At 39.6% G+C, this 72,089-nt stretch overlaps 2 protein-coding genes across 2 annotated transcripts; one reads left to right on the top strand and one right to left on the bottom strand.

Annotated features, from left to right (window-relative positions):
* Window positions 1–10,853: 10,853 nt before the first annotated feature.
* On the top strand, window positions 10,854–13,129 carry MKRN3 (makorin ring finger protein 3). The gene has a single exon (XM_059915420.1). It carries the CDS (start codon window positions 10,967–10,969, stop codon window positions 12,467–12,469), a length of 1,503 nt encoding a protein of 500 aa, XP_059771403.1. The 5' UTR covers window positions 10,854–10,966; the 3' UTR covers window positions 12,470–13,129.
* A 39,082-nt stretch (window positions 13,130–52,211) lies between these two features.
* Window positions 52,212–55,992, bottom strand: MAGEL2 (MAGE family member L2). Its single transcript, XM_059915419.1, has one exon. It carries the CDS (start codon window positions 55,970–55,972, stop codon window positions 52,394–52,396), a length of 3,579 nt encoding a protein of 1,192 aa, XP_059771402.1. The 5' UTR covers window positions 55,973–55,992; the 3' UTR covers window positions 52,212–52,393.
* Between the last annotated feature and the right edge of the window lie 16,097 nt (window positions 55,993–72,089).

The raw sequence follows: 72,089 nt of genomic DNA, 5'->3' as shown, positions 1-72,089 counted from the left end.
AAAGGAAGGAAACTATAAACAAGACGAAAAGACAACACTCAGAATGGGCAAAAATATTTGCAAACAAAGTAACTGACAAAGGATTAATCTCCAAAATATATAAACAGCTCATACATCTCAATATCAAAAACAAAAACAGCCCAATCCAAAAATGGGCAGAAGACCTAACTAGACATTTCTCCAAAGAAGTCATACAGATGGCCAAAAGGCAGATGAAAAGATGCTCAACATCACTAATTATTAGCAAAATGCTAATCAAAACTACCATGAGTTATCACCTCACACTGGTTAGAATGGGCATCATCAGAAATTCTACAAACAATAAATTCTGGAGGGTGTGGAGAAAAGGGAACCAGCTTGCACTGTTGGTGGGAACGTAAATTGTACAGCCACTATGGAGAACAGTATGGGTTCTGAAAAAACTAAAAATATGAAAAAACTAAAAATAGAACTACCATATGACCCAGCAATCCCACTACTGGGCATATACCCAGAGCAAACCATAATTCAAAAAGACACATGCAGAGAGGAAGAGAGAATAAACTTTTTCTTTAGAAAAAAAAAGACACATGCACACCAATGTTCTTTGCAGCACTATTTACAATAGCCAGGTCATGGAAGCAACCTAAATGCCCATCAACAGACAAATGGATAAAGAAGATGTGGCACATATATACAATGGAATATTACTCAGCCATAAAAAGGAACGAAATTGGGTCATTTGTAGAGACATGGATGGACCTAGAGACTGTCATACAGATTGGAGTATGTCAGAAAGAGAAAAACAAATATCGTATATTAATGCATATATGTGGAATCTAGAAAAATGGTACAGACTAACCAGTTTGCAAGGCAGAAATAGAGACACAGATGTAGAGAACAAATGTATGGACACCAAGGGGGGAAAGTGGTGGGGGTGTGTGTGATGAATGGGGAGATTGGAATAGACATATATACACTAATATGTATAAAGTGGATAACTAATAAGATCCTGCTGTGTAGCACAGGGAGCTCCACTTCTCTGTACAGTAGAAATTAACACATCATTGTAAAGCAACTATACCCCAATAAAAAATTCAATAAAAAAACTTTATTAAAGTCATTACAGAAGATCTGCCTTATCTCTATGTTTCTGATGACCTGAGTGCTGGCTCATATTTGGCTAAATTAAACCTCTGGTAATTCTGAGGGAAATGGATAAAGGACAATGAATCTGGAACAAATTTTTATGTGTATCTTCCAGGCACCAAAGGACAATACCAACCTTTAATCACAGTAATTTTGGGGGCTGGGATTTTTTTCTTCCAAGAAAATAAACCAGCAAAATCAGCAAGAATAAACAGTCCAATGATTATAAATTCTCAGAGAATTCTATTATTATTTTCAATAAGCAGGTAAAGAAACAGATTTCCTCATTTGAGACCTTTGCAGGAAGGCAGATTTTCCCACACATAATCTCTCAATGAGAGTACCCTTGAGTGTCTCATATATAAGAAAGTGCTTCTTTACAGCCCAAACCTGCTTAGATGTAAAGCTGATATTCCAATTCCCAGTGGTTATTATTCTCACAAAGGGTGATTTAGCATGTTTCTCTGTTCTCTGATTGACTTTTGATTGATGCTCTCCTTGCATCTATGTTAAAAATAAATGTTTACTGAACTCTGACTATGTATAGACTATACCAGGTAAACTGGAGTGAAACACAGATACCAACTATACTATAGTTTATTATCTATTTAGTGTCATGCATTACTCATGTCTAAAGAAATACTACAAAGTCATATATCAAAAGATGCATATTGAAAATAAATGTATCTAACAGCTATGCAAACACTGCAGGAAGAAACAACAAGAACAACCTCCCTGCAAACAAAAGTCCAGAACCCTATGGCTTGACTGGGGATTTCTACAAAACATACAAAAAGAGCTTATATCTATCCTTCTCAAACTACTCCAAAAGATTGAAGAGGAGGGAATATTCCCAAAGTCACTCTATGAAGCCACCATCACCCTGATACCAAAACCAGACAAAGATACTACCCAAAATTAGAAAATTACAGGATAATATCTTTAATGAGTATAGATGCAATGTAACTATATTTGAAGATAGGATCTGTAAGGGGGTAATTAAGGTTAAATGAAGTCATAGGGTGGGTCCTGATCCAATAGGATTAATGTCCATTAAGAGAAGACACCAGACAGCTCACTGTCTCTCTCTTTGCCATGTGAAGACAGCACCAAAACAGCTGTCTGCAAGCCAGGATGAGGGTTTCACCAGAAACCAAAGCAATCAGCATCTTGATCTTGGACTTCCCAGCTTCCAGAACTGTGAGACTTAATGTCTGCTATTTAAGCAAAATCTGCAGTATTTTGTTACAGTAGCCCAAGCAGAATAATACAGTAGAAAAATAATAACTCATCTCTACGTAGTATGTGAGGATATATTAATAATACTACAGTAGTTCAACCCTGCATATGAGAATCTCATGTTCGTGTTTAAAACCAGAAATCAAGACTCTTGTTTTTATTTCTTGGGATAATGTTAGTTTTCTCCTAAAATCTTTATTGTTTTATATTTCAGGTTCATATCTATATTTCTCTTGAGATAACATTGTATGCATATTACGAGATAAGGATGAAGTTTCTTTTTTTTAAAGTTATTTAGAAAAAACTGTCTTCAATACTCTGAAGTTCCACACTTGTTAAGAATTAAACGTCCTTGTGTGGGGGTCTATTTCTGAACTCTCTGTTTTATTCAGTTTTCTCTCTATGATTGTACCAATATCCACTGTTTTAATTACAGTTAGCCTTGAAATGCATTTTGATGTCTGGTAAAAGTAATTCTTCTTTTTTTTCTCCTTCAAGGTTGCCTAGTTAGATTTGGTTATTAGCATTTGCATATGCATTTACTCTGACCCTTTCAAGTTATACACACAGACTCATTTTGATTGAGCGTCTAATTAATCCATAGATCAAATTTCCATATATTAACCTCCTTAAAATACTACATCTTCTACTCCTTTATCACGGAATAATTCTCAATTTATTTAGGACTTCCTAAATTTCTCTCAATGATAGTTTATAGATTTCTATGTACATATCTTTAGATTTATTCCTAAAATATTAAAAATGTCCCCATGCATCTTTAGTTCTGTGAGTTCTTAAATTTCATTTCTAACTGTTCATTATAGAAATGTAAATAGACTATTGGTTTTTATATACTGATTTCTTCTCAATGGCTTTGCTAAATTTATTACTTCAAATAGTTCAACTGTAGATTCTTCTGGATTTTCAACTGTCCTCCTGTTAACAACTCATTTCCAATTATAATACATTGTATTTCTTTACTTGCCTTATTATAGTAGCTAAGACCTTAAGTAAAAATTTAAATATAAATGTTGGTTGGTGGCATTGTGGCCTCATTCTTGGTGTCAGAGGGAAATCTTTGTACATTTCAACATTTATATAAATCAATATGACTTTTATCTAGAGTTCTTAAAGAGGATCTCTTTAATCAGTCAGGGAAATTCTTTTCTATTCCTAGTGTCCCAAGAGCTTTATCACAAATGCATATTGTTTAAACATAAAAATCTGTGTTTTTGAGAGTTTATTATTTTATTTTTCTCCTTTAATATTTTAATGTTGTTATTTACACTGATTGATTTTGTTTGTTTTCATCGTTCCTAGAAACATCTTTATTTCAAGTGCTCTTAAACACTTCTTTGCATGCATTACAGATGGATATAACTTCCACTCACTGGTATGGCACTGTTCTCAACACAGTTCACAAGTGGCATATTAGAAATGTCTTAACTACAAGTATTCTCAAACACTTTTCTGAATGAATTTCAGAATGGTTGTAACTTCCATTCATTGATATAACACTGTTCTCAATGCAGCTTGCAAGCAGCATCTCAGAAACATCTTTATTACAAGTGTTCTTAAAAACTTCTCTATGTGCTTAACAGAATGGGTATAAATGTATTTCACTCATAAAACACTTTTAAATGCAGCTTGCAATTAGTGTTCTGAGAAACACCCTTGTGTGTGTGTGTGCTGTGTGTGTGCGTATAAATCAGTTCTTTCATTTTATTTATTTTTATTGATATATGCACGACTTAAACCATTATATTAGTTACAGGTGTACAATCAAATGATTTGACATTTGTATATGTTGTGAAATGATCACCACTATGAGTCTAGTTACAACATCCATCACCACACAGTTACAATGTTTTTTCTCGTGATGAGAACTTTTAAGATCTACCCTCTAAGTGACTTTCAATACACAATACAGTATTATTAGCTATAGTCACCACGCTGTACATTACACCCCCAGGACTTATTTATTTTAGAACTGGAAGTTTGTACCTTTTGGCCACTTTCACCCATTTCACCCAGCCCCATCCCTGCCTCTGGCAACCACTAATCTGTTTTCTACATGCATAAGTTTGTTGTTTTTCAATTGATTTTCAAATATTGACATTACCTTACATCATGAGAACTAACCCTTTTTTGTTTTGTTATATATTATCCTTTTATAGATCATTGGACTTCATTTTTCAATTTTCCTGAAATTTGCATCATCGTTTATGAGCACCATGTGTCTGTAATGATCCTTCTTACATACTTAATAGAATTTATTGTGAATCTATCTGGGCCTGGAGTTTTCTTTTAAAGAAGGTTTTTAATTATAATTAATTTCTTTTAAAAGCTAGAAGGCTATTTATATTTCCCATTTACTTCCATGTTATTTATGATAATTTGTATTTTCTAGGAAGTTAAACATTTCAACTACATTTTTATATTGAATGGCCTAATGCTGTTCATGGTACATTCTTATGATCTCCTTAAAATGTATATGAACAATGGGGAGATCACTGTTTTTCATTCTTGATATTGGTTAGTTGAGAAATCTCCATTTTATTTTTTCAGTGAAACATACTAGAGGTTTATCTGAATTATTAATCCTATTAAAGAACGAGCCTCTGGCTATTCTACTTGTTATATGTTTGCTTTCTTTTATTAATTTCTGTTCTTGTTTTTGTTATTTCCTTCCACATATATTCTTTTGGTTAAATTTGTTGTCAATTTTGTAATGTAATGTACATTTGTAATTACCCGAATTTAGTGATTGTATCAGAAATAATATGACTTTCTCACTTTCTAATATATTCATTTCAAGCTATAAAATTTTCTCCAAGCATTGCTTTCCACCCAGCACACAGACTTTTATATAAGCAATCTCATTATTAATCAAATCATAATATTTTCTGATTGCTTTTGTGATTTCTTTCGTTGACCTGTGGGTGATTTAGAAATATACTTATTAATATCCCGGCCTATAAATTATTTTTCTAATTTTTTTTTAAATTGATTTCTGGCTCAATTTCAGTCTGGGGTCGGAGAATATACTCTGAATTATTTCAATCCTTTGAAATTATTAGACACCTTTTAGGCCCAATATGTAAATTGTAAAAAGTGTCTGGTGTGCAATTTTCACGGACTAGATTTGGTGAATGTAGTGTTTTTATACACATCAATTAGATCAACAGTATTAATAGCATATCACAATCTATCACCTTGCTGGGTTTTTACCCCCCTTGGCTTATTCAATCAATTACATCCCCGCCCTCTAGCGGCCAGAAATATTAATGCACTTTATAACGTTCCTTGTGGGAAACCAACATTTGTCCGGTCAGTCGGGCGTGATTGCTCACAATTCTCTTTAATAATTGCCTAAACGTTTTGGAGGAGGAAAGGAACAGGGCAAAGAACATGGCAAACTATATGAGTATTTTTATGTCTTAAAATATAAAAATCACTCCTTCTTCAAGGAAGGAATATTCAGATTAATTCTGTCCTTTTTTCCCTGTGGCCACAGCATTCAGGTCTGAGTGTACAGTGGGCATAGCATCTATGTCCTCTTCTAAAGGGGAGGAGGCAGTAGGACTCCAGCGTAATCACGTGACATTCTCCTCCCATCTCTGTTCATCTTTCTTTTCCTACCACCTGGAAGCAAAGCTTCTTCCTTCCTTATGAATATATTTAAGGCTATACATTGTGCCTCTATGCATGGCTGTAGGTGCATCCTAAGTGTTTTCATAAGTCATATTTTCATTGTCATTCATTTGAAATATTTTTCATTTTCTTTGTGATTTCTTCTATAACTCATAGGTGATTTAGGTTATTTAATGCCCCTTGAACTCTCACCATATTAGCTATTTTCTAAGTCTTTCAAACATTTACTTTTCATATTTATCCAGTTTCTATCATGGTTCTGCATGGAGTTATCAGCCTTATAAAAACTATTTAATCTGGGTTATGGCTAGAAATTAAAATTTAAGTATGTTTTAGGTCTGTAAAATGAATGAATATGAATAAATTCTGCTAACCACACTACAGTATACACATAGCTGAATTCTTGGCACTTATAGAAAAGCTTTCAGAATATTTCTTGAAATTTTCTGTGTTTGATTACAATATAGATAGCTCAGTGTAATTTTCATAATCAGAGAAGTTTTTGTTATACTATATTTGAATGGCTTTAAAATAATTTATACCTTTTTATATCCATATTAAAATATGGAATTAGAAAGACATCTCTGAGTAACTTTCTTTTTATCAAGTTGTTCACTCATGGTGACTAGATTCTTCAAAACAGCCTACCCTCTCCTAGGATGAGCCTAGAGAACTCCTGTCCCATGCAGACACCCATGCAATTACAAGTGATGTGGGAACAAAAAGTGCTGCACAAAGGTACCTAAAACTGAACTTCTCTTTGTGATAATATATTTAATTGTGCCTGGTTTTAAAGCCCAACTTGTTATTTACAGCTTTCTTGAGGTATAATTGATATACAAAAAACTGCACATAATTAATTTATGGAATTTGGTGAGTTTGAACTTCTGAGCTAGAGTTGGAGAAAACTGCCTCTGTAAATTTCAAAATAAAAATCAGTTTGTCCATCAGTATAAGAAAATAAGTACTTATTCCCTACCTCTTATGTGCCAGGAACTTGCAGGGATCCTATAGACATATTACTGCTGTATCCAGACAGCAGAAAATGGAGATTGACACGGTCACTCTAGTCAGTGATTCTAAAATACAAAAGAATTTTATCTCAAAGATTGTCCTTGTAACAGGCACTGTTCCAATAATTTTATAATAATTATTTCATTTATTGCAACAAACCTGTGAGCTGATCGCTCTTATTATTGGTGGTGGCTCTTGTTGTTTGCCAGATGAGATAAAAGAGTGATTAATTTGCCCAAGATGAATTCTTCAGAGAGCAGTGCATCCCGGATTTGAACCCCTGATGCCTTATTCTAGATAATTGCTTTTAATTCCCCCTCCCCCCACCCCACAGTAATGCCTAAATGTCAGACCTGAAGTAGGTGTGTGTGCTGGAGGAAACTGCTTGGAGACAAATGTGTGTCCTTTAAATACGGACACATGAGCCACGTGGGGTGGGGCCCAGCAGGCCTGAGATGTTTAGAATAAAAGACTGTGGGGGTCTCCGGTTCTTTTCCACCCATGGCCATAGTCCACCTCAGAACTAGTCTCCTGCCTGTCAGGCTTTTGTTACACTGCCTGGATTGTGTCTCAACTCTGTCAACCACCTCCCCCTTGTCATCTCTTCCCTGGTTACCAGGTGCTCAGCCCAGCCTGCTCAGGTGGAACACTACTTCCCTTTTTTCCACTTGGACACCCCAATGTTGACCATCCAGGAGATCTCCTGCTGCCCTGCACACCACTGTGTACACAAATTGGTCTCAGCTGGGTCCCAGACCTGGAGGCCCTCAGTGGTTTTTTGGGAAAAGAAGGCTCAGCTGAGCCAAGTAACAGGAGACAGGATCAGATGTGTATTCTTAGAGACTGTGTGAAAGCAACATCAGTGCTCACATTTAAAAAAAAAATCAGGATAAGATTTTGAAGTATGATGGTCAGAGAAAATTCTCTGAGGATAGAGATTTGACTGGGATGGAAAATATTTGATTATTTCTCTCAGGACGCATTGCCTAATATTTTCAGTTATTCAATCTCAGATGATACTTAAAATCATGGGGTACAATTTTAGTTTCTAATAGTGAACATGGAATATGTCATTGTAAAACGAGATGTGGTTCACTGTGAGATGGCAGGACACAAACATGATTGGGGATCTGAAAGCAAACACTGTCCCACGCCAGCTGCATAGCTGGGTAGGTTAGAAAATATTATTTTTCTCCATTTCTTCATGTTTGAGGAGAAGGATTGTCAGATACTATCTGGAATTTTGCTGTCCGACAGTAGCTACTACTCAGCCACATTTCAAGCGCTCAAGAGCCACGTGAGCTAATGACTACTGTGCAGGACAACACATAAAAAATCATCATGGAACATCCTATCTGGTGGTGCTGGTCTATAAAAGTCGATCAAATTAATTTAGACATGGTGCTGAGAACATACTACCATTAAACAAATAATAGATTTATATTCAGGATTTTTATGTTAGTGAATTTGTGGAGAGCCTGGTATATAAGCCCAATATCTGTTTCAAGCCTTTTTCTGTAAAAGTTTGGGGGGCTGTCAAAGGAATATTCATTAACCAATGAATTTAGAGGAGAAAAAAGAATGCAAGTGAGCCAAACTTTGAAAGAGTTGGCATCCTAAATACAAAACTCAATATAAAGGAGGAAAATATAAAATCACCAAGATTTCCTAGATTCGCAGTGGAAAACAGCAACATTCTCGCATGATTTATCAAATGAGGAAAAGTTTACCTTCTGAAAATACTGAGCCTTCTACTGCATGATCAGAATAAACCTCAATTTCTTTAGGTTTTCAGAAATAAAACGATTTTAATTTTTTAGAACTTTATTTCAATTCCCAGGGTAGTTAACTTTTAATGTTATAAATGTTAGGAATTCTAAATGTCTATGTATCATTGATTGTATACATGTATATATACATATAAATATAAATACAAATGATTCTGTGTATTGCACTACCATTCATTGTCCTTGCTAAATGTGTTTAAGTCTAATAGTTTATCAGTAAATTATTCTTAATTTTCTGCTGTCTTCCGTTAATAATTCCTTTGTGATTCTAACATCTTTTATTTCTTCGTTTGCCTTATTGTACTGGTTAGGACTTGCAATAACACATATAGACCTTTTTGCCTTTCTATTTATTTCAGATGGAAAACCTTAAAAGCTTTCATTTATGGAATTATTTTTAATTACAGATTTAATTTATCTAACAGATCAATACTTATGTTCTTTATTTCTGGTCCTGTCATTTTTATTAATAAATATGTTTCTAGAAATATGACCATTTCACAAATTTTCAAATTTAATGGCCTAACCTTGTATCTGATATACACACATGATTTTTAATATCTGTTATTAATGTAGTGATACCACTTTTTAATTTTCTCATCTTGGTTATTTGAGCCTTCTTCATTTTTTCTTGATAAATTTCACGAGAAATTTATCAGGTTCAATAATCCTTTCAAAGGATTTTGATTAATTCCCCCTACTTAATGTTTGTTTTTCTTTAATTTCTTATCTCCATTATTTACTTCAATGTAATTTCTCTGCTATATTCATACTTTCTTCCATTTTAAAATATAAATTTGGACCATAAAATTCCCTCTAAGAAACCTGTTTAAGCAAACAAAATCCAATAATATATAAAATGATAATAAATCATACCAGAAAGCTTTATTCTTGGAAAAAAAATGGTAAGTTAAACATTTGAAAAATCTGTCAGTGAAAATAACCGCAATAACACAATAAAGAGAAAATAACGTGATCAGCTCTTAAGAAATGCAGAAAACTACATGATAAAATTCAGTATACATCCATAAGTACTCTTTATATTTAGGAAAATAATTTTTTTTTTACTAATCTATTAAAATATATCTGCAAAATGACAGCTCAGGCGTAGAAATTAAAAAGCACCACTCATGGGCAGAAGGGTAGAGAATATATTATGAAAGGCTGGCCCAGCACAATACCGTACAAAACTGGGTGAAAGAAAGAAAGGGAAACAAAGAGCCACTGTGAGTTAACCAGCAAGAGAAAATAAAAGCCAAAGGGGACACAAAGGGGACAGTGGCTTATTAGGCCAGCATCAGGACCAATGAAGTCTGCAGCTTCTGCACAGTGGGAAGGGAGCCTTGCAATCCACAATAAGCTAAGACAGCTGAAAAGCGCTAAAGTGGCCTCAGATCAGAAACCTGCTCATGGCTCACTGGCGAAAAGCCTTTCCAACCTAAGCTCGTAAGAATTTCCAGAAAACAAAGAGCAGAAGAAATCAGGTCTTGTCAACACAACTAAATAAATAAGGCTTCCAGCAGTGACAGTCAAGAAACCCAGAAATAAAAATAATTTAAAAAATAAGACCCACAGACAAAACGGAGTGAACAGACAAAGCATTTATAAAATTCATATGTGAGATGGTTCAGAAATAAGACGAACTTTACACGGGAGCAATAAAAATACACGAGGATTATGATGCTTTCAATAGACACGTATGAAAAAGCAACGAAATCAATGCGTGTGAAGGAACACTGGAACAGATTGCATTAAAAACCTCAAAGGGCTGTGATTCCTTCGGTCAGAAGAGCCGCGGGATGGCGAGGGGCCGAGCGCAGCAGAGCAGGGGCAGCGCCGGAGCGGAGGGCGGGCAGCGCTGCCGGCTGCGAACACAGGAGGAAGCCGGTCACCATTCCCGCCGGACCAACTGTGCACCGACCCGGTGGAGGACTGACGTTGCCCCCACAGGAAGTGTCCGCCGCGCCTGCCTAGAGAAGGAAGTAGGAACACAGGCACAGGAAGCAGGGAGCGGGGGAGAGGGAAAAAAGATGCACATCTTCTAGGGAGGAGCCCACGAGCTGGCTCCTGGCCTCCGGGCCTCAAGCCCGAAAGGAAGAGACACCAGGGAAGTTCCGGCACCATTTCGGGGAGAAGAAGCTGCCATGGAAGAGCCTGCAGCTCCCACAGAACCCTACGAGGCAGCTGGGGCCTCTGGGGGTGCCGAGGCAGCGGGGGAGGGCGCCCCCCGGCCCAGCGTCCCGGTGCGCCCAGCCTCCCGGTGGTCTTCGGCTCCAGGCCCGGCCCCCTTCCGCCCGTCACGTCTGAGGCCCGCCCAGGCCTCATGGGGAGGGGCTACGCCCAGATGGCTGCAAGGCCGGAGCAGCGGCAGCTGGACAAAGCAAGTCGTCTGCAGGTATTATCTGCATGGGCTGTGCAAGGAGGGGGAGAACTGCCGATACTCCCACGACCTCTCGGGCCGGCAGGTGGCCAGCGAAGGCCACGGCTTGTTGCCCCAGGCCTCTGCAGACAGCGGCCCCAGCACGGCTGCGCACATGGAGCCCCTGCCTCAGGAAGTGGCGGAAGCCCCCCCTGCTGCGTCCTCACGCTCCTTGCCTCTGATTGGCTCGGCTGCTGAAAGGGGTTTCTTTGAAGCTAAGACAGACAATGCAGGCCTTGAAGCTGCCGGAGGAGCAGGTGCAGAAGGCTGGGAGGGTGCTGTTGAGTTTGTTCCCGGGCAACCCTATCGGGGCCGCATGGCCCCTTCTGTCTCCGAGGCTCCTCTGCAGAGCTCGGTGACTGAGAGGGAGCAGATTGCCCTGGGCATGGGGAAGCAGCTTTGCCGCGATGCTATCGTGGGGCAGTGCTTTCGTGGGCAGAGTTGTATCTATCTCCACGGAGATATATGTGATATGTGTGGGCTGCAGGTCTTGCACCCTGTGGACGGTGCCCAGAGGGCAGACCATGTAAAGGCCTGCATTGAAGCACACGAGAAGAATATGGAGCTCTCGTTTGCTGTGCAGCGCAGTGCGGACAAAGTGTGTGGCATCTGCATGGAGGTTGTCTATGAGAAAGCCAACTTGAATGATTGCCGCTTTGGCATTCTCTCCAGCTGCAACCACACCTACTGTCTTAAGTGTATCCGCAGGTGGAGGAGTGCCAGACAGTTTGGGAGCAGGGTCGTCAAGTCCTGCCCGCAGTGCAGGGTCATCTCCACCTTTGTCATTCCCAGTGAATTCTGGGTGGAGGAGGAGGAAGAGAAGCAGAAACTTATTCAGCAGTACTTGGAGGCAATGAGCCACAAGACCTGCAGGTATTTTGCTCGAGGCAGGGTCTGCCCATTTGGAGAGAACTGTTTTTACAGACATGCGTTCCCTGAGGGCCAGGGAGAGGAGCCTCAGAGGCAGGGTGCTGAGGCGTCCAGTACTTGCCGCGGTCAACTTTTCGAGCCTCTGCAGGTGGGAGAGGGCAACATGCCCTTTAAAAGCAGTAAAAAAGAGCTTGTCATGCTTTGGCTGGCCAATCTGTTGTGTAAGTGTTTTCTTTCACTGGGAGCTAGTGAGCTCCCCTTCACGGAGGCCCAATGGGACTTGCTTCATTGTGAGCTGGAAGAATATTTCAATTTGAATCTGTGGCATTATGCTGTGGCATGTTGTCTGGTGTGCTGAAGCTCTGTCATCTGCTCTTGCCTGTGTTTTGTTTATAGACACATCTGTCACTTACAGGGGCTGCGGAAACCATTTGTATAGAGCATCCATCACTGTTTTCTTGCCCATTCCCATTTCTTGCTCCCCAGGATTATGGTGTTTCACTGTGTTAAAAAGTAACAAAACGTCCTTAAAGTTACTGTTTGGAGAAATTAATATGACTGTCAGTTTATGGTTTATTTTGTCATCTCTGTTTTCAACAGGATTGACTCAGTTCTAGTCTAGTGTTTACAGAATTTCCACACTCATTTTGAAGCCCCTCAAGAATAAATGTGACAGGGTGAAAGGAGAAGTCTTAACTGAACAAGGAGCTTTTTGCTACTTCAGTCTTAAGAAATGGACCCTCGTGGGGCTTTGTGGTGCAGCTTCAGCATCTCTGTTGTTTACACGTCTGTTCCTTCCCCTGTTCCCCTTAAAGTGCACTCTTTAACTTGTGGTTACCTTGTGGTTGTGTGCTTTACTTGACCAGAACCAGGTGCATATGTTTACATGTTTTTATCCTGTTTAGCTTGATGTGAAATTATTTATATTTGGAAGTATATATTTAAGAATTCTATATATACATACATATGCATATTAATGTGTATGAAAGTTATGTATTTAAAAATATATTTAGAGGTGTATGCCATAATATAATGTTTATTTAATAAAATAAATACAGAGCTGGAAGCTGAAGGTCAAAGGCTGATAGGATTTGGTGTTGTGTGAGTGTGAGGTACATGAATAATCGTTCTGTCCCTTTCACAGCTTCAGTGATTAGCATCTAATGAAAACAGCTATTTGAGTGGCTCTTTCCAAATGTGGCAAATATTTACAAAATACGACATTGGTAATTCCTGTGATGGCATTAATAGCTCATTGCTGTTATCAGTACAGAAATGTGAATTCCCGTGCAGTTCAGCCACCATCTCATTGATCTTTATAACAGCACAGTCCTGGACTCACATACACAGTTCTTTGTGTTCAATATTTTGTGTCATCTCTAGACATTCCAAAGAAGGGGCTTTTGACAAAAGTTTTCAACATAAAAGTGGCAAGATTTTAAAAGGTAAAGAACAGTAAACATTTTGAAATCAGTCAGAATGCAAGAATGGAAAGATAATAAATAAAATACAGAAAGTGACAAAAGCTAAATACAATAGTAATTTGGAAAGTTTATAACACAAATATACCGTAATTATATTAAATGGAATTGGTTTAAAAACTAAAACTCAAAGATTAGCAGACTTGATTAAAATTAAAATGAAACTATATGCTGTTTAAAATACACACCTACAATAGAAGAATACAGAAACATTATAAGTAAAGGATGAAAAATTAATCGGAGGTGCTGTGACTTTTGAGCACAGATAGAGTTCACATTAAGGATAAATACATGGCTGGAGATAAATAAAGATGATATATAAACATGAAATTATAATTTACCAGGAAGATAAAACTATTCCAATTTTATGTTTGGTACCATAAGATTAGATATACAAATAAATAATTGATAAGAAAACTACAGAATCTTGGTAGACAATTTGAATACCTCTTCTCAGTAACTGAACAAGCAAAGAAAGAAAGAATGTGAGTTGAATAGCACAATTTTAATAGTTTACCTAATTGACCTGTATAAAATGCTGTATATCAACTGCAGAAAACTCTCCTCCTGGCCAAGATAGCTGAAAGTATCCTGGGGGCCTAAGTCACAGGAGATACAGACTTCCCTGACTGTGCAACAAAGACAGGGTGCATTTACAGAGTTTATACTCTTCAAAGCACTGATTTAATTCTCAGAACCACCTTATGAGGTACTTGCTATAATTTTTAGCACCGTCATGATGAGATAAATAAGATAGAGGGGTTAAATGACTTGCCCATATAGCCCTGACCCATAGGCATGAATTAGTGGAACAGCGAATGGACCTCAGGTAGTATATTTCCAGAGCACAGGCACCATGCTGCCCCTTGCCCCACATGTATAACTGAGAGCAGGTGGACCCACTAAATATAGCTACTGGAAACACATGTGCAGTCTTTACATGGAGGTTTAGCCGGGTGGGACAGAGATGGGCATAAATGAGCTACAGAATGTGGGAGCCCTGGCGCTTTATCTGTGGGCTGCCAGACTCAGTATTTCTTAGTCCACTGCTCAGAATGTGCCTCAGCTGCCCATATTTGTACACTGCCTCTCCCTTCTTACATGATTCCTGATTCTGTGGGTAAGTGTCAGCCTGTTTCACTGGGGTCCTTCCCCTCTAGATTCTTGTTATCCAAATAATTCATCAGTCAAAAGGCCCTGGATGCCTGGCTATTGCTGGCATGTAGGGTGAGTGATTCCAAATGAAATCCAAACATATTTCTACCCCCAGGCTGCCCTAGTCATGCAGGGGAAAGGGGGCTTAGATAACCAAACAACCAAAGAATAGGACCAGATGGGGCACTCTCAAAGACCACACTGACACCAGAGGCTCAAAACATGAGCTCTGAGTGGTGGCGATGCTGTCAAGGAGGGCATTTTAAACCAAGCACAGAAAGCTTTGAAAAGTTTGTCCTAATATGCACTACCTAATGTTGTGAAATATCACATTTCTATTCAAATAGTATCTTGAACCAAACAATCATAATAAAGATCAGGAGATAGCGTGTGACAAGGGTGTATAGAAGATAAAATGGTTTGGGAGACAGACAAAGGATGACTAGAATCCCGACTCTGCTTCTTACCAGCCCTGCAGTCGGGAGCAAGTTATTTAAGTTTCCTATACCTCAGTTTCTTTATATGAGAAATGGGTATAACACCACCTATTTTACAGGGGTGTTGTGAGGATCAAATGTAACCTGGACAAAGCTTGAAACATAGGTGGTATTTTTAAAACAGCATGTATAAAAGTGGTATTTATGTGTGTTTGTAAACCTGAGAAAAGCTTGCAAAAGAATTAAAACTCCACCAAGTTTTTCTCTTTGGGAAACTTTGGAACTTGTGTTAAGGTAACGTTATTATTTTATGATTATTTTCTTAGGTAGTAGGAACATTACCTTTATGTTCATAATTTCAAAAAGACCAAGTAAATTTTTTAGCAAAAGTCATTCAGCTAAAACTAAAAATGTGCTATTCAATTCCTGAAAATATAGCAAACAAGAAAAAAAATCATATTATTTGTGACAGATGCCTACATGAGGAAAATAAGAAGTAAGATGATATTTTTAAAAAATGGGATTCCCTTTTCCCTCATCAGCTTATTCAGAAAGAGATCGAATAACAGGGATGTCAGCACATCCCAAGCTGGGTGAAGTGTCCGAAGGGCCTGCCCATAAGGACAGCTGAGCCACCCCTGCTGCAGTCAGGAACAAAGGAGCCCTTGCCATACAAAGTTTTGCTCTGTGAGTGATTCAGAATGTATGCTGCCCCTCCTCCAGGAGACACATGGATTCAGCCCCTGGGGCTCGTGCCGTATAGAGTGTCATTCTAACCACACAAAGAATGCCTGGGTGAAGCAAATCTGAGTTTCTTATTCTTCATGTACCTAAATTTGGTGGATGTAAAGACTTACAAACATGCTAAAAATTTACCTAGGACTCCGTCACTAAATCCATTTACTGAATATCAGTGACTTAAAGGGAAAGATTTCCAGTTCATAATTGATGCCTATATGGTGTTCCATTTTTCACTTTTGTGAACATCACGGGGGTGTGGTTTCTGTTTCCACAGCAGATGCTAAACTACAACCTAAGTGTAGAATGAAGTTTGGGTGGGGATGGAAAAAGGAATGTTTGGAAAATAACCCAACACTAGTGCAAAGAAATAAATTAATACATGTCAGAATTTTCCCATTAAAAAAATATAGCATAGCACATTTTCCAGTGTTGATCACTAACAAAAAATAATTGACTATGTATTAGATCACAGTGAAACTGTCAAATTGAGAAATTAGTAGTACAGGCAACATTCTCTGATGTCAATACAAGAAAATAAACCACTACCACATGATAATTCTTTTAAATATCTCTCTCAAAAATAATTTGATGAAAGAGTGAATTCAAAATCTTCTAGAAGGATAGAATAAGGTAATGAAAATTTATATATGCCATAATCTGTAGGATAGTGCTGAATCTGTGCTCAGAGTAAAACTAATCTTAAATACTAATATACAGTATCTAGAAAGACAAATTACATAATTAAATAGACATCCAAATCTGTAAATTTTAAAGAAACTACAACATTCAGACACACACACACACACACACACACACACACACACACTGGTAAGCAGAAAGAATTAAGAAAGATTAAAGCAAAAATTAGTGGATCATAAAATGCAGATGTAAAAGCTGCTTTTATAAAAAAAATTGATATACAGATAAACCACTAATGTAATCACAAATAAAGGTAGAAATGCAATTAAACAAAATAGGAAACAATGAGTAGGAAGTAATCAGAGAAAAGAAGACACCAAAGAAATGGGAGATAAACCCTTGTTACACTGAGGCAAGTGCACTTGGAAATGTGATAGGAATTTAAAATTTTCAACGTAATTTTCCAAGCAACAATCTAAAAGACAAAGTAAATCAAACTAAACCAATTGCTAATGAAAAATTAAAGAAAGTTATCAGGAATGTACTTATGCCCCTGAGTGCCCAAAAAAGAGAAGAGCAGAAGACATTTGTCCCAGAAATTTACTAAAAGCTTTAAATAGATTGCAATGCTATATAAACCATTCCAGAGAAGAGAAGAAAGGGGACACTTATGAAACATATGAATGACACCTAACATTGGTATCAGAATGTTTCCAATACAGTACAATACAAAGATAACTAGAGCCCAATCTCATTTGTGAATATTGATGCCAAAAAATCTCAAATGAAAAATTAACAAAAAAGTAGCACGGTAGAAGGGTACATCAGGAAAGAGTAGGTTATATTCCAGGTAACAGGATGGTAGAACATGAGAAAATACTTTTATCTTAATACATCGAAAGAAATAATGATTTGAGCATCTTCGTATATCTGAAAAAAACACTAAATTCATGATGAATATAATTTTATGTACAATACAGGTGTATGAGGTATGTTAACTATATATGTATATGTGTACATGTATATAGTATACATCTATAATTTTTTAAATGCACAGTCACAAAAGCACATAACTAAAGAAAGCAAAGGAAATGAAAACAATAAATAATAGAGAAAATTTAAATATTAAGACTGATTTGATATTTTTTAAATTATAAAATAGATAAACCATTATCCAACTTAAGAAAACGAGGAAAAAAGAGAAACAAAGTGCCCATACACAGTTGCACACACATTCACCTAATAGGGGTTCACCACAAAGAGAGATTCTATTAAAGAAACATAAGAAAGAACATTACTCAATCAGATGCCAATTAATTGCAAAACTTGAAAGAAATTGATAATTTTCTAGGCACATGTAATTAATTAAACAGTAGCTTCACAAAATATAACCTACCATTTAACATGAATAAATTATGTCACAGAATGCAGTTTTCCCTAAAAACAGGGATTTTCATAAAACCTTTAAAGAACAAATAATTTCAGTGCTATTTTACACAATTTGGAAATTATTACCAAATGGAAAATGGAAAGTAGGACAACTTATGTGGTTTTATTTTGTTTTGTTATTTTTTTCAGCTTTACTGAGATATAATTGACATAAAATTGTGTAAGTTTAAGTTGAAAAATGTATGATTTGATATATATATATATTGCAAAATGATTGCCACGATAAGTTTAGTTAATGTCCATCACCTCACATAGTTACAATTTTGTGTGTGTGTGGTGAGAACTTTTAAAATCAACTGTTTTAGTCACTTTAAAATATACAGTACAGTAGTATTAACTATAGTCACCATGCTGTACATTACATCCCTGGAACCTATTTATCTTATAACTGGAAATTTGTACTCTTTGACCACCGTCATCCATTTCCCCCACCTTCCACTCCCCTATCCTGGCAGCCACCAATCTCCTCCCTGTTTCTATGAGTTTGTTTTTTTTTTTTTTAGATTCCACCTATGAATGAGATCATATAGCATTTGTCTTTCTCTGTCTAATTTATTTCACATAGCATAATGCCTCAGGGATCATCCATGTTGTTGCAAATGGCAGGATTTCCTTCCTGTTTATGGCTGTGTGATATTCCATTGTATGATGCATAATTTATACAAAATTATTATTTCATGGTACTGTGTAGTACACATGCACATTTACACACAAATGATTAAGTGATTTATTGAAATATGGTTTATTTATGAAAATCATTTCATAATATGAAATATGATTTATTGTGAAAAAGATGCAAAATTTAAAATTAGTAAAAACCAGAATAAAAAAAGTATTTCAGCATTTTTATTCTTTTAATTAGGCAAAGGAATGTGATCATAGAATTATCTCCTGTGATCAGGCAAAAACAAGTAGACCCCACCCCTGCACTGCCAGTTAGTGTTATTTTGATAACCAATGCAATTGCATGCAAAATAAAACAAATGAGGCATACGAAACTTTCAAAGAAGGATGTAAATTTATCTCTCTGAGATAATATAATATTTTGTGTTGAAAATCCAAAACTATCTGGAAAACTTCAAAAAAATTCAGTAAGATGCTAACAAAAATTAATGTGTTTCACATATAAAGATATTGAAAATTTAATGGACACATTTTTTTATGGAAACAATACATTAAAGTGTATAGAAATAAGTAACAATAAATCTGAAAAATCTACAAAAGGAAACACTTTAACAAGATAAGCAATTATTCTTAAAGAATACTTGAAGTGAAAATGTATATCATGGAATTTGATAGGAAAAATCAACATATTAATGTGTCAGTTCTTTAAGTTCATTTATGTACTTGACAAAATCCTAATAAATTACTCCTTTGGACTGAATGTTTGTGCCCCCCCGTTCATATGTTGAACCCCTAATCCCCAATGTGGTGGTATTTGGAGGTAATTTGGTCATGAGGGTGAAGCCCTCGAGAATGGGATTAGTGCCTTAATAAGAAGAGACATAAGAGAGATGGTTACTCTCTCACCACAACATGAAGATACAGCTAGAACGTGGCCGTCTGCAAACCAGGAAAAGAGCCTCACCAAGAACCCAACCATGCTGGTACCTCGACTTCAACCTCCAGAACTGTGAGAAATAAAGGCTTGTTGTTTAAGCCACCCAGTCCGTGGTATTCTGCTATAGTAGCCTCTACTGAGAAAGACAGAAATGGGGAGGTAGTGAGAGGTGGGTGCTTCTGTAACAAATACCTAAAAATGTGGAAGTGGTTTTGGAACTGGTAATAGGTAGAGGTTGGAAGAGTCTTGAGGTGCCTGCTAGAAAAATTGATATTGCTGTGGAGGCTTTTAAAAGTAACTGGTGAGGGCTCAGAAAGGAAGGCAGAGATACACAGGGAATACACATAAAAAATCATATACAGAATATTGGTAGAAATAAGGATGGTAATAGCCATTCTGATGAGATCTCATGCAGAAATAAGGAATATGTTATTGGACAACAGAAAATGTAGCCCTTGTTATAAAGTGGCAAATAAAACTTGTGAGCAGTGAAATGGACATTTAGCCAAAGATATTTGTTACCAAAGTGTTGAAGGAGTAGCTTGGTTCCTCCTGACTGTTTATAGTAAAATATGAGCGGAGACAAATGAAGACAGCATTGATAGGGAAAAGGGAAACAATATACAGATTTTGGAAAGTCTCAGCCTGTTCATATTACAAAAAACAAGGAAGCACCTTCAGAAGAGCAAACTTGGGGTGTGGCAAACCAACCAGTTGATGAGATTAGTGTAGGTGTGAACCGCCGGCCTAACCTGCCACCCCAGTAGGAACAATGCCAGTTTGAACCTAAGGGGGCAGAGATGAGACAGAATGAAGGCTGTCAGACTTCCTGGATTTGACAGGCAGGACCATAAGAGCTGTTTGGCTCTGAACATGCTCTGTTCTTCAAGACAGGGGAAGATGACCCCAAAGCCTATTCAGAAATCAGGACCACCTCCTCAATTTCAACAGGCCCAAACAGACTAAGACAAGTAAAAATAGATAATATATAGCTTAAATAAATAAGCACATACATGCATACATACGTAGGTAAGTCTGTGAAAGTTCATATGAAGGAAAAAAAAAAAACCAGTACAACTTGAATATTTTAGAATTGAAATATATGTAACCATTGAACCCTACCAGATCCTAAAACATAGTATCATATGCCAGCTGTGTGAAAAGTGAGGTATTGGCACTTTAATTGTGAAATCAAAGATGTATATAAAAAAGGTGGAGAAATGGACAGACACATATAGGAACTGAATTTATGAAAAAATATTAAAACAAAAATAACTTGAATTATTAAATAAAAATTGTTGGATTAAGCTCTGGAGTCACCTTGAAAACTAATGCATGGGCTCCAAATATCATACTTTACATACAGTGTAAATTCTACTTACATCAAAGTTTCAAATGTAAATATGAAACCAAAAATATACAGAAACGACATAGGATTTTTTTTTCTTTTAAAGTCCTAGAGTCAAAAATGCCTTTCTATGACATGACTGACAGAAGTCTTAAAGGAAATTTTGACAATAACTTTAGCAACTGTGCAGAGCTTACTATGTTCCAGTTTCGTTTCTAAGATACATTATCTCATTTAATCCTTCCAGCCATCCTAAGATTAGTCATAGTGTTATCCCCTTGTAGGGAGGTTAAGAGATATGCCCATGGTGAAGTGATTCGCAGGCCCATCCTCTCACCACTGCACTGCCTCACAAATGTGACCACCTTGAAATGAGCCTAACAAATTTCACATGAGCTAGACCAGAAGGAAATCATAAAACAGGGCAGATGCTTATTTCCATACATTATAAAGTGATCCAATAAAACAAAAGACAATATAATGAAGAAATTAATAAAAGTATGATGAGACCTTGCGCAGAAAACAAACTGCAAATAGATTTAAAGATAGAAAAAGTTGTGAAACATCACCAATAATAATGTTTATTAGAACTTCATGGAGTTTCAGTTTTCTCCTTTCAATTTATCAAATACCCAGACATTTGAAAGCACACTCTGGTGACAGTTGGGGAAATAGTTACCTTCATATATTTCTTGTAGGGGTGTAATTGGTACACTTTCCATAGAGGAAAACTTGATACTATCAAATCATAAATTTACATATACATACTTCTTGACCAGTCATTCTATTTATTTAAATGTGACTTACATGTATATTCTACATGTATGGAATATTTCAAATACCAGGATGTTAATTGCAGCCTTTGTTATAACAGTATAAGATTGGAAATGCCTAAAATATCCAACAGTAGGCAACTGGTTAAAAAATAGCAGAGACAAACAGTGGAATATTATGAAGTCACATTTAAAAAGTGAACAAACAAAAAAGCAGAAGGAAATTTCCATGGGCAGACCTGTAAATGTTTAGTGGTAAGCAGGAATTAAATGTGCAGAAGTTTATGAAATTATATCATTTGTATGTAAAGGCAGCAATAAGTATATATAGTGTCTTTGCTTATATATATATATATATAGTTATATTTTGTGTCTTTGCTTATATGTACATAAAAGTCTCCTGAGAAATCATTTGTTTGTGAAAGAATATAAGTTTTTTTTTTAAAATGTATCTATAGATATACATACATATACATACATGTGTGTAAAATATATATAATAAGTAAATATGCACACAGGAGAAAATGTATACATATATAGGTATGTATGTAAAATAAAATAAATGTAGACCTGAAAATTGAATGTCAGTGGTTAGTACATTTGGTTCCTTTATGAGTGTGGGTTGTGTGGAGAAAAGATGCAAAGATATGATTGATTAGACTTCACGAGAAAAATTGTTTAAACAGTTTCAGCCAAATACAGCACACTCTCATTGTAAGGACCCAGCATTGACTATTGTCACTAGTCACTATGGCAACAGAGCTGACTCTCAAGGATCCCACAGGTGTAGACACACATTCACTAATAAGGCTTGGTACTGTCTACTATTGCCATGTGATAATTCAGTCTGTGACTCATGCACAGGTCTTTATACTCAATATTCTGTATTCTCCTGATTCTCTCTCAATGAGATGTTTTTTAAAAAAATTACTGAAATAGTAGCTAAAAGGTGGAAAAAGGAGAATACAAATAATAAATTTATAAAAAGCTAAGAAAGAAGAGAAAATTGGCATAGAACAAGCAAGAAAAATAGAAAGTAAACTGTAATATTGGAAATTAAACACAAGTAATGCAAAGGAAAGATTTCCTAGATTTATATCAAAGTTAATTTTAAGTCAAAGGTGTTAGTAGAAAAGGTGAGAAAATTTCAATGCTTCGGGAAGTTAAAAGCAAATTAAATTTGTGTTCATGTGATTACATAGCCTCAGAAAATACAAAGACAAAAGAACCAATAGGGGAAATACAGGAATCCACAAGCTTAGTAGATATTTTTAACACATCCTAATCAGTCACTTATTTAAAAAGAAATAAGGATAAATGAGATTTAAATAACAATGAACACTATGGACTTAATTGTCACATTTAGGATCCTACAGTCATAAAATAAAAAAATTCATTTCTCGTGGTGTGGATAGCAGATAAAAAAGGAAGATGCCTGGCCAGAAGCCTTGACCCAGAAGCCTTTGCATGACCTGTTTTTCTTATAAAAATATATACCACGAATAAGTTTTTACCATGTAGTAGACAAAGTGCAAACGGAGTCTATAAGCATGATCTAATTTTCATAACACCCAGTGTACTAGTACTCTTCCTGATATCTACAGAATATAATGCTAATGACGGGGAAGTTAAGTAATTTGCCCACCTCAGGACCACATCCAGAAAGTTGTGGAGCCAGGATTTGAACCTGGTTTGTCTGATTCCAAAACACTAGAGTTGACTGGCCCCTCCCATTCTGCCTACCATTTGATCTGGAGTGAGTGTACCAGTGTGGGGGTGGGGGTGTCTCCTACAAAAAAGCTGCTTGGGGAAAAGCACATATACGTTCACTGTAGATGGGCAAGCCACAAAGGTAAGGACAAGTATCACTGAACTGCTGGGAATAAAAGACACTCCAGATCTTATCTTTCCATCTCATCTGCCTCTGAACAAGGGATTAGTTGTTCCGCTGCCAGGACTCTGCCCAGTTCCTCAGATTTTGTGTTCTCTTTGCTATGCTCCTTTGCTTCCTGGTGCAACGGTTCAGACTCCTTAATTGTGGCTTTCCTTATTTCTTCCAACGTCAACCCTTCCAAAAAGATACCACCCAAATGGTTAACAAGGGGTGGTAGTCTGGGTCCTCTGAGAAGCAGGCACCAAAACAGAATTAAGTGTGCACGGATGTTATTTGGGTAAGATCCCATGCGAGAAGCTGGGGAGAGGTCCAGGAAGGCGGGGAGATACTTCAGACCAATGCAGGTGACAGAGAGAGAGGAGGAAGGTAGGATGGAAGCATCTTGGCCTGCCGTGTAGTCTAGTGGAGTCTCAGCAAGGCCATCCAGGAGTCCTCAAGCCACAGCTGGCCATCACTGGAGTCCCCTATCTCTCAGAAATAGACCTTGTCACATTCAGTCACTAGCTGGGAGCAGTCCATGGGAAGCATGGCTCTGACATAAACACAATCATGGATTTCAGAGCACAGCCATTGGGGCCCTTGGCCAGTTAAACTCCCCGTAGTTGGAAGATTTCCAGATATCTGTTGAAGGAGCCAGAAGGTCTTAACTGTCCCACCTGTGCTGCAATACCTGGTGATGGGCATACAATGAGATCTTACCATGACCCTTCCTTTGAGACACTCATTCATTTTTGTTGTTGTTATATCGACAAAATTGTTTTTAATTGAAGTGTAGTTGATTTACAATGTTGTGTCAGTTTCAGGTATACAGCAAAGTGATTCAGTTATATATTCTTTTTCATATTCTTTTCCATTATAAGTTATTATAAGATATTGAGTGTGGTTCCCTGTGCTATACAGTAGGTCCTAGTTGTTTATTTTATATATAGTAGTGTGTATATGTTAATCCCAAACTCCTAATTTATCTCCACCCTGCCCCCACTATCCTCTTTGGTAACCATAAGTTTGTTTTCTATGTCTGTGAGAGACACTTAATAGAGTTTACTTTTTAGGGCTTCAGTCAGCCAAAGAGCCAAACAATGAGAGAATCTGGCCAGATATCATGTTCTCTGAGATTCTGTAATAATGAAAGCAGATGCTACAAAAATAAAGGCAGAGTAGCAGGCTAGGGCAGTTCGGGCAGATCTAAAGAAGAGGCATTGAGGCTGGGCCTGGGCAGTTTGCAAATTTTCTCCTAAGCTACATTCCTCATCACTGGAGTTGTCATATTTTCTTTTACTAACTCTCTCTCTCTCTCCCACCCATCTCTCCAGATAGATAGATAGATATTTTTACGTATATATTTTATATAATGGTACCATTTATCCAGACTGTTACATAAGAGGCAGAAGAAACAGTAGACTATGCTTAGAGAAAGGGAAGTTATTTGGGGACAGGATACGTGGAGGACTGGAAGCTAACACCATCTCTGTGTCTTAGTAACCTGGGCAAGTTACTGAAGTGTCCTACAGCTCAGTTTACTCATCTGAGAGAAAATGGGAATAACAGCAACTCATTTTCAGTGTTGTTTATATGAAATCTGGATGAAGGGAATCAAATGGAATCTAGATACAGTATAAATGAGGAACTCATGAGTGTCTGTAGACCAAAGATGAGCATGATGTTTGCGCTCAAGGATCTGGACTCCACCAATGTTTTTGAGGCAAGATCTGTGGAGTTTATTATTCCCACATGAATAACGATTTAGACAGGAGGCATATTAACCCAGGCCCCCCACCAAATTTTAATGATAGGGGATTATTATGTAATGTATTTCAACTAAGAGCATAAGTGTTAAAACTGTGATAATGAAAATCTTATAAAATTACTTTTCATTTTCTAAAAAACAGAAAAAAACCTAAGTATGGTTTTGGGGGCACATAACTATTTAAGAAAACAGCAAAATTAAGAGATGACAAAGTAATATTTTGGACAAAAACACCCGGATAGTTAAGAGAACATACCGTATGAATTTATTTATTAAAAAGTTAAAGAAAAGGAAAACCTAAATTATTGTGATGGAAATCAGAACCTTGGTGATCTATGGAGATAGAGATTATCTCGAAGGCGCCATAAGGTAACATGCTTAACTGATGGAAATGTTCTGTATCTCGTGTGGGCGTTGGCTGCACACGTCCAATCACATGCTGGAGTTGGACTAATAGCTAAAAAGAGCCAAGTGCACATCCCCTCCCAACTTCATACTCAGCAATATGACATTGGTGGCTCGAAACTGGACGTGGTGAGAGTATTTACACCATAGACATTGACAAACAGCACATCAGTGATTGTTCAGAAAGCTAGTTCACCACCACATCACTGCACAGATTTATACATTTGCCAAAAGTAATTACATTTATATGGTCTTAAAAGTCTGGACACTTCAATTTTCATGAATTTTAACTTAATTAAAAATAATAATGGAAAGTTGTCTTCCACTTAAAGTACAGTCTTTTAGGACCTATTAGACACTGGGGCCCAAGTCACTGTCATTCCAGACAGTGCCTCTGAATTCACAAAAGGGGAGCCCACAAAAGGGCGTGCCAGTAAAACAATCAAAGGTGTACAGACCCATTTGGATGTAACCAATGAGACATTTACCTCAAACTGCTTCCTCTCCTGATGGCCTCTGGGCTTATTCTTTCCCCATAACAGGCATGGATGCGTTAACATGGCCCCATGCCACATGGAACAAGTTCTTAGCCTTCCTGGTAGATACCAGTGACTCTTCCTCCTCAACCAAGGTGGCAAACGCTCCCAGTACCGACTTAAATAAGGCACTGAAGGTCTACACCCTGTCATTATCAATGTGCTTGATACTGGGGACATTAAGCCACAATCTTCCCTTTCAATAGCCCCTTTTGGCTAAAACCTAAGCCAACCGCTAATGTATGGCACCTGGCCATTGACTATCGAAACTTCAATACTCCAGTTCCCCTGATTAAGACTCCAATTCCTGATACTGCAGAATTGATTGAGGACATAACACTGGTGCAAGGAGTGACCCTGACCTAGCTAACATGTTCTGTTCTGTTCCCATCACGGGGAAATTCCAGGCCTACTTTGCTTTCACTTTTGACAGGGTTCGATACACATTTACACAGCTCCTGGTGGGATATTTAAACAGCTCTGCAATTGCACATAACCTCTGCTGTCAGGATTTAAATGCCTTACAATTGGGAAAGTGTCATTTTTGGCATCATATTGATGCTGAGGGTCCCTACGAGGAAGTTGGAAGGGCAAATGTGCACAGCCTCACACACCACCTACACCATTACACCTGGGCAATCGTCCCTCACAAGATCCAAGGCCCAGCCTCATCTGTCAAGATGTGATTTCCCTGGTCACTGTCCTTCTACTGGGGCTTCTACATATGCTGTCACAATCACTGATGTGGGAGTGATCTTGGTGACCCACACCTGGCATTCCTCTTCAAAAAAATGTAATCTCCTTCCTTACCAAATTTATTCTTGTTCCTTTTGGATCGCCAGACATTAACTCTGACCTAGGTACCCACTTTACCTCTTGGGAGACTCAACAGTGAGCTCTCCAACATAACAATTTTGGAAAGTCCATCTAGGCTACTGCCCCCAGGCAGCTGGCCTCACTGAGCATCTTAAGGGCCTCCTTAAAGAGACACTCCTTAAATTACGTCCAGGCATGTGGTCCTTGAAATGGGTTGAATTCTCGTCACGGGCCCTCATATTACTTAACTCTCACCCCTGGGCCTTTATATCCAACATATCAATTATTATCCATCCCCCCCCGGCCAAATGCCACTTTTGCTCCTCTCTGGCAAGCCTCAAGCTTTTGCCCTCCAAGACGATATCCTTTTCATTTTTTCCTCTGACTCCACTTCCCTCTTTCGATAATTTTGCAGTCATCTCGCCATCTGCTTCACTCTGGTGACCTGATCAAGGGCAGATCGTCCAATTGACCCCCTCCTCACTGAATGCCATCCTGTCCCAAAGTCCACCAAGTTGGTGCAAAATTGTTTCTTTGGAAACCCTGACAATGGTGAGGACCCTTCAGAAAGAGCCTCTCCATACTGGCTGCTCTTCCCAAATATAGAAGATACAAAGGGTGGCTAATTTAAACTTAATTCCCTAGTAATTTAAGAGAGTGGAAATCATTGCTACAGGACCAACCAGGGGCACAAGTTTGGGTGTCTGAAAGAGGGAAAGAAACTCTCTGCGTGGTAGGTGCAAGCCATATTTGGAGATGAAAGTTACAAGTCATGGCTGTACTTCACGCCTGAAGAGGTAACCCATGACTTTCTCATGAAGAGCAATTACACTGAGCCGTTAATCAATACACAAATAGTTCAGCCAGAAGCAACCTGACAATTGCTCATGAAATGCCAGTGCTCTGTATGACTATGGCTATTCTTATTGCCTGGGAGACACAGCTACTGGTAGACCCCTCAGAGCTAACCATCACACAGATACAATGCTGGACCAGTCCTGCTCCAGCCTGCAATTGCACCACAGGGTGGAAAAGTGGAGAGTGTTGGAGAGTTCTGTTGGAAGGGCTGAGGCCAGCAGGCCACCAGGTCTCCTGGCAAAGAGATTGAATTCCTTTACAGACAATGGGCCCTCTGGAAGTGATGTCTAAATGATGATCTTCTCCCTATTTCTGTATATCAAATATTGTTACAAGCTAACCGGACCTATGATGATCATACGTAAAATCCATCTGGTTACAGGATGTAATAGCAGGGAATGTTGGACAGCCCCATTGGAAGGGCTCAGGCCAGCATGCCACCAAGTCTGGGCAGTGAAGGGATTGAGTCCTTTGCAGAGATTGGCCTTCTGGAAATGATGTCTAAATGACACTTGCCCTTCCTCCTGATTTCTGTACATCAAATACTGCTTCAAGCTAGCTGGACCTTTAAGTACCCATACAAAAAACCTACCTGGTTATGAGATAACTGTGGTCCCATGATTTGCCAATTGCCCTCACAGGCCAGTCCCAGGAATGCCTAAATAGCATCCATAAGATCCTCCTTAGCAGGGATATAAATGTGTCCACAATCTACGTACTGTGGATGAGTTCGTCAGGGAATAAAAGGGTAGCTACCCATTCCTGTTCTAATTGTGACCTTGATGTCTCCAGGGAATCTCTTAAGAATGTGTTGCACTAGCAGCAGGCCCAGATATGTTAGCTCAGTCTTCAGGGAAGCCTCCAAGCTATATCAGGCTACACTACTCCCAGCCCATGACCGTGACTCCAAGTTCATAGCCCATGAGAGGGTCACCCACACCCTCACCGGCCACCACTCCAGAGCACCTCATCCAGCCCAAGTTCACCATTGGAGGAGCCTACACCTCCTCTAGCAGAGATGACTCCTCAGGGACACAGCACCATGCCACAGACCTCACTCCCTGCCCAGTTTATAGTGAACTCAGTGAATCTCCACAGTGGGGACTAAGACTTTCTGGGAACGAGGGACTAAATGTACTGCCCTGATGGAATTGTGGGATTCAGTGAAATATTATTTTGCTGAATTTGCCCATTGTTTGCCTGCTGACCCTACTCTGTACCAAGAGTCCTGTCAGACTATGAGTATTTCCCCTGCTGACCACAGGGCAGCACTGTATTCTATTCCCCCACCGAGTCAGGCCAAATTGTGCATTCTGAACCAGATAGCTCCCCGGCCTGCAAACACTGCCCATTTGTACCTGATCAACTTGACCTTCTGTGTCTGTGTGCTGTGTGCTTACTTGGGAATTCCCAATCCCTGCTGGCCACAGCAAGCCCCCACCATGGTTACCCCTGATATCTATTAGGATATCTTCCACCACATTTCCCCCATGCTTTCCCCACACTACATGTCAGGTGCTTCACAAATACCACCCACATTTTTACCCCACTAACTAAGAAGGCTACCCACTCAGTGGGAATCAGAAATTACAAGTCTGTCACCTGGCCCCCAGTTGCCTGCACTCCACCTTAAGTGCTTGCTCTGTTGATCTTTCCACTTCAGCCAACTCTAACTAACATCTTTGCCATGGCTTCCCTTCCATTAGATGCTCCTCCCCCCCCCATTTCCTACCCCAACTGCTCCTCACAGAGCCATGTGGGAGCAGCCTTGCAGGCCACTTTGATGGTTCTATGCCTAGGCACAAGCAGCTCTTGGACCACAGACGTTTAACCACTCCACCAGGACTCACGTAGCCAGGATAGCCAATGAATGGTGTGATTTCCCAAGTTTCAGACTGGAAACTTCAATGAACACTTTACACTGGGAATTTCTGCCTTCAGATTGCATTGTGGGCCCACTTTGCAAGCTCTCACCTCGTGCACCATTCTCTCCCCAAGCCCTCTGATCCTCCTCCCCGGGCCACAAAAAACAATGCACCATTGTCTCCTTGGCCTGCCACTGGAGGTTTATTGCTCGTTCACAAACCTCGCTGTATCCTACTCTGGCTGACTACCACCAACCCAAAAGAGCCATTTTCATTCCCTTAGTCCTGGACATTGCAGTCCTACTAGGGTTGATCGGATTGGCACTGATGCAAGGGCCCCCCCCCCCACCGCAATCAGGTCATTGAGGTCAATAAGAAATTATCAGCCATCTTATCCTAACATGTACAATGACTTGATGAAACCCTGTGCCTTGTGCAAGGGTTTTAGACAATCTCTTGTCCAAATGGTCTTAGACAATCCCCTGGCCAAGGAAGGAGGGGCTGGTGCCCTCCCCAGGACCACTTACTGCCTATACCTCAACGACTCGGGACAGGTTCAAATTTTATACCAGATGGTTCCAGCTATTAAAATATTCCACAATATTACCCAAATCTTTGAACAGGTTCCCAGGGCCCTAAGATCACTGATATATTTTGATGGCTGCACCCTTCAAGTTTGGGACAATGGCTATGAACTAGATTTCAGACCATCACCTGTGTAATTATTTTGAGATTTGTTACTATAACCCTAATTAGATGTGTACTCTCTTAGTTATAATGTGCCCTGCCCTCAACTGTTAACATATCTGCTACCTGGGCTGGTAATGTCCTCACCATTGACTCTGATGCCTGGGCATCACAGGGTGGATTGTGGTATATCTGCCTGACAATTAGATTTTTGGATTGTAATATAAGTGCCTGACATTAAGATTTTGATTGTCAAGGCATCCATTTCAAAGACATTCATCTTGAATAAATTTATTGCCAGCTACACAACCAGATAAAGAGCCAGGCCACCCCACTCATGAAGTTCCCCTTTTTGGAAAGCTCTGGTTGACCTACATAACTGACTGCTTGATGACCCTGTTTTTCCCTTCCCATGCTTCAATTCCTGCTCTTATGTTTTACATTCACCAATAGTGAACCCACAAAACCCTAGGCACCCCACCCTTGACCACAATAAATGCAGAGCCTCAGGCTGCACTCTCTATCTGTGGCCTTGCTGGGTGGCCACAGATGTGCTGTGTAACCTCCAGGATCTGTGAGTAATAAATCTTGTTTTTTCCAAGTCCCCTGATAGTTGTTGCTGAGATACACCTTGCAATCATAAGAACCACAGGCACTGGTCCAGCCACATTGGCTCAGGAAGGGGAGATGCCTGTGAGGGCTGCTATAAGCAGGATGGACCCAGGTGAGCACCCCAGTCATTCCTAGATGATAGCATCACTATAGAATGAGACCAACACAAAACAGGGTGTAAGGTAATCGAGGTGCAAAACAAGCCCATAAAAATGAAGAATAAGGATAATCCTCATAATGGGTGTCTCCTAGTGAAATGAAGCCTTTGCAAGAGACAGACTGAGGCTTAAATATAAATATAAGTATAATATAGAGACAGAACAAATAAGAGAACTGAAAGAGATCTCATGGCTCAATAAATAACTTTCAGGAAATTTATACAGGATTATTTATAACTAAATAATCAACAAGCTGGTTAGAAGAAAGGGTTCATGGACTTCAGGGGTCCCAGAACACAGTAGAAAATTAATAAATTTTTATTGAATAAAGAGTTCAATGAATGAGTTGCTTAGTGCTTCACTTTGAAGAGAATCAAGGAGAATAAAGTACTTTTGTGTGGAGTCTAACCCTTGTTTTCCTGAAAATTTTTTTCAGTGATTTAAAAGAATCTTTACAAAGTCTGACCCAGAAATGGCAGGTAATCCTTAATTTTAACAGGTCTGGAAGAATCCAGGAGGCTGCATGATTTGAAAAATCTAGGCTAAAACTATTAAGATCAACATAGTAAGCTAACTATTATCATATTAATTTTATTTATGACAATGCTGCAAATAAGAGATTTTAAGTGAAATTGCTAATGCTATGATGTCACTGAGGAGTGTCAAGACAAGATTCTGTTATATGATCTCTTTACATTTATTTATTTATGCGTGCACACACACACACACACACACACACACACAGATTTACTTCCCCTTGCCCTCCATCTAATTCCAGATATTTTCTTCTACCATTATTTCCATTTAGAATTCATTTCTAGAACCTCACTCCTTCTACTTATTCATTTTTTCTTATTCTTAAACCATTGTTATCAGAGTTTCCCTTCCTATTACCTTATTACTGCTAAACCCAATGAATGACTTTCTATCACCATCTAAATCTGTGAGCGGTGCCTGATTCTCTCTCCTCTCTTGGTTCATTTAACATCACATTTTCCTAGTGCCTCTGTCAATCTTTTGAATCATTATTTTTCTGTTGTGGACACTTCTTCCACTGCTTGCATATTCCATATCCGCTTTCTGAACTTCCCATCCCTGACTCTCTACTCATTTTGTATAATCAATCACCATCTCAATTCCATCCAGGGTTTCAACCACTGTCTCTATGCTGACTCCCATATTTTTATCTCCAATCACATATGGAACTAAACCCACAATCGAATATATGAATGCCTTCTAGATCACCCCAAATGCTTTCCAGAACAAAGCAATAAACAAACCAACAAACAAATGAATGCATCTGCCTGTGTGACATTATTTTCTAGATATGTGATACAAATATCAGAAACTGAATACCCACGTCAGTAGCTACATTTCTGTGTTCCTTTTCCCAAATAAGCACACCTGTATTCATCCAGTCACTCAAGCCAGAAAATTTAGAGCCCTATTTAACTCGATAGCTTTCCATATCTCTCTTGTCTTTGAGTGCAAGGTAGTTGGCAAGGGATGGCTCCTCTTAATCCCCAAATCTATTGCTTCTCTCCAACTCACTGCCACTATCTTACCTTAGCGAGCTTTTACTCTTTACTGGATTATTGGACTAGCTTCCATCTGGCTCCCCTGTCTCCTTAATTATTTCCACTCAATCCATTCTCTTCACCCTAGTCAGGATGATTTTTCTAACCTTAGAGGAAAGACTCTCTGTTCTTCCCCTCGGTGTATGTCACAAATTTCACTCTGTGGATAGAGGGGCTGAGGGTAGCCTTACAATTTTCCAGTTGGGAAATTAACCAGTTGATACTTCTTACTGTCTAGAAGGGCATAGTTGGGTGCAGTCTAGTACCACGTGACAGCCTCGGAGAGGGATCTGTCCTCCCAATTAGGGACGCAGGTGGTTTTTCACCTTCCTTCTTCAAACCAAATAGCTGCTAATTCACAAAGAATGTTCAAACTTTTCTTTCCTTCAGAGTTCTGCCAATACCTTAAGCTGATCTGGAATTTTGAGTCTGGGACAGAGACTTTTGAATCTGGTTGTGCCTTGACTCATCAATCTCCTGGGCAATGTCTCATGTCCCAGACCTGAAAGGAGGTCTCATGTGAAGAAGGTTCTATCATATCTTAACTCCTGTTTTCTCTATGTCCTTTGCCACAGTCATCTCCCTTGAAACTCTGCCCCATCCAAGGGTCTGCCCTCTCCTCCTCTGCCACTTCCTCTCCTTTTCACATAATGGTATCCTGGCCACCAAGATCCTTTTCACGCCACTTCAGATGCCCACTGCCTCTTAGTCACTTTTGCTTCAGCTCAGTTTATATTGAGTCAGTAGTTGGTGGAGGGGAGAATGGTTAAGTTTTTTTTTTTTTTTTTTTTGGTTTGTTTTTTTTTTCCCACTGCCTAATGGTTCCGTAGGGGAAGGGGAAGATGTACTCTCATTCCAGGGGTGTTAGAGAAAAGGGTCTCTTTTCTGAGGCAGAGATGGTTTTCTCCATGAGAATCTGAGTCTACACAAAAGCATCAAAGCCAACCCGGCTTAGTGTAATGGTCTTATTATGCAAAAGGTGCATTCACACCTTCTGAGCCCTTGGTTACTTTTAAAGCCTCCCTACAATGTTGACAGTGATTCATGACTTGCCCAAATCAGTTATCTTTAAGCCCCAGGATTTTCAGCCAGATAAAAGGAGCTCTAGGAGGTGGGGGAACCAGGGAGTATGGTAAGACAGATGTCATTTCATCTCTCTCAAAAAGTAAATCTGATTACACCATTCTCCTGATTAAGTGCCTTCAGAGGTCTCCTATTACTATTAAAGGCCAAACCTATTATTATAATGTACAAGATCTTTCATTGTATTCCTTCTTCTTATGTTTCCAGATTCAACATTCTCCATTCCCAGCTCCTTCACATACACACACATACATTTGAAGTTTTAACAACAGTGATCTGCTGTCAGTTCTTCGAATGCAGAATACCTTCTCCAGAATATATCATCTTCTCCCTCCCCTTCTGTCTCTCAAATGCACCATGATCCCTTTCCCAGGCTTTCATTCATGCTTTCTCTCTGTCTGGAACATCTGATCCCTGAGTGTTTTACCATTTACTCAGCCTTCAAGTTTCAGTTTTTGTGACACTTCTGCTGATGGCCTTCCCTAATCTCCTTAAATTGGGTAAACATTCCTGACTTGTGATGCATAATCCACTGTACTTTTGCTATTATTGAACTTATAGTCCTCCACTAGTCTGGGAGCTCCAGAAAACATGGTTTGTGTCTGTTTTGTTCAATTTATACCCTAAACTATACATGTCTTAGGTGGTCTCTCTACTCAAAAACCATCCCTCCATCTAATAATTGCTACCAATACAAAAAGGTGGTCACAGCACATAAGTCTAGGCTATACAGTTTGTTCCCCCAGAGCTCAGTAGTGATACACGTCTTAGGTTTTTCTTTCCAAGGACAAACAACCATCCTCCAACCCAGGGATTTCTTCTAGATAGTGAAATTGAGTTCATTGTTAGACACAGTGGTTCCCATATGGTCAACCCTAAAGATTCTAGGCAGACAACATTCAACACAGCCAATTCTTTCTAAACAAGGTACAAGGAGCTCAAATATGTGCCATAGGCATTTGACTCTGAGCTGCAATGTGTACATACACAGAGAACATACAGGCTTCACTGCCTGACTCTCATTCAGTTTAACAACGATGGCTACAGGAAATTTATTCATTTATTCAACTCATATTTACTGAAAATTTACTATAAGTCAGGCACTGTGACAAGAGCTGAGAAATCGATAGTGAGAAAAGGAGACACTACTCTTGCCATCGTAGAGCTTGCAGCCTGGTAAGGAAGACAAGCAATCATCATAGATCACCGACAACTATGGGGTATCCTACAGAGCAAAGGTCCTTTTCTAAATCAGAGAGTAATTTCTATGTGGATCTTTCTGAGCTGATCGTGATTGGGTGTTTAGGCTTTCTCATTGCTCTGCATTCCCCAGTATGTCCAAACAACCTACCCTCTCTCCTAGAATTAAAAGTTTCTAGAATCTTTGGACACAAACAAAGAAGTAGCTAGAAGCATTATCTCAGACTAGATACTCAATGACTAAAGGGCTGACCTCTCCCTAGAGAGGGTCCCAGGAGAAACGGGAAAGATTCAGCATTGAGTTGGGACCCATGCTGTAAAACAGGGGTCCCCAATCCCCGGACCATGGATTGGTACTGATTTGTGGCCTGTTAGGAACCAGGTCACACAGCAAGAGGTGAGTGGTGGGTGAGCAAGTGAAGCTTCCTCTGTATTTACAGCCACTCCTCATCACTTGCATTACCGCCTGAGCTCCACCTCCTGTCAGATAAGCGGCGGCATTAGATTCTCATAGGAGAGTGAACCCTACTGTGAACTGTGCATGCAAGGGATCTATGTTGTGCGCTCCTTATGAGAATCTAATGTCTGATGATCTGAGGTGGAGCTGAGGCAGTGATGCTAGCTCTGGGGAGTGGCTGCAAATACAGATTATAATTAGCAGAGAGGTTTGACTGCACAGAGACCATAATAAATTAATTGCTTGCAGACTCATATCAAAACCCTATCAGTGAGTGGCAAGTGAAAACAAGCTCAGGGCTCCCACTGATTCTGCATTATCATGAGTTGTATAATTATTTCATTATATATTACAATGTAATAATAATAGAAATAAAGTGCACAATAAATGTACTGCACTTGCATCATCCAGAAACCATTCCCTCCCTGCCCCACCCTGGTCTGTGGAAAAATTGTCTTCCATGAAGCCAGTCCCTGGTGCCATAAAGATTGGGGACCGCTGCTATAAAAGGATTCCTGTTCTAAATGAACATTCCTTTTTACTGAACCATCAACTTCAACCCTCACCTCACCGCTCAAGATCACATATTACCCATTTCTATCTATCTTCCATTCACGTACTTTTTCTATCCCTTAAGTCCTCTTTGAACTATCAAGAACTGAAAAATTAGACATGCCGTTGCATATGTCTTTTTACATTCTTTTCAGTTTTTGAGTTTCATTCTTTGGAGTCAGAGTTTTGGTTGCTCCTTCAAAGTAAGTGCCTCATGCCTACAAGTGGTCTGGCCTTCCAGGTACAAATGGGAGAGTGGGGTATGAAACACATGTGAAACACTCAGACAAAGAATTCAACATGGAATCAAGCCACAACTCCTTTCTCTGCTCAGCATTTAAATGTAAAGAAATGTAGTAATTATTTCAGACCTTCCATTTTTACCCCTTTTATCCAAAAAGGTAGGAACTAGGATTTCATCCCACAACTATGTCCTTCTAGAATATTACTTCTCACTTGCATCACAGGCATCACCAGTGTCAGTTGGATCCCATAATTCCTACGGGTCCCTGGTAATTGTGCGTCTCCTTTGCTTTTCCAAATGAGGATTTTCATTACGGCCAGCCTTTCCCTTTCTCTGATTGACATTTGATGTTGAAAAAAAATAACATATCCAAGTCCTTGACCATGAAAAACCACATCAGGACTTCAGTATCATTCAGGAATCCTGAACTTTGAACTGCCTTCAATACGTAGATGAATTTTGGGTTGTCTCCCTTAGGAAAGGAATTTGCTCAACATGTAAGGAGACAGTGAAGTGAATATTCGATGAACAAAATGGCCACCTTGGCAGAGAAAATGTTGTATCTTCATCCAATCTTATTTTCCCCGGGGACTCACAACTGGCCTACATTCCAGTCCACAGTCATAGTTAGTTGACACCATGTGGTTGAATTCCAACTGATGGGATGTAGGAAGAAATAAAGCACTCCACTACTATATCTGGTCCATAAAACCCTCTGACAGAATCCTCCACGCTCTCATACTTCCTCTGACAGGTGAATGGCATAGATTCTAATAACCAGGTGCCAAGCAGAATCGTAAGTGAGCAGGTGCCTCAGTCCCTGAATAATTACATGGAGCAGAGCTTCTCAATCTCCACTCTCTTTAACCCACACTTACATTTGCATAATCAAGAATAATGTGATATCATATAACATGACAAGACATGACATCTCATCTAACATACCATAATGTAACATGACACGATATAATATAACCAAACGTCTGAGATTTGGGGGTTTCTTTGTCGTTGCGGCTTAGTGGTAATTTATCTGAGTAACCCAGAAGTAATCAGAGAGAGGATACATCTCTGAGGACCTGGTATTTGATCTGAAACCACCCCATGGTTTTAGAGAAAAGCAACCATTTAAATACCTGGGAACCAATCATTCCAGGTAGAGGGAACAACACACAAAAGCCAAAGTCTGGGAGGCTGTGTTTAAGAAACAGAAAGAAACTAGTCCATCTGGTTTCTAGTGAAGGAAGAGGAGAGGGGTAGGGGATGAAGTTGACGGGGTAGGTGGAGACCAGATCATGTAAGGCTCTGTGGGTGATTGTGAAGAGTCTACAGTCCACGACAATTGTGGTGGAACATCACTGGAAGACTTTAAGCAGGGAAAAGACATGACCCTATTATGATATATATGTTTCTAAAAGATAATTTGGGCTACTCTGGAAAATGGCTTAAGAGGGGAAGCAGAGACACTACATAGGAGAAATGTTCCAGGCAAGAGATATTAGGGACTTAACATAAGGCAATCGTAGTAGAAAGGGGAGAGTGAATATATTGCATGGAGTCATTTAATGAACCGAGTCCAGGGAAATCATATGGATTATACATTTATGTAATAACTATATGTAAAATATATGGAGCGATTAATACATTAACAAAACATATGGCTACTGAATTCTGATAAATGTTCAGGAAGCTTACAGATAGTCTGTAGCAAGCCCTCGTTTTAGAATTTTTAGACTTCTTAGTAGAGCTTTAGTAAAGCTAAAGTTCTCCGGAGAAACAGAAAATACAAAAAGCTGCTGGTTTACCCAGTGGACACCAGATGGCCCTAGTGGGATCTATTTCGCAGACCATGGATCACAGACAGAAGGAAGTCTGTACTTGGACAGACCCAGATCTCACAGAACACTCTGCAGTATGAAACACGTTTGCTGTTGTTTACTGAGAATGGAAAATAATCCTCAAAAACATTCTAAAAATAAACTTGTTCACAGCCTAAGATGCTGTGTTATAGGATGCTACAAAACTGGAATTAAATGAGATCTTCCTGAGGTAGGAAAGTATTCACTTTAGGATGAAGAATAGTCATGTGCATGTGTTAAAAACATGTAACCTCACTCTGGCTAGTCAGCTAGAAAGTTGTCTAGACCTCATTGCCCTCTTCTAGCATAGCTCCTGGACACTCCTCTTTGGAAACTCTATAGATAGTAAAGGGTGCAATGAAGAAAAAAAGTGTAAAACTAAGGCTTGCTGCTGACTATCTACAAGTGTGTTGAAAATTTTTTGTGAGATGTTCTTTTGCCAATTTATTCATTGGGCTATTCATTTTTCTTTATTGTCTTTTGAGAGTTCTTTGTATGTTCTGGATACAATTTCTTTATTAGATATGCGATGTACAAATATATTCTCCAAGGCTGGGACTTGTCTTTTCTTTCCTTCAACAGTGACTTTGGCAGAGAAAAATATTTTATCTTTAATAAAGTCCAATTCATCAATTTTTAATCTCGTGGATTATACTTTTTTGTTGTATCTAAGAACCCATCAACAAATCCAAAGGTATGAAAGCTTTCTTCTCTGTTTTATTCTAAAAGTTATATTGTTTTACATTTTATATTTAGTTCTATGATACTTTTTGAGTTACTTTTCGTGCAAGATGCAGGATCAGCATCAAAATTTACTTTTTACATATGGACTTACAATATTTCCACCATCATTTTTTGAAAAGAATATTCTTTCTCCATTGACTTGCCTTTGCATCTTTGTCAAAAAGTAGTTGACTATATTTGTGACAGTCTATTCTGGGTTTTCCCTTTTATTTCATTGATCTGTGTGTCTATACTGTCACCACTGCCATGCTGTCCTGATCTTAGAGGAAAAGCATTGAGTCTCTAACCATTAAGTATGATGTTAGCAGCACATTTTTCATATAAAAATTTTATTAAGTTAAGGAAGATCACTTCTATTTCTAGTTTTTCAAGATTATTTGTCATGAATGGGTGCTGAATTTCAGGGCCCTTTGTACTGATCTTCAGAGAGATTCTGCAATTTGCAACTCTTGCACTAATCCACTGCTCTTGTTGGAGGTTTGCTAGTGAGGAGGTGGAGCATGGGGCAGGGGGAGTTCTTTAAGCTTCTGATTAAGTCTCAGTCTTTCGGGGGTACAGTGTGCTTCTGTCGTGGGGGTCTTTACAGATGTCTCTGTCCCTCCCTAGAGTTTTTCCCATCTCCTACCATCTTTCTTGACTTTGATAACCCCAGCCTATTTCCCTGGAGCTCTCTCACCTGTTGGCTTCAGTTTTCTTATTCCTTAGATGACACAGGAAGACTGGAGTGAGGCTGGAGTGGGTAGACGTCCTTCCGCCAGATGGGATGAGGTTTCAGCACTGCTCTCTGTGAAGGCTTTCCTCCAGCCTCTGGCTTCCAGAGCTTCTGCCCCAGAACTTCACATCTTGCAACTCACTGGAGTTTCCTTCTCTCTACATTTTGGGGTGCTTGTATTGCTTTGCAGCCTCAGTTCTCTGATGTGTCCAGAAAACTCATTGATTGTCTGTTTGTCGAGATTTTTCTTCATTTAAGTACAGAAAGAGCTTTACATGTCAGAGCTGAAACAAAAAGTTGATTTTTTTATTACCTTGATGGGGATGCATTAAAAACAATTGAAACTTGTATGAATTGGTAGGAAGCCTTTCGTGTGCTTTCATAAGACCTTGATTTCAGACAGTGCATTTCATCTCATTGTCTCCTGAAACAATCAGGAATTAGTGACTTTATTATGTGATTCTCTCCCTCAGTGCAACCTGCTTCCCTTTCATTCCTGCAGACTCTGGGTTCCCTTTAAAATGTATTTCTTTCCCCCACCCTCCAGAGGTCAGGAATCATAAACAAAGTGTAGACTTTAACATGGCTGTGGGGCCCCAGAGGTGTTAACCCAGGGTTCAGAATGACCAGTGATGATGGACTGGAACTCTGACTAGCTTTATCTTTCTAGACATCAGCACACAGCATGCCCCTAGGAAGGCCATCTAAGTCTCTGGTGGCTCCTGGTTGCCAAGAGCATAGGAATTCATTTCGATCAGTACCAAGCTCCCTACATGCTTCCCTGGACAAGGAAATGACTAGCACTGTCTGCCTCTCCATGAATACCATATAAACTCTTCAGGGAATTCTACAACACAGACCTGGATTCATTTTGGTACCTAAGCCACATAGATGAAACTCAGACAGCCTTAAAAGGAGATGGCTCATCTATTTTTCTAGAATTATTTGAACACAGCTAGCACTTTCCTCAAACTGAGGTAGCTTTCTCTGAAACTACTATTAATTTTTGAATAATGCCTCCTCTCAAAGACTTCAAGTAAACCTTCCCTTAGGTATATCTATTTTTTGGGGGGTCATTTTTTAGGTGTTTTATTATTTTTTTAAAAAATTTCTCAGGCATACCCGTTGATGTCTCTCTCTCACTCTCTCTCTCTTTTTTTTTTTTTTTTTTTGGCCGTGCAGCATGTGGGATCTTAGTTCCCCCACCAGGGATCAAACCCGGGCCTAAGCAGTGAGAGTGCAGAGTCCTAACCACTGGACCACCAGGGAATTCCTTTAGGTATATCCTTTTTACAATGCCCCCAAACGACTAGGAAGTATGCATCAAATTAGAGACAAGTGAGGTTACACCCATCTTTTTGAAGTCATGGAAGAAGTGACAAATGTGATCCTAAGGCCAGCTGGCCCCAGTAGCCCTGGCCAGCTGCATAAACCTGATTCATTTGTCCTCAGCCCACTCATTTCCACAGATGGACTTCTTAAGGGATCCTGTGTGCAATCCGTAAACAAGCATATTGTGTACCAACCCCTAATCAACTAATGGAACAGCAAGGCAAATCAATGTTCTCAAGTTACCCTGCTCATTTATGGGTGTCCATCTCCAAAAAAAAAGAGCAAGCACTCACACCAACCTTGACCACTCAGTCTGCTCCAGACACACTTAAATTTGTTCTGTACCTAGTCCATGAATGCCTCTTCCTTATGACCTTGGCACTAGGCAATTCCTCTGCTTAGAATGTTATTGTCCCAGACTTTTATGTGGTCTGGCTACATTCTGCCTTTAAAATATCAACCTAAAAATGAATTTCTCAGAGTCCTTTTCTGATCACACTATCTACAGAGCCCCTTTATCTCCCTATAATTCATCTTGTTTTAGTTTCAACACAGTATTGTCACTACTGACATTTCCCCATTTGTCTGTGACTCACCTTTCTTCGCTATAATGTAAGCGCCATGATAATGGGGACTTTTATCTGTGTCTTCACTCTTTTGTTGCTTTGTCCAGAACTATGTGCACCCTAATAGTAGATGTTCCCCTTATCTAAGGGTAAGTGGTCAACCCATGAAGCAGAAACAAAAGAATCTTGACTGGCATCTCATCTGAATATAAGCTTTCTTTAACCACTATTGCCTTTGGCTATCTCTGTAAACTTACTGGTTAATATAGAAATAAATTAACTGAAATGTTGATATTCCTCTGCTGAACACTTCTGCCTAAGCCTGCAGCTGGGTAACAGGATGATGGCATGAAGTTGCAAATGTATGCTATCAGCCTACTTATTGCAGAGAAACCTCAAAAATGTATTGTAACAAGTGTAATGATAGTACCTAAGTCCCAGACTATAGAACTCACTGCCTTTACCACCACTATATTTGAGTATATTTTCAATTCTTATTTTTTTTAACATCTTTAATGGAGCATAATTACGTTACAATGGTGTGTTAGTTTCTGCTTTATAACAAAGTGAATCAACTATATATATATACATATATCCCCATATCTCCTCCCTCTTGCGTCTCCCTCTCACCCCCCCATCCCACCCTCTAGGTGGTCACAAAGCACAGAGCTGATCTCCCTGTGCTATGTGGCCACTTCCCACTAGCTATCTATTTTACATTTGGTGGTGTATATATGTCCAAGCCACTCTCTAACTTTGTCCCAGCTTACCCTTCCCCCTCCCCATGTCCTCAAGTCCATTCTCTATGTCTGCGTCTTTATTCCTGTCCTTCCCTTAGGTTCTTCAGAACCTTTTTTTTTTTTTTTTTTTTTTTAGATTCCATATATATGTGTTAGCATACAGTATTTGTTTTTCTCTTTCTGACTTCCTTCATTCTGTATGACAGACTCTAGGTCCATCCACCTCACTACAAATAACTCAATTTTGTTTCTTTTTATGGCTGAGTAATATTCCATTGTATATATGGGCCACATCATTTTTATCCATTCATCTTTTGATGGACACTTAGGCTTCTTCCATGTCCTGGCTATTGTAAATAGAGCTGCAATGAACATTGTGGTACATGACGCTTTTTGAATTATGGTTTTCTCAGGGTATATGCCCAGTAGTGGGATTGCTGGGTCATAGGGTAGTTCTAATTTGAGTTTTTTAAGGAACCTCCATACTGTTCTCCATAGTGGCTGTATCAATTTACATTCCCACCAACAGCAAGAGGGTTCCCTTTTCTCCACACCCTCCCCAGCATTTATTGTTTGTAGATTTTTTGATGGTGGCCATTCTGACTGGTGTGAGGTGATACCTCATTGTGGTTTTGATTTGCATTTCTCTAATGATTAGTGATGTTGAGCATCCTTTCATGTATTTGTTGGCAATCTGTATATCTTAGGAGAAATGTCTGTTTAGGTCTTCTGCCCATTTTTGGATTGGGTTGTTTGTTTTTTTGATATTGAGCTGCATGAGCTGCTTGTAAATTTTGGAGATTAATCCTTTATCAGTTGCTTCATTTGCAAATATTTTCTCCCATTTTGAGGGTTGTCTTTTCGTCTTGTTTATGGTTTCCTTTGTTGTGCAAAAGCTTTTAAGTTTCATTAGGTCCAATTTGTTTATTTTTGTTTTTATTTCCATTTCTCTAGGAGCTGGGTCAAAAAGGATCTTGCTGTGATTTATGTCATAGAGTGTTCTGTCTATGTTTTCCTCTAAGAGTTTTATAGTGTCTGGCTTTACATTTAGGTCTTTAATCTATTTTGAGTTTATTTTTGTGTATGGTGTTAGGGAGTGTTCTAATTTCATTCTTTTACATGTAGCTGTCCAGTTTTCCCAGCACCACTTATTGAAGAGGCTGTCTTTCCTCCATTGTATATTCTTACCTCCTTTATCAAAAGTAAGGTGACCATATGTGCTTGGGTTTATCTCTGGGCTTTCTATTCTGTTCCATTGATCTGTATTTCTTTTTTTTTGTACCAGTACTACACTGTCTTGATTACTGTAGCTTTGTAGTATAGTCTGAAGTCAGGGAGCCTGATTCCTCCAGCTCTGTTTTTCTTTCTCAAGATTGCTTTGGCTATTTGGGGTCTTTTGTTTTTCCATAAAAATTGTGAAATTTTTTGTTCTGGTTCTGTTTCAATTCTTATTTTATCCTTAACAATTTCAACTCTTCTGGGTAAATATGCTAATATCTTCTTTTTAATTGTAGAAATTCATAAGAGGGTGAAAATGAGCCACACACTGGGTAAAAGAGAGCGAGAGCTCAGAGACCAGGGCCAAGTGCCCTGCTTGGCGTTTGGAAGGCAGAAATAGGGAAACCTTTGACATACTTGGAATTTCAGGCATCAGTCATAGGCTGGAGTCCATGCTGGACTTTGCCCTTGACTCTGAGGTAGGGGATGGTGCTGACCCTGGGTTCTCCCAAAGGAGAAACAATGACACCTATTCTTGGATCATCTTAAGGTATAGGCTGGTATCTTCTCTTTGGAAGCTCCACTGGATGTTATGCTTATGTGCAGCAGAATTCCCTCCATCCTGAAGCAAGACTATATTAGAAACTAATTTCTTCTAAAATCGATGGTTTCATTAGCGAATTCTGTTTAAAGAAGATTTAACACCAATTTTATACAATCACTTCCAAAAAGCTAAAGAGGAAAGAATGTTTTATGAAATTGGTAATGCCCTGGTACCAAAATCATACAAACAGAGTACCCCCTCCCCCATACCTCCCAAAAAAAGAAAGAAAAAAAAGAAAGAAAAGAATGGAAAACTACAGACCAACATCCCTCGTGAACATGGATGTAAAAATCCTAACAAAATATTGGTAAATAAAATTCAGCAAAAGTGGGGTTTATTCCAAGAATGCAAGGTTGCTTTAATATTCAAAAATAAATTAATGTTATCCATCCTGTTAATAGGTTAAATAGCAAAAATCACATGATCAAATAAATCAATGCAGAAAAAACATTCAACAAAATGTTTAACACCCATTTATGATAAAATCCCTAAGAAAAATAAGAATAGAAGGGAACTTCCTCAACTTGATAAAACACATCAGGTAACCTACAGGTGACATTGTACTTAAATGGTGAAAGATTTTTTTACCCCAACATCAAAACAAACAAGGATATCTGCTTTCACCACTCCAGTCCAATATATTATGTGAAGCCCAGCACAAGACAGTAAAAGGAAACAAAAGGTATACAGATAGAAAGGAAGAAATAAAATTGTCCCTACTTGCAGATGATGCAATGGACTACATAGGAAATCCTAAGGACTCAAACTCTCAGAACTAACATGGGAGTTCAGCAAGCTGCAGGCTACAAGGCCAACATACAAATCTCTATACACCAGCATTGAACACATGGAAGCTGAAATGTAAATGTAATATAATTTGTAATCACTCGTGAAGAATGAGATGCTTAGGTATAAATCTAACAAACATATCCAGGACTTGTACACTGAAAAATACAAAATGCTGATGAAAGACATCAAAGAAGATCCAAATAAATGGAGAGATATACTGTGTTTATGGATTGGAAGACTCAACATAGTAAAAAATGTCAATTCTCCCCAACTTCATATATAAGTTTAACTAAATTTCTTTTAAAAATCCCAGCAAAATTTTTTATAGACAATCTTATTTTTAAATTGACAATCTTATTTTAAAGTTGATATTGAAAGTCAAAGAATCTAGAATAGCTAAAAATAATTTTGAAAGAGAAGAATAATGTGAGAAGAATCACTCTACTTTATTTCAAGTCTTATATAGCCACAGTAATCAAGGTGGTGTAGTTATCACTGGAGAGATAGATTCACAAATCAATGAGACAGGACTAGCCCACACAAGCAGAGCTAAACTATTTTTTGACAAATGTGCAAAAGCAATTAGATGTTGAAAGCATAGTCTTTTCAATAAATGTTACTGGAACAACTGGACATCCATAGGCCACAAAAAAAAAAAAAAAAAAGGAAAAAGAATATGGAAAAGAAAAAGGATCTCGGCCTAAATGTCATACTTTATATGCAATCAACTCAAAATGGATCATAGATTTAAATATAAGATATAAAGCTATTAAACTTATAGAAGAAAACAGAAGAAAATCTTTAGGACCTACAGTCTGATAAAAAATACTTATGTATGAAATCATGATACATAGAAGAAAAAAATCAGTAAATTGAACTTCATCAAAATTTAAAACTTTTTCTGTGTGAAAGGCCCTGTTACAAGGATAAAAAACAAAACTACGGACTGGGAAAAAACACTTGCAAATTGCATATATAATAAATAACTCAAATCTAGATTACATAAAGAACACCCCAAATCCAATATTATAAAACAAATAAAAATTTATTTAGAAAAGGGGCAAAGGAGATGAACAGACATTTCACCAAAGAGGGTATACAAATGACAAAAAAGCTCATGGAAAGATGTTCAACTCTTCTAGTCACGAGTGAAATACAAATTAAGACCACAGTGAGGTATTAGGACACACCTACTAGGACAGCTACATTTTTTTTACTGACTACACCAACTGTTGGTGAGGATATGAAATAACTGGATCTCTCTTACACTGCTGGTGGGAATGTAAAATGTTACAACCACTCTGGAAAGTAGTTTGGTAGTTTCTTTAAAAAAGTAACCATTCATGTACCATACCACCCAGAGATTACACCCAGGGGCATTTATCCCAGAAAAATGAAAATTTATGTCCATACAAAATTTATGTCCATCCCATGCGCAGGGATGTTCATAGCAGCTTTGTAGGAGATCAAAGCTGGAAACAACCAAAACATCCTTCACAGGTAAATGTTTTTGCAACACTGAAAACGAATGAACTATGTACTGATACACATAACAACTTGGATGGATAACAAGGGCGTTATAGTGAGTGGAAAAATTGCCACTCAAAGGTAGACTCCATTTATATAACATTCTCAAACTGACAAAATTACAGAGATGAAGAACAGGGCAATGATTGCCAGGGGTTAGGGATGTGGGGGAAGTGATGCACATGACTATAAAGATCAGCATGAGAGAAATCTTTGTAGTGGTGGAACAGTTCTGCATGTTGATTGAGGTGACGTTTACAGAGTCCACAGTTTTTTGTGATAAAATATCATTGAACTATACATATACATAGTACCAGTGTCAATGTCTTTGATATTGTACTACCGCTATATAAGATGTAAACATCGGGGGAAATTAGATGAAAGATGCAGAAGACTGTCCTGTACAATCTTTGCAACTTCCTATGAATCAATAATTATTTCAAAACAAAATGTTTTTAAGTATGTCTTGTAGAAGCCAAGAAAACCAGCACTCAAATCCCACAGCTTTGTGGTCCCAGCTGGCTCTGTTTCAGGGAAGAGTCTGAGTCACTAGAAAGCACACCCCAGGAAGGCTACCAGATAGGAAATGCTTCTGTGGTTATTGCTGGTTGATTGGACAACCTCAATCCCTCTATTAACCTTCTGAGAACCTGAAGCTGAAGTTACTCCAAACAAGTGAGGGCAAAGAAAGCCAGTTGCTGGGAAATGGATTGGCAGTTCGCAGAGTGAAGTCATTTGTACTGAGAAGGCATCTCTCTGAGACCCCAGGAGGATTCCTGAAGTGCCACCAAGCAAAATAGGAGAAAACTGAGAATGAAGGAGGCTCCCCATATAGACTTCATCTCTTAAAACAAAAAGGAGCCAGAGTAACTTTCAGAATCTAAAAGGATTAGGGGATCAGACCAGTGGGCTAGTAGTGTTATAAATCTCTCCATGGGATTCACAATAGGACCCTTTGAACAATTTGGAAGAATGACATTGCTTGCACTATAGCTTGTGCTCTAAAGATGGATTGCTAGGCTTCCTTTCCCAGAGATTCTCTCCATAGAAGCCAGATCTACTATCCTGCCTGTCTTTCTTGTGCCCACAGGACTTTCTGGGTTGGAAACAAAAGAAAACAGGAAGTTTGTGATCTAAATGTCAGTGGCTTCTTTCATTTTTTTAAAAAAATATTTTATATTGGCATATAATTGATTAACAATGTTGTTAGTTACAGGTGTACAGCAAAGTGATTCAGTTATACATATACATGTATATATTCTTTTTCAAACTCTTTTCCCATTTAGGTTGTTACAGAGTATTGAGCAGAGTTCCCCGTACTATACAGTAGGGCTTCTCTCTTTCTCTCTCTCTCTCTCTTTTTTTTTTTTTTTTTTTGATATACCAGTGTACTCATTTATTGGTACCAAAAAACGTGCCCACTCACTGGAATTTGTGGTGCACCCATGGGATTAGTTACCATTCACTGCTTTCCACTAACTGGTGGCCAGTCCCCCACACAAGGGATGAAGGAAGGATGGGCTGTGCAGAAGCTTCAGTTGAAGCCTCTTGTCAGAGAAGTCCCACCTCATGTTGTCCTCATCATGGCCTTCCATTTTTGCCTTCTGAGTCTGTGCTGAATCACAGGAGACTTTAGACAGGTTGTCTTGTTTAGGTCCATGCCCACCTTTGTCTTTATGAAATATGTGGCATTTTCATCTCATACATACGCACGTTTGAATCTTCAATAACTGGAGAATTTTCTCCAGGTACTTCTGGTTCTTGCTGGTTTGGTAACATTACTTCTGCTAACTTTGTTCATTCCCAGTAATTCTCTCTCTCTCTCTCTCACACACACACACACACACACACACACACATTCTCTTTAAGACCCATTCTTGTTGATGCTCCTGGGTGTTCCCTACAGAATCCTAGGAGTTCCCCTAACTTCCCAGTAGAGGGACCCCTGGTCTAATTCGTAAATCCTAATTTAGGCTAACCCACATCTAACCTGATGCTCCTTGACCCTCAGGGTGAGGAAAGTGAGCTGCATCTAACTCTGAGATAAACTGAGCGCCATCAACTGTTTTAAACAGGGTGAAACGTTATGCTCTGGGCAGCCGACATAACAGTTTGCGTGAGAAGCAATACTGAAGGTAGACACCATGTCAAAGGCAGCTGCCAAGTCCAAGCAAGAAACAGTGGCTGCAGGGATGGAGAGAGGGTGAACACTCACCGTGCCATGTGGCAAACCTGGCAGGCCTGGATGACTGATCAAATGTGGGGCAGTGTCCACATGTTAGGCTCTGGTTAGGTGCCTATGTCCTTTCCAGTATCATGACAGTAGCTGAGAAGATGCCGCACATTGTGGGTGTGTCTGTAACTCTAAGGGTAAATTATTAATGTGCTAGGTGCCCAGCAGAAGCCACAGGGACCCTGGAGAGAGGACTCTGTCCATTACAGCCACAGTGATTAATTCTTGTCTGCTGACAATGTTGCTTTATGTACTGCTTTGACAGGCAACCAGCCTTTGTCTCTATGGCTCTTGGGAGGAATGATTTATAGTAATACAGTATTATTCTAAAATTTAGATCATCATTTCTAGGTAAGCATCCTAAGATATTACCTTGCTTATAACTTAACATCCTGTACAACCATGCACTGGATTCCATCACTTCGGGAAACATTTTAAATTTCTCTTCTTTAGGAGTCTACAGCATAATCTGAAATGGCTGAGATCATTCCACAGCTTTGATGGGAACCTGCTAGCACCCACTTTCAAATTTTTCTGACACAGATTTCATCTCTCTGCTCTGCTGCATACAATTTTGTGCTGGAGAAAACTGTATGTGGTTTTCTGAGGAAGCCTTTGGTCTTTTCAGCAGAAAGCTCACTGGACCAGCTTGATGCTAGTATGTTTGTATGGGGGTGGTGAGCAGCTGTACATATCTTAATGTCTCCTCCACTTTCCTAAACAGTTTTCCTTGTGAAAAAGCTTTTGCCCCCACTACAGATTATTTCCATTCAATATATTCCTATATGAAGAATTTCTAGGTAAGATAGTGTTAATATTTTTAAATCTCTTGGAGATGCAGTTGACTGAATTTATTTCAGGGTAATTTGTAGTAATTTATAGTTTCATCAGCTGTATAAACTGGGTGCCAGTTTCATGATAACATTATTTGCATTGGATATTCCATGGGCTTTTATTTCATTCTATGCTAATTTAATAAATGAAAGCTGGAATACTGGTCTAATATTTATAATAGGTAATATTGTCCCCATGTATTAGTGAGGTGAAACAGTTTACAATGTCATTTTCCATTTGTATTTCTTTTGTTTTTTGTCACCTGATATCTTTTGCCCATTTAGTTTATAGAGGTTTTAGGTTTTCTTCATTTTACAATAAAAATCTTCATACTAAATTTATCTACATTTTAGAACTTTGAAATAATGGGTCTTGAATTTTCTCTCATTGCTTCTTACCCTGTAGTTTCCCATTTTCCTGGATTTTTGTTTTCTGCCTTTTGATTTCATAATGTCAGCTGTTCTTTCTTAAACGTTTCAGTTGAATATTTGGCCAATTTTGTTTGTTTTTAGTTACAATTGTATTATTATTGTAACTTATCTTTAATTACATTTTAACTCTATTCAGGTCTTAAGCCCTTGGCATTGCTTAAATTAGGTATTTGCTTTATATCCGATGATGGGATAAATGAGATTAAGGATTGTCAATGGGAAGTGAGCCTTTCTGCCCTGAAGTAAAGCCACACCTTAAGCATGGCACCAAAGTCACATGATGCTACTTTTCAAATTTTGCTCCACAAAAAGCGACTTGCTCAAGTCCATGAGAGAATGATTTGGAGAAAACTATAAAAACAATTATAAATAAACTAAAAACAAATAAGAAATACTAGACCTATGTGTCACTTTTCTGGTCCAGCAAAGCCTCTTTGGGGGATAGTTCTCAGTTGGGACAGTGCTGTTGCCTTCAATGGGCATTTGCTGTTGTCAAAATAACTAGAGACTGATTGGGGCAGTAGCCCAATACTCTCTGAACCACGGAGCTTACAAGAAACTTCTTCAGAATTTCTGGAACACCTGGCCACTTGGACAACTTGCCAAAGATCCCCTGTAGCCAGGCAGGTCCCAGGGTGGGGGCAGTCGGGGAATGGACTCTCCATCTTATGAGTTCATCTCCTCCTCTAGAAACTCAGCTTCCTAAATGCAACTGGATTGGACATGGAGAGGAGGTTTCACCTTGCCCTATGACATAAGAGAAAAGAAGGAACGTTTGGGCCCAAATGCAAGCAGAATTATGGGCAAGGGTTATGCAGCAAGTACTAGCCTAAACCCAGGTATTTGGGGTGTGAGTTTCTTCACGGCGGCAGGGGCTGCACTGAGCCACTGCAGGAGCGACAGAACTGTGGCAGGCCACTAGGTGGCAGACGAATACCACTTTTGCCGTTTACCTCCTCTCTGGCACTTCATCTTCACCAAGAGAAGGGGGGTTTAGGGGTAGGGTTCTGTATCCTTCTAGGACAGTAGAGATGGCAGCAGCGCTGATGGTCCCCATCCACGTGAAGACAGTGGTACCTTCAGGAAAGTCGTTTTGCACACACCAGCCTGGTCAGGTGTGCATGAATATCTTTCTCCGAAACTCTCCCGTCCACATCCACCCCCTCCCACACCAGGCCCTGTACCCAAGGGCTGACTAAGGCTATTTAGCACATCAGACGTTGCCAGCTGATTTCCCCTGTATGTTACAACTGATGCCCCCTCCCAGGAGCTTCAGCTAGACCTCCGTGTTGTCCCCCTCCTTCCCCCCGACCGCCTGCAATCTGCAGGATCCCCAGTTCAATGAAGCCTGGTATTTCCTTTTCCCTGTTATAAACCTGGATGTTTTGCAGGGAGTGTGTTTCAATGCCCATGCCAATGTGTTGATGAAACCCACATTTCTTGAGCTGCTGGACACCCACTACTCACCACATGACTGACCAATGCCCCTTTGGCCAATTCATCCCTGTGGCTAACGAACTTGGTACTTGTGGTACTGCAGCAGATGGTCCTCACTTCTCACATAACCTTAAGAAAATTTTCTGCTCCAAATTACAACATTATTGTCTTGGCACTGACATGTCCCATTTAATTATTCTACTTGAGCCTTAGACACTCACCTACAAAATGGGAATAATGCCTATTTGAAGGATTATTGTGAGGAATCAAGAGGATTAAAAACCTCCTCTTGATTCAGCCTTGCTGACTTGACAAGTTTTACATTTGCTTTAATCTTACGTTTCACCACCCATTGCAATCACTGCCTAATTATAATGCATGTAGCACTGTCTTTGAAAAGCAGTTTTGTCACCGTGGTTTCTACTATCACTGGTAGTTGTCATGATGTTTAGCTGTATTTGGAGAGTACGGTAAAACTTGGCTCCCGCTATCTAGAATAAAAATTAGAATAAAGACAAACACTTCCATGTTATGCTGAAATTATATTTATATATAGATATAGATATAGATATTTACTTTTCTGCAGACAGCTTTTACTGATGAGTCATTTTAACGTTCAAAGAACAGCCTATTTTGATGCTACATAATCTGTACCAGAATGAGATGGATAGCTTCTCAAATTCATTTCACAAAGCCAGCACAACTCCGATAGCAAAACATAACAATTATAACACAAAACAGAGAATCACAGATCTCACTTAAAAATACAAATGCCAAAATACCAAATAGAACAGTAGCCAGTTGAAATCAACACCACATGAAAATGTACAAAGCTTTGGCAGATATGAAAGCAAATTGAAATTCAAACTTACACACAGAGAACTGGAACATAAACACCAGAAACAAAACGTCCCCCCCACCCCACCCTGTCAGTGGCCTCAGGCCGGGGACCCAAAGGAACAATGAGATATCGGCTAAACCACATTAGCGGGGAGGGGGGCTGCTGGTGGGGTCATCCGCTTTATCATCGGGGCCGGGCTCATCCTCATCCAAATCTTCAGACTCACACTCTGCCAGCGCTTCATAGTACTGGTATGGCCAGCACCGTGGGTCTTTCTTATAGAGCTTGGCCAGAAACTTCAGGACAAGCATCTTGCTGGTTTCGAGGAATGCTCGGGGGCCCCAGAGGAACTCATATTCTGCTGGCTCAGTAAAAGGGATTTGCCTGTACTCTAGGTACTTCTCCCTTACAAACACTTCGGTGATGAGCTTCCTTGTATTTCCGAAGAGACCATGTGTCTCCCGGACATCCAGCCCTAACTTGTACAGAAAAGTAAAGATCAGGTCCTCCCTGACACAATTGCCTTTCATAAAGATGAGGCTCAGAACCACCATCAGGAGTCCTAACTTGGGCCTATCTAAATAGGATGACGCTGCTTCACCCTTCCGACCCTTGTTGATGAGAATATAAGAGTGGTTTTGGGGATCAATTTCCTTCAATTGATAACCAAAGACACACTCCAGCTTGTGGCTGGCACGGCTGATGATTTCTAAGCACTCATCTTTATATTCACGGATGATGAATTTCACCATCTCTGAGCGCTTGATGGGCACCTTGGCTTGATCCTTGACCAAGAGGAACTGCACCAGTGCGTTTGCTCTCTCATCCAAGGGAGACAGTGGCTGAGTCTCCAGCTTGGGGTCATCTTGGGTTGCACCAAATCCCTGAGCAAGATTAGGGAGCTCAGAGATGATCAAGGACGGAGGGCTAACTGGGCTTTCCCAGAGACCCAGGGCCCTTGAGGTGCTCGGGCCTTCCCAGGCACTCAGGGCCCAAGAAGTGCTGGGTCCTTCCCAGCCACTCAGGATCCGGGAGGTACTCGGGCCCTCCCAGCCACTCAGGCCATGGGAGGTGCTCAGGCCCTCCCAGTCACACAGGACCTGGATAGGGGTTTGAACCTCCCAGTCATTGAAGTCCACACTTTCCCAGGGCCTGGGGGCCTGCCAGGTGCACATGCTCAGCATCTGGCCCCTGCCATCCTCCTCTTCAGTATTCAGATGCTTCTTCTTCCGGGTAGCCTTGCCCGAACGACGCGGAGGCTCAGCGGAGGTCTTCGAGGCCTCTTGAGTGGTGGCCATTGCCTTGGGAGCAGCTGCCGTCGCCATCAGGATGCTGGGCCCTGCCTTGGATGCCTTCGAGGCATTCACATTGGGCTGTGGAACCCATGGGACTGCAGGCAAGGCCTCAATGCAGGCAAATGGATCCTGCAGAGCAAGTGGCAGTGACTTTGGGGTCTCTGAGGTGGCAGACGGGCCCTTGAAGGCATTAGAAGAGGCAGGCTGGAACTGGGAGGTAGATGGAAAGACCCTTGGGGTGGCAGTAAAGGTCTCGGATGTGGCAGGCAAGTTTTTCCAGGGAGTTGGTAGGTGTGCTCCAGCAGTTGGCATTGCCCTGGGAGCACAAAAAGTGCCACCGAAGATCATCCGGTCCTTTGAAGGAGCCTTGCGTTCCTTTGAAGAGGTCCTACGTTCTTTTGAAGAGGTCCTTCGGTCTATAGAGGAGGCCCTGGATTCTCCTGATGGAGTCATCAATGATTTAGCAGAGCCCATGGGAAAATTTGCCCCCGTTAAGGGGGCTCCGGGCTGGCCCTGCAAGGCTGAGGGGGGGCCCTGCCAGGAGGGCTGGAGTTGCATGGCTGGCAGCTCTGCCTGCGAGCCCGAGGGCTGGGCCTGCTGGGTGGGTAGCTGGATTTGCAGGGCCTTTTGGGAGGCGGGGGCCCCGTGAAAGGGCTGCTCCAGTTGAACCAGTGGTGGGCCCTGCCTCTGGGCCTCCTGGGTGGGCAGGGCCTGCCAGAATTGCCCGGGGGCCTTTGGAGCCTGCCAGGCCAGACTGGCCTGGGCTTGCTGAACTTCCTGGAATTCCATTGAGGTTGGCATCTCGTGTGGCACCGGAGCTTGGCCTTTCGGGGCCTGCCAGATGATGGGTGGGCAGTGTACAGCCTGCGGGGCTGACAGTGCGGCTGGCAGAGGGGCTGGCATCACGGCCGGTGGCACCTGCGGAACAGCGGGAGGTGCGGTGGGCATCTGCGGTGCTGGAGGGGCCGTCGGCACCTGTGGGGCCGCCCGAATTGGTGGAGCCGCCCTCAACTGCGGGGTGGGCAGCCGAGCCTGCGGGGCCTGCCGCAGAGGTGGTGGGGGTGGCAGGGCCTGCCAGAGAGGCGGCGGGGTGGCCAGGACCTGCGGGGCAGGTCGGATGGGTGGCGGTGCCTGGCGGATCAGTGGAGGTGCCTGGCGGATTGGGGGTGGGGCCTGGCGCACTGGCGGGGGGCCAGGGCGGATGGGCGGTGGGCCCGGTCGGATGGGTGGTGGCCCCGGGCGCACAGGTAGAGGTGCCTGCCAGGCAATCGTTGGAGCAGGCCAGGTGACCTGTGTGGTCTGCCAGCCCAGGGGCGTGGTTGGCCAGCCTTGCGGTGGGGCCTGCCATCCCGGCGAGGTGGCCTGCCAGCCTGGGGGTGTGGCCAGCTGCGCTGGCGGGGCCTGTGGACCCTGGGGAACCTGCGGAGGAGCCCTTATAACCTGTGACTGGATCTGCAGGATCAGAGGCTGAGCCTGGGGGGCCCAGGAAGCCATAGGCTGCGCAGGTGGGGCCGGCGCAGGTGGCTGCACCATCGGGGCTCCTGTAGCTGGAGGCTGGGTGATCGGAGCTCTTGAGCCTGCAGGATGGATCATCAGGACTCCAGGACCTGGAGGCTTGGCCATCGGGGTTCCTGGAGGCGGAGGCTGGGCCATCAAGGGTGCCGTGGGTGGAGGCTGGGCTATCGGGGCTCCTGGAGCAGGAGGCTGGACCATCAGGACTCCCGGAGTCAGAGGCTGGGGAATCAGCACTCCTGGAGCTGGAGGCTGAGCCATAGGGGTCCCCGGAGGGGGAGGATGGGCCATCGGTGTCCCCGGAGGGGGAGGGTGAGCCATCGGTGTCCCCGGAGGGGGAGGATGCGCCATGGGGGTCCCCGGAGGGGGAGGATGCGCCATTGGGGTCCCCGGAGGGGGAGGATGCACCATTGGGGTCCCAGGAGGGGGAGGATGTGCCATCGGGGTCCCCGGAGGGGGAGGATGCGCCATCGGGGTCCCAGGAGGGGGAGGATGCGCCATTGGGGCTCCGGGAGCCGAAGGATGCATCATCAGGACTCCCGGAGTTGGAGGCTGGGCCATCGGGGCTCCCGGAGGGGGAGGATGGATCATCAGGACTCCCGGAGTTGGAGGCTTGCCCATCGGGCCTCCCAGAGGGGGAGCCTGGACCATCGGGCCCCCTAGGGCCGGAGGTTGGGCCATGGGAGCCACTGGGGCAGGCGGCTGGCCCTGCGGGGCCTCCCAAGCAGGCTGAGGTGCCTGCCAAGCGGCCAATGAAGCCTGCAAATCAATCGGAGGTGGATCCCAGGGGACTGGCGGAGCCCGAGAGGAGGCGGGCGGAGCCCGCATCAGAACCGTAGGGCGGCTATAGACCGGAGGCTTAGGGGCCTCCGCCGGGGGACTCGAATCACCCAAATTCTTACTTAGCTGCGACATGTCCTTTTGCTCTGACAGCTGGTGAGCCTTTTCCTCCGACAGCTGCTGGGCCTTTTCCTCCAGAGAGAAGAGAATGCCTACGTGGCTGCTGAGAGGATTCCTCCCTGCTGACTGGTGAATAGGAAGTGAGTGCCCTTAGCTCTGCAGCTTTCCGCAGTAAGGAGGAGGGGGGAAGGGGGCTCAATCCCGCCCCTTCTCCGCCCCCGACCACCACAAGTGGATAGTGCATAGGGGCGTCTACCAGAAATCCTGGCTGACACAAGATCCCTCCTCACTCTGTCCAGTCCCCAAATGCAGCCTCGTCAGACTCCCCATGGATGAGTTTTCACAGGGGAGTGACAGGAACAGATTTATGTTTTAGAAATCACTCTACTGCATTATAGAGTTGGGAACAGACCACTGGGAACATGGAAGGTATCCATGAAGGGGGAGATGGTGTGGTCTGAGCTCAGATACAGCAAAACCAGAGCTGGAGGAAGGGAAATATATATATATATATATATATATATATATATATATATATATATATATATACACACACACACACATATATATATATTTCAAGAGTGATAGTAGGCAGCTATTATAATTTAATGTAAGTGTGAAAGAGACGGAGAAGTCTGTCCTGGGAAAGTGGGAAATTGCTGGTGTAGATGATTTTCTTAGGGACACAGTAGAGGCTGGTAGGAAGAGAGATTGATGGGTATTGGATAGGACACGGTGATTTACAATGCTGTGGACCTGCCAAAGAGAGATACCCTGCAGACACTCCTGTATATTGGCTTGGGATTCAGAAGATAAGTGAGCTGGGAGTCCAGATACTCTTCATGGAAATAGAGCTGTTGCAGGGATTGTGGATGCAGAAGAAGAGTGTTTAGGGTGAAACTCCTATGATAGGTCTTTCTTGGAGGATACAGGCATTTTCAGACCCAGGCAGAGAAAAAAGATGGCAAAGAATAGAGAAGGAAAGAGATCCTGGAAATTGAGATGTTCCAGACATCCATGAGAGGAAGGATTTTTAGTATGGGGGATAATTCCCATGGAATAACTGGGATGAAAGAACAAGGTAAGTTTCCTGTTGCTTTTTTATCAGTTGCAGAGCAAGAAAGAAATGGTAACGACAACCAAAAAAATGCATTAAAAAGTAATAAAATGGGCGAATGAATAGATAGATCCATGGTTCATATACAGGAAAAACAGATGAAGAGTAACACACAGAATTGGGGGGAAATCTACTCAGCCAAATTAGTTTAAAAATTAGGCAAACAATGTATTAACAGATAAAACAGAAGACATCAAATGTATTGAGTAACACTATACTACTTCATGATGAAAGGAAATGACAGTCTCAGCTCTAGTTGGGTAGTTTTCTGGAAATATACAAAATACTAAATATCAAAGATGTTTAGTTTAGAAGAGACTATTTGCAGCCTAGGGCAAGAGTCTGGAGTGACGAAAAAACCATGAAAGGTGCCACAAGGGGGCAGACGAGAATGATGAAGGCTACACCCCACTCCTCCTGCAGTACCCTCAAATTTGATAATTTATGAATCCCAGTGAAGGCATATACACACTCCCAAGTTTACTATTGCCTTAAATAATGAAATAATAATTTGGGAGTGAGGTTTCAGTAGTTTTTATGGCAATTGAAGGGATGAGAAATGAGTTGTTATCCCCCAGGAACATCTTCTTTTCAGAGGCCAGCAGCTCTTCCCTGGTGGTTGATGATGTGTCATGCCTATATAACCCCAGAAAGATGCTTCTACAGAATGGATATGCCATGTCTCATGGTTTCAGATCCCTCCTGTGGGTTAATAATAGTCAGTCCATATAAGAGTTCTCAGTTTGATGGGGTTTAGAACTAACGACATCATGGGCGCCAACTCTGGACCCATAACCCTCATGTTCCCCTATTACCAACACTGTCACATAACAGTTGCTGGCTGTGGATGGCTTTGGGAAAATCAGTTTATTTTTCAGCCTATGACATTTCTACCTTCAATAAAGCACACTTTTTCCTCCTCTAATTCCAATATACAAATTCATCAGAGATCAAGTTCTCCCACTAACCATTTGTTTTTCAGGATTATGGCAGATTTAACTTTTGGTCCACCATGCTGTGGGTCATCCCACACAGTAAATGGTTACCAGCAGGGCTCAGTTGTTCTCACGGAGGTTGGAGCTTAATGAATAGCACTGCCACACAACGTCAATTCCCACCAAATCCATTATGTCAAAGGAGGCCCAGTTTATGCCCACGGATGATACAGGAGCCAAAAGCAAATTATCAGGAGTTATGAAGAGGCGGGCAATGTAGGTGTCATTATAAGTGGAAGGTAGTCAAGGTAGCACCTTTGCAACTCTTTGGTTAACATTATTGAACTATCTGAGAAAAATTGGGGTATGAGTATTCAGTGGTTCTGCTGGGTCCAGTAATGGTGGGTGAATTGGGTTTATTCTTCCCTGGAAAATACATCCGCTTGTTTTAGACAATCAGTGCTCTCAGACTCAGGACACTTGATGACCTAGCTACCCACAAATTTCCTATTTCCAATGTCAGTAACACCTGAGGAACCGAGTGACATATAGCCCCTTTGTGAAGGTTGACTGTTTTAATATTGATAAAAGCAAAACCCAATAATGTCCTGAGTCTAGTGGGTTTGAACTACAAGCTTTAAATAGGTCTCCAAAAACCCCTCTTCTCCTTGTGGAATGTTCTAGCTTCCTGAGGCTCCCACAACCCTTCTGTGCGTATGCTCTCCCATCTCCATACCTCTGATCCAAGTGTTGTCAAATTCCCTTTCCTTCCTTCTCCATGAAACAGCTTAAAAATCCAAGGTGCATAGAAAATAAAAGACACACACACACACACACACACATATATATATGTATATACAAAACATCTATGGAATGTAGGTGTCTGTCTGTCTTCTAATTAGAAAGGACTTTTCAGTATTTGCATAAGTATATAACAAAAGGATAACACAAGTAATGGAAAAGATTGGGAGAAGGAGAAATGAGGCAAGACAAACAGGAGTAGGAAAATCACTGAGCCAGATGTATGAAGAATTTGTACATTTCTTTATTGTCTGCATCATGGCAATAATAGAGACTGGAGCCTTGTTTTGCTCACTCATGTATCCCCACATCATTCTGAGTGTTCAGTAAGGAACTAGTGAATGGAAGTGTAAGATTAGCACTAGAAGCACCCATCTTTCACTCCTCGATAGCTGTTAGACTTGGTGTAAATATTGATAAGTGAGTAAAATAGTTATGATTTTCACAAAGTCTAAAATTATTTACTTATGAAATACCTTTTATTAAGGATTTAGTATGTGCCTGACATGTTGCTATGTACAGAGAAAAATCTGACATTGGATCTTATAGACACAGAGGGATATGAATATGCTATTTTTTAGTGCAATAAAGTATTTTTGTTTGCATTGTTTAAAATTCATATTGGTCATAGTTGATGCAAATAACTGAGTGCTTACTTCTGCTTGGAGTGTGGGAGTAGGGGTGTGATGCAGGCAGTAGCAATGAAAAGAAAAACAAACAAATCCAAAGGTGTGGGAGATTCATGAGTGAACAAATAGAGCACTAAAAGAAAAATGAAAAACAAAAACAGGATATGTCAGAAGTACAAGGCATTTGAAAGAAGAATTGTGAGAGATTCATTAAAATAGTGTAACTACTATTTATTGAATGGTTATTGTTTGACCAAATACCATCCTAAAAGCTTTCAAACACTGTATATTCCTCACAAAATCCACAAGTGTTTGGCGCCATTTTACACATCAAGAAATTGAGGCTCAGGATGGTAATTAACTTGTCAAAAACCTGGCAATCTATAGCAGATTCTGGAATTGAAGCCAAATCTATTTGTTGCCAAAAGGGAGCTTCCTTGGCCATTACACCAGGGCTGCCAAAACTTTTTTTTTTAATTTAAGACATAATTAACATACAGTTAAATGTATAGATATACAGCATTCTGTTAAATGAACTTTGTCACTAAGTAACCATCTGTCAAAACAAGATGAAGAGCATTTTCTTTACCAAATAAATGTCCATGTGCCCTTTTCCAGTCAATTCCTTCACTTCCAAAGGCAACTGCTATTTTTTAATATTATTTTCCATTATCAGTTATTATAAGATATTGAATATAGTTCCCTGTGCTAAACAGTAAATCCTTGTTGCTTATCTATTTTATGTAGAGTAGTTTGTATCTGTTAACCCCATACTCCTGATTTATCCTTTCCCTACCACCCTCTCCCCTTTGGTAGCCGTAAGTTTGTTTTTTATGTCTGTGAGTCTGTTTCTGTTTTGTATATAGATTCATTTGTATTATTTTTTTAGATTCCACATATAAGTGATATCATATGATATTTATCTTTGTCTGATTTACTTCACTTCATATGATAATCTCTAGGTCCATCCATGTTGTTGCAAATTTGATTCTTTTTTATGGCTGAGTAATATTCCATTGTGTGTGTATCTGTATGTGTATATATGTGTGTGAGTGTGTGTATATATATATATACACACACACATACACTCCCCCCAACTTCTTTATCTGTTCATCTGTCGATGGGCACAAAGGTTGTTTCCATGTCCTGGCTATTGTAAATAGTGCTGCTGTAAACATTGGGGTGCATGTATCTTTTCGAATTAGAGTTTTCTCCAGATATATGCCCAGGAGTGGGATTGCTGGATCAAATGGAAACTCTATTTTTAGTTTTTTAAGAAACCTCCATACTGTTTTCCATAGTGTCTGCACCAACCCAACGACAGTGTAGGAGAGTTCCCTTTTCTCCACACCCTCTCCAGCTTTGTTATTTGTAGACTTTTTGATGATGGTTATTCTGACTGGTATGAAGTGATATCTCATTGCAGTTTTCTTTTGCATTTCTCTAATAATTAGAGATGTTGAGCATCTTTTCATGTGCAAAGGGAGCTGCTTTCTGATTTCTTTCACCATATATCAGTTTTACCTGTTCTTGAATTTCATATAAATCTGATCAGTGTAGTGTATACTCTTTTTGTGTCTGGATTCAACTTTTTTTTTTTTTTTAGATTTAAACATATTGCATGTATCGGAAGTTTGCTACTTTCTGATGCCAACTAGAACTCCAACTATATATACTGCACACTTTGTTTATCTATTACCTGTTGAAATTGAGACATTTACAATTTGGGGCTAGTATAAAAAAAAGACTGCTTTGAAATTTCTTCTAAAATTCTTCTTTTGAACGTACATGTTCATGTATCTTGTGTAAATGTCAGACTGGGTGACTGATTCATAGAGTAGATATGTGTGTATTTATAAGGAACTGCAACAGTTCTCCAACATTGGGTTAGAATGTTTTACGTACACTCTTCCAGAACTTATGAGAATTCCAGGTGCTTGATAGCCTTACAAGATTTTGTATTGTCAGTCATTTTTATTTTGGTCATCCTAGCAGATGTGAAATTGTGATTGTACAATTTTGTACTCCTCTTAACAATGTATGAGAGTTCCATTTGCTCCACATGGTTGCCAAAATTGATGTAATTGGTCGTTTTGATTTTAAGCTTTCTAGTGGGTGAGAAACGGTTGTATCGTATTTTTATTTGTCTGTATGTTTGTTTATTAATAGATAATTTTTGAGCAGTTGTAGGCTTCCAAAAAATTGAGAGCAAAATTGAGAATTCTCATATAATCTTTTCCCGTCCCACACACATACACAACTTCTCCCAATATCAACATCCTGCACCAGAGGGTACATGTGTTATAATCCATGAACCTACAGACACATCATTATCATACAAAGTCTGTAGTTTATATTAAGGTTCCCTCTTGGAGTTATACATTCTGTGGGTTTTGACAAATGTATAATGACATTTATCCACCTTTATGACATACAGAATAATTTCACTACCCTAAAAATCCTCTGTGCTCTGCTATTCACCCTACCTCCCCCCTAACCCACGACAAACCCCCAGGCAAACCCTGCCTTCCCCCAAACCCCCTTTTTAAGATCTCCATAATTTTGCCTTTTCCAGAATGTCATATACTTGGAATCATACAATATGTAAACTTTTCAGATTGGCTTTTTTCACCTATTAATATGCAATTAAGATTCCTCCACTATCATGGCTTGATAGCTTACTTCATTTTTAGCACTGAATAATATTCCATTGTCTGGATGTACCACAGTTTATCCATTTGCCTATGAAAGGACACCTCTGCTGCTTCCAAATTTTGAATATGAATAGAGTTGCCATAAACATCCGTGGATAGGTGATTCATTTCTTTTCATCTTGGCATAACATTCTACTGTGTGGAAGTGCCATAGTTTATTAGCACTCACCTATTGTAGGACATGTTGGTAACTTCAAAGTTTGGACACTTATGAATAAAGCTGTTATAAACATTTGTGTGAAGATTTCTTTGCCAACATACGTTTTCAACTCATTTGCATGAATACCAGGGAGCAAAATTGCTGGATCGTATGATAAGAGTATATTTAATTTTGTAAGAAATTGACAAAACTGACTTCCAAAGTGGCTGTATTTTGAGACCATTTGTATATCTTCTTTGTGCATTTCATTCTTTCCCATTTATTAATTGGGTTGTCTTTTTTTTTAATTTAAGAATTTTATTTTTTTCTATAGCAGGTGCTTAGTAGTTATCCATTTTATACATATTAGTGTATATATGTCAATCCCAATCTCCCAATTCATCACACTACCAACCCCCCCACCACTTTCCCCCCTTGGTGTCCATACATTTGTTCTCTACATCTCTGTCTCAATTTCTGCCCTGCAACTGGTTGATTTGTACCATTTTTCTAGGTTCCACATATATGTGTTAATATACGATATTTGTTTTTCTCTTTCTGACTTACTTCATTCTGTATGACAGTCTCTAGATCCATCCACGTCTCTACAAATGACCCAATTTCATTCATTTTTATGGCTGAGTAATATTCCATTGTATATATGTACCACTTCTTCTTTATCCATTTGTCTGTCAATGGGCATTTATGTTGATTCCATGACCTGGCTATTGTAAATAGTGCTGCAGTGAAGATGGGGGGGCATGTGTCTTTTTGAATTATGGATTTCTCTGGATATATGTCCAGTAGTGGGATTGCTGGGTCATATGGTAATTCTATTTTTAGTTTTTTAAGGAACCTCCCTACTGTTCTCCATAGTGGCTGTATCAATTTACATTCCCATCAACAGTGCAAGAGGGTACCCTTTACTCCACACCCTCTCCAGCATTTGTCGTTTGTAGATTTTCTGATGATGCCCATTCTAACTGGTGTGAGGTGATACCTCATTGTAGTTTTGAGTTGCATTTCTCTAATAATTAGTGATGTTGAGCAGCTTTTCATGTGCTTCTTGGCCATCTGTATGTCTTCTTTGGAGAAATGTCTATTTAGGTCTTCGGTCCATTTTTGGATTCAGTTGTTTGTTTATTTAATATTGAGTGGCAGGAGTTGTTTATATATTTTGGAGATTAATCCTTTGTCCGTTGATTCGTTTGCAAATATTTTCTTCCATTCTGAGGGTTGTCTTTTCATCTTGTTTGTAGTTTCCTTTGCTGTGCAAAAGCTTTTAAGTTTCATTAGGTCCAATTTGTTTATTTTTGTTTTTATTTCCATTTCTCTAGGAGGTGGGTCAAAAAACATCTTGCTGTGATTTATGTCAAAGAGTGTTCTTTCTATGTTTTCCTCTAAGAGATTTATAGTGTCTGGCCTTACATTTAGGTCTTTAATCCATTTTGAGTTTATTTTTGTGTATGGTGTTAGGAAGTGTTCTAATTTCATTCTTTTACATGTAGCTGTCCAGTTTTCCCAACACCAGTTATTGAAGAGACTCTCTTTTCTCCATTGTATATCCTTGCCTCCTTTGTCAAAGGTTAGTTGACCCTAGGTGTGTGGGTTTATCTCTGGGCTTTCAATCCTGTTCCATTGATCTATACTTCCGTTTATGTGCCAGTACCATATTGTGTTGATTACTGTAGCTTTGTAGTGTAGTCTGAAGTCAGGGAGTCTGATTCCTCCAGCTCAAATTTTTTCCCTCAAGACTGCTTTGATTATTCGGGGTCTTTTGTGTCTCCATACAAATTTTAAGATTTTTTTGTTCTAGTTCTGTAAAAACGGCCATTGGTAATTTGATAGTGGTTGCATTGAATTTGTAGATTGCTTTGGGCAGTATAGTCATTTTCACAAGATTGATCCTTCCAATCCAAGAACATGGTATATCTCTCCAGCTGTTGGTATCATCTTTAATTTCTTTCATCAGTGTCTTATAATTTTCCACATACAGGTCTTTTGTCTCCCTAGGTAGGTTCATTCCTAGGTATTTTATTCTCTTTGTTGCAATGGTAAATGGGAGTGTTTCCTTAATTTCTCTTTCAGATTTTCATCATTAGTGTATAGGAATGCAAGAGATTTCTGTGCATTAATTTTGTATCCTGCAACTTTACCAGATTCATTGATTAGCTCTAGTCGTTTTCTGGTGGCATCTTTAGGATTCTCTATGTATAGTATTATGTCATCTGCAAAAAGTGACAGTTTTACTTCTTCTTTTCCAATTTGTATTCCTTTTATTTCTTTTTCTTCTCTGATTGCCGTGGCTAGGACTTCCAAAACTATGTTGAATAATAGTGGTGAGAGTGGACATCCTTGTCTTGTTTCTGATCTTAGAGGAAATGCTTTCAGTTTTTTACTGTTGAGAATGATGTTTGCTGTGGGTTTGTCATATATGACCTTTATTATGTTGAGGTAGGTTCCCTCTATGGCCACTTTCTGGAGAGTTTTTATCATAAATGGGTGTTGAATTTTGTCAAAAGCTTTTTCTGCATCTATTGAGATGATCATATGGTTTTTATTCTTCAATTTGTTAATATGGTGTATCACATTGATTGATTTGCGTATATTGAGGAATCCTTGCATCCCTGGGGTAAATCCGACTTGATCATGGTGTATGATCCTTTTAATTTGTTGTTGGATTCTGTTTGCTAGTATTTTGTTGAGAATTTTTGCATGTCTATTCATCAGTGATATTGGTCTGTAATTTTCTTTTTTTGGAGTATCTTTGTCTGGTTTTGGTACCAGGGTGATGGTGGCCTCATAGAAGAAGTTGTGAGTGTTCCTTCCTCTGCAATTTTTGGAAGAGCTTGAGAAGGACGGGTGTTAGCCCCTCTCTAAATGTTTGATAGAATTCAACTGGGAAGCCATCTGGTCCCTGACTTTGTTTGTTGGAAGATTTTTAATCACAGTTTCAATTTCATTGCTTGTGATTGGTCTGTTTGTATTTTCTTTTTCTTCCTGGTTCAGTCTTGGAAGGTTATACCTTTCTAAGAATTTGTCCGTTTCTTCCAGGTTGTCTATTTAATTGGCATAGAGTTGCTTGTAGTAATCTCTTACTATGCTTTGTATTTCTGTGGTGTCTCTTGTAACTTTTCCTTTTTCATTTCTAATTTTATTGATTGAGTCCTCTCCTTTTTTTTTTTTGATGAGTCTGTCTAATGGTTTATCTATTTTGTTTATCTTCTCAAAGAACCAGCTTTTAGTTTTGTTGATCTTTGCTATTGTTTTCTTTGTCTGTACGTCATGTATTTCTACTCTAATATTTATGATTTCTTTCCCTCTACTAACTTTGGGTTTTGTTTCTTCTTCTTTCTCTAGTTCCTTTATGTGTAAGATTAGATTGTTTACTTGAGATTTTCCTTGTTTCTTGTGATAGGCTTGTATTGCTATAAACTTCCCTCTTTGAACTGCTTTTGCTGCATCCCATAGGTTTTGTATCGTTGTGTTTTCATTGTCATTTACCTCTAGGTATTTTTTGATTTCCTCTTTGATTTCTTCAGTGATCTCTTGGTTATTTAGTAACATATTGTTAGCCTCGATGTGTTTGTGTTTTTTACGTGTTCTTCCCTGTAATTGATTTCTAATCTCAAAGAGTTGTGGTCAGAAAAGATGCTTGATATTATTTCAATTTTCTTAAATTTACTGAGGCTTGTTTTGTGACCCAAGATGTGATCTATCTTGGATACTTCCGTGTGCACTTGAGAAGAAAGTGTAATCTGCTGTTTTTGGGTGAAATGTCCTATAAATATCAATTAAATCTATCTGGTCTATTGTGTCATTTAAAGCTTGTGTTTCCTTATTAATTTTCTGTTTGGATGATCTGTCCATTGGTGTCGGTGAGGAGTAAAGTCCCCCACTATTTTTGTGATACTGTCAATTTCCTCTTTTATAGCTGTTAGCAGTTGCCTTATGTATTGAGGTGCTCCTATGTTGGGTGCATATATATTTATAATTGTTATATCTTCTTCTTGGATTGAGCCCTTGATCATTATGCCATGTCTCTTTTAACATTCTTTATTTTAAAGTCTACTTTATGTGCTATGAGTATTGCTACCCCAGCTTTCTTTTGATTTCCATTTCCATGGAATATCTTTTTCCATCCCCTCGCTTTCGGTCTGTATGTGTCCCTAGGTCTGAAGTGGGTCTCTTGTAGATAGCGTATATATGGGTCTTGTTTGTGTATTCATTCAGCGAGCCTGTGTCTTTTGGTTGGAGCTTTTAATCCATTCATGTTTAAGGTAATTATCGATATGTATGCTCCTATTAGCATTTTCTTAATTGTTTGGGCTTGTTTTTGTACGTCCTTTTCTTCTCTTGTGTTTCCCATTTAGAGAAGTTCCTTTAGCATTTGTTGTAGAGCTGGTTTGGTGGTGCTAAATTCTCTTAGCTTTTGCTTGTCTGTAAAACTTTTGATTCCTCCATTGAATCTGAATGAGATCCTTGCTGGCTAGAGTAATCTTGGTTGTAGGTTCTTCCCTTTCATCAATTTAAATATATCATGCCACTCCTTTCTGGCTTGTAGAGTTTCTGCTGAGGAGTCAGCTGTTAACCTTATGGAAGTTACCTTGTATGCTATTTATCGCTTTTCTCTTGTTGCTTTCAATAATTTTTCTTTGTCTTTAATTTTTGTCAGTTTGATTACTATGTGTCTCAGCATGTTTCTCCTTGGGTTTATCCTGCCTGGGACTCTCTGCGCTTCCTGGACTTCGGTGGCTATCCTTTCCCATGTTAGGGAAGTTTTCGACTATAATCTCTTGACATATTTTCTCAGGTCCTTTCTCTCTTCTTCTTCTGGGACCCCTATAATGTGAATGTGGTTGCATTTAATGTTGTCCCAGAGGTGTCTTAGGCTGTCTTCATTTCTTTTCATTCTTTTTTCTTTATTCTGTTCTGCAGCAGTGAATTCCACCATTCTGTCTTCCAGGTCACTTATCCGTTTTTCTGCCTCAGTTATTCTGTTGATTCCTTCTAGTGTATTTTTCATTTCAGTTATTTTATTGTTCATCTCTGTTTGTTTGTTCTTTAATTCTTCTAGGTCTTTGTTAAACATTTCTTGCATCTTCTCGATCTTTACTTCCATTCTTTTTCCGAGGTCCTGGATCATCTTCACTATCATTATTCTGGATTCTTTTCCTGGAAGTTTTCATATCTCCACTTCATTTAGTTATTTTTCTGGGGTTTTATCTTGTTCCTTCATCTGGTACATAGCCCTCTGCCTTTTCATCTTGTCTCTTTCTGTGAATGTGGTTTTTGTTCCGCAGGCTGCAGGATTGCAACTTCTGCTGTCTGCCCTCTGGTGGATGAGGCTATCTAAGAGGCTTCTGCAAGTTTCCTGATGGGAAGGACTGGTGGTGAGTAGAGCTGGATGTTGCTTTGGTGAGCAGAGCTCAGTAAAACTTTAATCTGCTTTTCTCCTGATGGGTGGGGCTTGATTCCCTCCCTGTTGGTTGTTTGGCCTGAGGCGACCAAACACTGTAGCCTACCTGGCTCTTTGGTGGGGCTAATGGCAGACTCTTTGAGGGCTCACGCCAAGGAGTACATCCCAGAACTTCTGCTGCCAGTGTCCTTGTCCTCATGGTGAGCCACAGCCACCTCCCAACTCTGCAGGAGACCCTCCAACACTAGAAGGTAGGTAAGGTTCAGTCTTCTCTGGGGTCACCGTTCATTCCCCTGGCTCCTGATGCACACACTATTTTGTGTGTGCCCTCCAAGAGTGAAGTCTCTGTTTCCCCCAGTCCTGTCGAAGTCCTGCCATCAAGTCCCACTAGCCTTCAAAGTCTGATTCTCTAGGAATTCCTCCTTCGGTTGCCAGACCCCCAGGTTGGGTAGCCTGATGTGGGGCTCAGAACCTTCACTCCAGTGGGTGGACTTCTGTGGTATAAGTGTTCTCCAGTTTGTGCGTCACCCACCCAGCAGTTATGGGATTTGATTTTATTGTGATTGCACCCCTCCTACCATCTCATTGTGGCTTCTCCTTTGTATTTGGATGTGGGGTATCATTTTTAGTGAGTTCCACTGTCTTCCTGTTGATGATTGTTCAGCAGTTAGTTGTGATTCCATGCTTTCTCAAGAGGGAGTGAGCACACGTCCTTCTACTCCACCATCTTGAACCAATCTCCAATTGGGTTGTCTTTTTATTGTTGATTTTAATAGAAATCACATTGTTCAGATTTTCTGTTTTCTCATTTGCCAGTTTGGGTAATTTTTGTTTTTAAGGATTTTTCCATTTCATCTAAGTTGTCAACTTAGAGTTATCAATCTACCTTTATTAATAGTTAACAATCTGCTAATTGTTAAACAGTTTTAAGTTAATGATTTCTGTTTATTAAATGGAGATTAACAAAACATCCCTTTATTAACCTTTTCATGTCTGTATAATATGCAGTATTGTCTCTCTTTTATTCCTGACATAAGCAGTTTGTTCTCTCTCTCTCTTTTGTTTTCTTTCTTCTTTTAGTAGTATTTCTAGGGGTTACCCATTTTTATACTCTTTTCAAAAAATAAACAATTGATTTGTGTAATCGTCTCCATTGTTGGTCTGTTTTCTCTTTCATTTATTTCAGGTCTTATTTCTATTCTGTTCATTCTTCTACTTTAATTTTGATTTATTCTTTTTCTATATTGTTAACATGCAAGTTCAGGTAATTTATTTTAAATATTTCCTCTTTTGTAGTATAGGTAATTAAATCTACAAATTTATCTTTCAGCCTTACTGTAGAAACAATGTTTTTATTATAATTTTTATCATTCATTTCAAAATATTTTATATTCTTTGAATTTTTTGTTCGATTTATGGGTTATTTGGAAATATGATGTTTAATTTCCAAACATTTGGATATCTTATACATATTTTCATAATATTAATTATTAATTTAATTCCACTGTTATCTGTGATCAAAGAATACGGCCAATATTATTTGTTATTTTAAATGTATTAAGACTCACATGTAGTTTCCAACATAGCGTATATTTTGAAAAATATTCTATGTACACTTGATAAGAAAGTGTGTTCTGCCATTCTTTGTTATATGTAATTGTCACTTAGATCAATTAGATTATGTTGTTCACATCTTCTGTATTTTTACTGGCTTTTTAAAATCTGCTCTATCAATTAATCAAGAAAGTGTTAGAAAGTTAGAATCTCTAAATTTGGTGTGGATTTGTCTATTTCTCCCCTGAGTTAAGGAATTTAATCTAATATATTATAAGAACTTTTATTGGAACACACATTCTGTGTGTGATTATGTATTTTTGATAATCTGGCACTTTTATCCTTATGAAATGTCCCCCTTAGATCTATAAATACCCCTTCTCTTGAAGTCTACTCTGTCTGATATTAACAGAGTCACATTAGCTTTTACGCTTAGTAAATTGGAAACCTTATTTATATGCATCTTTTAAACTTTTAACCCAGGTCATCATATTTAAGGTATGTTTTGATAAATAAGTTATACTAAGTATATTAGTCAGGGTTCTCCAGAGAAACAGTCTTAACCACCGGACCACCAGGGAAGTTCCTATATTTAATTTAATTTATAGATTTATTATAAAGAATTGTCTCATGTGATTATGGAGGCTGGCAAGTCCCAAGATCTGCAGGGTCAGTTGTCAGGCTGGAGACCCAGAAGAGCAAATGGTTTAATTCCAGTATGAGTTTGAAGGGCTGAGAACCAGCAGAGCTAATGGTGTAATTCCAATCTGAAGGCCAGCAGGCTTGAAACCCAGTCAGAGCTGTTGTTTCAGTTCAAGTCCAAAGGGAGGCAAAAAACCAATGTCCCAGTTCAAAGGCCATTAGGCAGAAATAATTCACTTTTACTTGGGGGGAGGATCAGCCTTTTTGCTCTATTCAGTCATTCAACTGACTAGGTGAGGCCCATCCACATTATGGAGGATAATATGCTTTACTCAGTCTACTGATTTAAATGCTAATCTTATCTAAAACAGCTTCACAGAAACACCCAGAATAATGTTTGACCAAGTCTGGCCACCATGTGCCCCAGTCAAGTTCACACATAAAATTAACAATCACACTTAAGTGGTGATTTATTAATCATTTCTGCTAATTTCTTCCTTTTTCATGAAATAGTCAATTAACATTTAATGTAATTAATGATAGAGTAGGATATAAGTTGACTGTATTGGTATTTGTTTTCTATGTATGTCACCTATTTTTTTGTTTCCCAGTTAGGATTAATCAAATATTTTAGTATTAAATTTTATTTTCTGTATGGTTTTTAATTTATACCTCCTTCTTTTTCTTATGGCTGCTCTACAGATTACAATATGCATCTTTAATTTATCACCATTTACTTCAAATATCCTACCTACTTCATGAATAATACAGGAGCTTTTCAACAATGTAATTCCATTTAGACTCCTCATACCGTCTGTGTTATTGTTGCCATTTACTTTACCTCTATATATGCTACAAACCCTACAACACGTGACTATTTATATTGCTTTTAATGGCCAATTGTCTTTTTAAAATAATATATGATATATACAGAAAACAGGTTGGTGGTTGCCAGAGTTCGGGGTGAGGGATGGGCAAAATGGATGAAGGTGGTCAAAAAATACATATATTATACATTTTATATATATTACAGTTCTTACTATGCATAAAACCATATTAACTGAATCCTGTGCACACTGGAAAAGTGTACTCACTTTGCACAGGTGTCTGGTAACTGAAGTTCTGTGCAAACTGGGAACATTGTTCTGATACACACAAGTTTCAGTCAAGGCAGTACTGTGCAAATTGAGGACTGCCTATACTATATATCTGTGTATATAATTTTAAATATATGAATATTTGTGTGTATTATATTATTATATATTATATTAAATGTTATATATTAAACTATTATAAACATTATTGTACATATAATGTATATTACAATAGTTTGCAAAGTCCTTTTATGTTGTACATTATGTGTGTATATATATATATATATATGCATATATATATATATATATATGTATATACATTGTAGTTCCCTTTATCCCTTCCTGCATATCAAGATTTTTTTCTAGTATTAATTCCCTTCTGCCTGAGAAAGTTTCCTTAGTATTACTTATAGTAAATATTTGCAAGAAACAGATTTTCTCAGCTGTTGTCTACCTGAAAATGACTTTATTTTACCTTCATTACCTTTATTTATTTATTTTTGTCCACCTCTTACCCAACCTCTGGCAACACCAGTCTGTTTTCTGTATCTATGAGCTTGGTTTCTTTTAGATTCCACATATAAGAGAGATCATACAATATTTGTCTTTCTCTGTCCAACCTATCTCATTTAGTATAGTGCCCTCAAGGTCCATCCATGTTGCAACAAATGGCAGGATTTTCTTCTTTTTTTCCCCTGGCTTAATAATATTCCATTATTCACACACACACACACACACACACGTACGCACACACCTCGCTTTCTCTATACATTCATCTGTCCATGAATACTTTGTTTGTTTCATGTCTTGTCTACTGTAAACAACGCTGCAATGAACATGGAGGCACATATATATTTTCCAGATAGTGATTTTTTCTTCTTTGAATATTTACCCAGAAATGGAATTTCTGGATCATACGGTAATTCTATTTTTAATTTTTTAAGGAAACTTCATACTGTTTTCCATAGTGGCTGAATCAATTTACATTCTTACTAATAGTTCATAAAGGGTTCTTTTTTCCTCCACATTTTTGCCAACACTTCTTATGTCTTGTATTTTTAATGATGGTCATTCTAACAGGTGTGAGG

The sequence above is a fragment of the Balaenoptera ricei genome, chromosome 2, assembly GCF_028023285.1.
Source record: "Balaenoptera ricei isolate mBalRic1 chromosome 2, mBalRic1.hap2, whole genome shotgun sequence".
Lineage (NCBI taxonomy): Eukaryota > Metazoa > Chordata > Mammalia > Artiodactyla > Balaenopteridae > Balaenoptera > Balaenoptera ricei.
Note: the sequence above shows the minus strand (reverse complement) of the source record. Positions and strands in the feature narration are given on the sequence as shown.

Coding starts and splice junctions, on each gene's coding strand:
- MKRN3 (XM_059915420.1), top strand. CDS start 10,967: ATGGAAGAGCCTGCAGCTCCCACAGAACCCTACGAGGCAGCTGGGGCC.
- MAGEL2 (XM_059915419.1), bottom strand. CDS start 55,972: ATGTCGCAGCTAAGTAAGAATTTGGGTGATTCGAGTCCCCCGGCGGAG.